Below are 71,074 nucleotides of genomic sequence, written 5' to 3'. Positions count from 1 at the left end.
ACACAGGGAACCTGTTTGCCTTTGGGATCAAACATACCAACCAAATTGTCGTAACGGCCACCAGCAGCCACCGAACCAACAGTACCTTGTTCCTCTGCAGCAGCAGCACCATTTGCCACAATTTTGGGTTCTTGCTTAAGTACACATTCATAAATAACACCGGTATAGTAGTCCAAACCACGGGCCAAACTTAAATCAAAACTAATTTTGTTTGCCAATCCCATGCTGTTGCAGTATTTCATGAGCAACTGCATGCCCTCCAGACCTTTCAATGCAGCTGGAACAGCCTTAAGTTTGGGGTCGGCCAACAATTTCTCCACCAATTCAGAACCACCATTTAACTGGACATATTCACCAATTTGATCTGCGGCAGCTGCATCTAAACCTTTCTCTTCGGTCATTTCACGACGCACTTCTGACCAGGGAGACTACAAATACAAATCACAGAATAAAAAATATCCATTTTTAATTTCCTAAAAGACCCATACTTTATCCAATTTATCCACAGCTGAGCATATGGTTCTGAATTTATCGGCTGGTACACCACATGCCTCAAACATGCCATCCAATAACTGGCGATGATTCAGTTTGATAACATAGTCTCCAATATCCAAGGTATCTAATACTTCGGACATAATTTTAATACACTCAGCATCGGGTAACATGGGATCAAAGCTTCCGGCAATATCGAAATCCTAAAATAATAATAAAATTTAGATTTTTCAATTTTGTCTCAATGTTTCCGCATCACTTACGCATTGATAGAATTCACGATAACGACCGCGTGTCATGGCCGGGTTATCTCTGCGATAAACTTTGGCAATGTGATAACGCTTAAGGCTGGAGATTTTATTCATGGCCAAATATCTAGCCAAAGGAACTGTTAAATCGTAACGCAGTGCAAGAATTTCACCACCCTGATCCTTGAGATCATAGATTAGTTTGGAATCTTCACCATATTTACCGGTCAAGACATCCTAAAAAAATTAAACAAACAATTAGCAACACATTTTCAATAAATTACACACAAAGCCAACTAACCTTCAATTCAAACACGGGTGTGTCTATGGCCTCGCCACCATGTTTTTTGAATACCCCAACGATTTTATTCAAGACATTTTGTCTCAACATCATTTGTTGGGGTCCATAATCTCTGGTACCCTTAGGTGTCTTTAGGGTGAATTTTTGATTTGTGGCTGGTTCATCACCCAGTTTGACCTTAAGAGCCAACAACTTGGCCACCTCCTCATCGATCTGCAAGACAAAACAGAAAACAAAAAACGGCCACATTTGTGTTCACCATCATTAGAAACTCTTTAAACAATAATATCAAAAAACATTAATGCTAACCTTGTCCAATTCCATTTGCCGATGTGTTATGGTACCACCACTACTACCACTACCAATTCCATCATCAGTATCATTATTATTGTTGCTTGTTTTCTTATTCTTTTGTATTTCCAGCCTACTTGTGGATGATGATGATGGATTTGTTTGTTGTGTTGTTGCCAGGAACCGATGGCAAGCACAACTGCTGGATTGTTTAAAACTATTTTGAACTAAACGAGTACTCAAAGCAATTCCGCCACGTAGCATTTTTATTTACTTATTTTAATTTGATAATTTTAAAATTTTCTTAAATTGTGTGTTATAATTTTGGTTACTTGTGAGGCGTAGTATGGAAGAAGAGTCTGAGTGTTTAAAGCTTTTTTTAGACCTAGACAACGACAACAACAATAATGAAACTGAATTAGAAGTGGTTGGAACGTTATATTGTTCTTTTTTTTTAATGGAGGGGTTTCTTTTTTAGACATATTTTTTGTAATGTGATTTTTAATATTTTAACTATTTTTTTTACTTTTTATGAACGAACACAACACTATTGTTAAACATGAAGATAAATATTAGGTAGATGCACAAATAAAACGATGCAAAATACATTTTTTACACAAAATGCAAAAATTACGTGTGTTAGTAAAATTAAATGAATTTATTATTTTTATTGGGTGTAATAAAAAGCTAAAGCTTGATGTTGTTAGTATGAGCTATAATTCTAAAAAAATATTGGTATATGTGTATGTACAAATCAATGCAAATATTTACAAATAATTAAGAAAATATTGACAATTCGCAATATTGTTTTTATCCATTTTAAGAGTAGTATTAAAAGAGTATATTAAACACAGAGATATATTTCTCAATAATATGTAAGAGAAATTGCGTTTAAATTTATTCTGCAATGATAAATCAGTTGTCTTTAATTCTGCCTAAAAATATGCTACACAAAATGTAATGATATGACACTAGTGAAAAAAATTCATAGTTATTTTAGAATTTTACAAGATATTCTGTCAGACTTAATGCATACATATCATTCCCACGAACATTCCCGAAGTGACTAGGAAGATGATGTGGAATCTCATTTTTAGCGCCAAGTCCGAAAAGCGTTCCTAACGACGCCGTTTGTAGAGAAGTTTTACATGGCAGAAATAAGCAGGAAATATTGTCTGCATAACTGTGATGATTTTTTCGCACCTGTGAAAAATCCGATGTTAACTGTCATGTTAACCATTACACCAAGAAGGCATACTAAGAAGTTATAATCTTCAGTAATTCTGGATTTCATATGGTGTCATGGAGGGATACCGTTTCTGTTTGGAGATTTCATCCGCAATGCGTTGGGTATACACGGAATCTCAATGGGAATGCTTAAGCAACTGCATGGACCCTGAGTCGAACTCACTACTGTCGCCAGTAGCGATGCACTACACCTCCCCATGATGAAAAGCAGTTTCCTAGTTGCCAAACATCAGGATGGATTCCGAAAAATGCATAGCAGAAGCCTGAACGTTAGAGTCAATAATGCCAATCGGCAACCATGCCATCTGTTCGTCCCTGCAGCTGGAGTTCCCCAAGGCAGGGTGATATCTCCGGAACTGTTTAACCTTTCTGAAATTTCACATCTTCCAGACGGCATAGAATTTATAATGTATGGGGATGATTGTACGATGTATTCGTCGGGTTCTGTCGTCGATGACACATGTGGTAACTTAAATATCTACATAGCTGATTTAGTTAAGTTCTTCCATTAGAGGAATATGAAAAAATCCGCCGCTATATCGACTGCTACACGGTTACCACATAGTCGCCCCGTAAGCCACTGTTGTTTGCGACAAGATCAGCAGAAGGTCCTCAAGTCGCTGCCGGTAGCGCTTGAGGTGCAGACAAAAAACCTTGTTGATCTTTTAACAAGCAACAGGCCGATCCGTGTTAAGCTATGCGGATCCAGTGTGGTATGGCAATGTTAGTGGAAAAATGTTCAAGCTTGCAGGTAGTGGTATTCTCTAAAGCATTTTGTGGTTACAACAAAAATGCTTATAATTTCGGTAACGAAATTTGTCGGTAAGTTAGCAACGAAAATAAAGTTGTCGCTAAGTCCTACCGATAACAACAGTGTTGTCAACTTTAAATTATACTTTTCATTCATAATATTGCGTTTTAATTTTACCGATTTTTGTCGGTAACCAAAAATCACGTTAGACAATCCCACTACAGACTGTCACTCTGAGGACTGCAGCATAGTAACTCCTCATAACATCAGTACACAGCGGATGCATTTATATGGGAAGATGTGACAAAAATGTTTCTAGGCGCGCTATTAATGTGAAGTATTCGATATTGCTTGCGGGTGAGCGAAATTAATTAAAACCACTAAATTTGCGTCTGTAAGTCCAAATTTTGATATTGTCCCTATATAAGGATTCCAAGCGATTTGAGGTGTTTTGAAAATTTAAAACCTGAAATTTGTCACTTTCAACGATTTTTTGTTAAAACTACTTTTTGAATAATCCTTTTTGTATAATCCAGAATTGCAATTGTTGAAGGTTTTTATGAGCACTTTTAGAGTATTTCGAGATTTCTCCTGGTAACCTCCCCTTCGATTCAAAGTATCTACAGACCACCCAAAAGGAAGTTTTATGTGCATGTCCGGATATTATCCCAGAATATATTTTGATCGAATGCTGCTATTGAGGAACTACTTCAAAGTACGGAGCATAGCAGTTGCGTCTGCAAGCTTCTGCAACCAAATACAATTGTTTTAGAGGATTGGTTTGATGGTATCTTTTTCGGAGGCAAGTCTATACTTCCTCAGATAAATTATTATTTATTTACTTTGCAATAAATATTCTAAAGCTGTGAAAAAAAAAACTTTGCTCGCCAACTAAAATGGCTTGTACGCAAGATAACTCTTGAAGGGAATAGTCGGTTTGTTTCAAACCTTAGCACATCGTAATAGTTATTCCAAAATTCCTTCAAATACGAAGATGCACTATAATGTTCGACTCCTTTCGCTACCTCCACACAATATATAAAATGCTGGGAACTGTTCGCGGATAGATTTTATCGTTTATTTCAAAGAGTTCTTGCGATTCTTCCCAGCAAAATAAATTGGAAGTAGTGCAATGTAGACTAGTTCTTTCACGGCATGTTTTTATGCAGTTCAAACGGAGTCGTGAAAAGGCACTCCATTCCTCACATTTTAACCGCATTTGGATGCAATCCAATGAATCACATCCATTTATCACATTTTAATAACATCCGGAGGCAGTTCAACGGAGTCGTGAAAAAGGCACTTCAATTCCTCACAATTTAACAGCATCCGGATGCAGTGCAAACGAAGTCGTGAAAAAGGCACTCCATTCACTACATTTTATTAGCAGTTGTTAGAGATCCCTACATGTATATAAATCAGTTTGTACATCTCTACAGGCAGCGGAATACATTTCCAAAAAGAGATAATCGTGTTAACATTTTCAAACATTTGTTAATACAAACTAAATAATATAATGGAGTACATGTTGGAGTACATGTCGAAATCTTAGCTGGTGATGGGAAGACAATATCAAACCCATTTAGCAGATGAAGCAAAAGCACTTAAGCTTGGATTAAATGAAGAGCGGAGGAAACACATGTGTGTGATTGAATTCAATAGAGAATTTTCATAATTTGTGTTAATTTAATAAAGTAATTAATATTTTTGTTTTACACAAATAATAAATGCATTTTATTTTGTTATTCAAAACACGTTCTCTGGACTGCCTCCTATTCTACCCCAAAGGGTCAGTTAAAATGCAATACCAAAGGGTCAGTTAAAATGCGGTGCAATGGAGTGCCTCTTTCCGGGGTCACTCCCTTGTAAAAATCATGAGTGAAAATGCATAATTTGATGCACTTCCAAATCACTTGTACATATCATTTAACTGCCTCTTTGGAGGCAAACTTTTCGCTGGGTTATTACGAGATAATGAAACAAAAGTTCCTTAAAAAAGTTACAGCTGCAAACAATAATAACATTTCTTTTTACTCTTAAACGAAATAATGGTTTTAGACACCACAAATGTTGAGACCAAATCAGTTTTAGACAATCGGGTTGGCTTAGCCATGTTCGTATATCGGTGTATGAGTGTGGGCACGATTTGGTCTAAACTTTGTGTAGCCTAATGTTTTTTCCAAACTAGGCTTATGTTCGAAACTGGACAACATCAGTTCACGTTTCAAAATAGCTCCCACATAACGGTTGGATTGCTAGAACTGAATGTGAAAAAGAAAACAACTTTAGCAAAAACAGAGGTGATTGTTGCTTGAAGACTTTGTAGAATAATAGCATAAGTCTAAAACTTATAAACGATGCAAATTTTGGGTGGGGGTTAGTCTTGGAGCGTAGGTGGTTAATTTGGCTGGGTTTTTGAAAATTGGTAGTAGAAGGGTTACGAAAAGTACTTAAATATACTAAAATTTGTACTACTTGAGTGACTTATTGGTAATGAAAGTCAAGGCAAAACGTCTCAATCTAGAATCTTGAAATTCTGAGTGATGGTACCCATTCAAGTGTTTTCGTAAGAGGAAAGTACTAAAATGTACAAAAAATTTACCTTTCGCCGCAGCCGAAAATTTTGATGTTCTGGTGAGGGATTGAACCGCAGACCATCTGAGTGCAAGGCGGACGTTCTTACCCCCGCACCACAGTGGTTCCCAGTACTGGTGGTTTGTGGACGATAAATGTAAAATAATAAAATTTATTATCTATGTCACTGACTGTGTGTATGGTTGAGGTACACGAACAAAATGACCATCGTGATAGATATGTTTATGTTTGTTGACAAAAGTTGTTAACAGAACTCTGAATGGCCAACCTTCTATAGGCCTTGTTTGTATTTTTTCAAATACGAACTTTAGGAAGTTAGGCATCGATATAAATTAAAAATTTCAATGTTAATTCAATGTTAAAATGTTAATTTCAAAATAAAATTTTATTTACCCAAATAAGCACCCAAAAAGAAATTTATCGTGTATTTACGTGGTATTTACCCATCCTTTTGGAAAAAACCGGGTAGAATCCTATCTATACCAATGTATATGTATATTCGATACTCTGTACTTAATAAGGGAGCAATTTGTTCTGTTCTACTATTTATTAAATTTTGACTGTTGTTAATTGTTCAATAAATAATAATAGTAGATTCTGAAACAGGGCAAATATGATAATAATATATGTATTTCAATTTTAAGTACATCTCAAATTATTTTATAAATCATTATAACAGATAATCCAGCTAGAGTTACTTTTTGCAATAGGATTTTTTTGGCAGATCACGTGTGAGTCGTGTAATGCCGTCTTGTTATTTTTGTTTAGTATTTTTTGGGATTTCATCATGGAAAGACTTACGCCTGAACAACGTTTACAAATCGTTCAACTTTACTACGAAAATTCACCTTCTGTGAGGAATGTGTTTCGTGCACTGTTTGCTCAGCGCTGAGGTCCATTTCTGGATTAATGGGTATGTAAAGACGCGAAATTGCCACATTTGTCCTGGGTTACACTAGGTGGTTTCATTGAAACAATTTCATGAAATCCAGGGTTCCTAGGTCGATTTCCATACTAGTTTAAAATCATGAAGTTACTGTAGTGGGGAACTTGATTTAAGAATCGCTAAAAGTTTCAATGAAACCACTCTAGTGTGACCTTCGACTTTGGGAGGAAGAGTAACCTAAAGGTATGCAAAAGCTGTCGCTTCATTCGGAAAAAACAACGGTTTAGTGTGGTTTGTGGCCTATCGGTTCATAATTAATCGAAAATGATGCCTGTTGAAATGTAACCGTCAATGGCGACCGTTATCGTTCCATTATAACCGACTATTTGATGCCGAAATTGAAGCTCAGGATTCAGCGACATTTGGTTTCAACAAGACGGCGCCACTTCCAACACTTCGTATCAAATCAATCGATTTTTTTAAAGAACACTTTGGTGAGCAAATAGTTTCACGTATTGGGCCGGTTGATGGGACACCAAGATTGTGTCATTCTAGCAGGCCTGTGCGGCTCGCATGGCTTCTCTCCAGCAGATTTAGGGAGTTTTTGACCCGGGCTGCCTTTACAGACCCTCCCTGGTTGAGCTCCCTTAACTGGCTGTCGAGCGGCCATTTTTGCATACGATGCCGGTCGACTATCAGACTGGCGATCACCCAACCTCTTAGCATCTGGATGCGGGTCCTCAGAAGAGCTCACTCTCTTCATACAAGATTGTAGTGAAGAGGTTGTCTTCTGACCGCTGGCCAGTTTTGAGGTTGATGGACCTTCAGTCCCATCAATCACCCGACCTCCAGCAGAGCCAGTTTTCTCTTCCGGTCCGTTTTTATACCCTCCACTATAGGATGGGGTTATATTAAGTTTGTCACTACGTTTGTAACTACTCGAAATAATCATTGTAGACCTCACAAACTATATACATTCTTGATCAGCGTGCAATTCTACATCGATATAGCTATGTCCGTCCGTCTGTCCGTCTGTGGAAATCACTATAGCGTCCGAACGGATTGACGTAGGTGGATGAAATTTTGGGAAAATCTATTATATGTACGTAGGACTTTTGGTATTGAAAGCGGGCTATGTAGATCCACGCTTTCGTATAGCCCCCATACAAAATGACGCGTGACGCGTCGTCGTTTTAAGGTATTTTTAAGATATTTGTCCCATTTAACCACCGAATTGGTTGTAATTTGGTATTTTGTGCCTCCGGAGACCAAAAAACATTCCTACCAAAGATGGTTTATATAGGTCCACGTTTTGGTATAGCCCCCATATAACGCCCCGTATAAAGTACGCGTCATATTAATATATTTTGAATGTATTAGTCCCATTTGACAACAGAATCGGTTGTAGCTTTGTATTTTGTGTTTCTAGAGGGTGACGTAGGGGATGAATGATACCAAGCAACGGTCTTGACCGGCTTTAACATGGCAAAGCCCAGGATTTATCTTGGTCCCTCTTTCATCTCAAGTGGACACTGACCTCCCCGTGGTGTCACCTGGGGAACTGCCTTTAACACCCGTTAAAGGTAGTGAGCTAACATGTGCCGCGCGTTCACCCATAAGAACGTTAAAAACTTGGGTTTGGGCGTCGGGTTAGTAACCCTACCCTAGAAAAAACATCCTACAATGAAAAAACGAAAGAAAAGAAAAACAAACCCCTCTAAAGTTGACGAACCCCGCAAACGTTTTAAGGACCATGATCTGCGAATCTGCACGTGGAATGTTCGCACTCTTTATAGAGAAGGTGCAGTCTTCGCATTGGCAGACGTACTTGAAAAGTACAAGGCCGATATTACTGCCACACAGGAAATACGATGGATTGGGAAACGCGTCACAACAACACCTAAAGGTGACGCACTGTATTATAGCTGCCATGACGTAAAGCATGAGTTTGGTTGCGGATTCGTAGTTAGTCGGAGACTAAAACATCTGGTATCCAGCTTCACCCCAGTGAATGAAAGACTTGCTGCAATTCGAATAAAAGCTAAATTCTTCAACATCAGCTTTATTTGTGCTCATGCTCCCACTGAAGAAAAGGACGAACAGACCAAAGATATATTTTACGAGCGCTTAGAAGAAACATATGACCGTTGCCCTGCCCATGACATTAAAATCATTCTAGGCGATTTTAATGTCAATATTGGAAAGGAGAATATCTTTGGCCCAACAGTCGGGAAATTCAGTCTCCACAGTGAAACATCTGACAATGGTATGAGGCTGATAGACTTTGCAGCTGCAAAAAACATGGTAGTTAGCAGTACCAGATTTAATCATCTCGATATTCATAAGGGCACCTGGCTGTCTCCAGATCAAAGAACAAGTAATCAAATTGATCATGTTGTAATAGATGGAAGACATTCATCCAGCGTGTTGGATGTACGATCGTTCCGAGGCGCAAACATTGATTCGGACCACTACCTTGTTGCAGCAAAGGTACGTACCCGTCTAAACGTTGCAAATAAAGCACGAACAGACTCAACGCGGAAGTTGGACATCGATAGGTTGCAAACACAACAGATAGCCACAGCATATTCCACTCAACCAGCCCAATTGCTTAACGCGAGCACTCCTTGTCCCGATAACATAACAACACAATGGCAACATATTGCCCACTCCATGCAAACAGCCGCAAAATCCATACTTGGATTCCAGAGACCTCCACAAAGGAATTTATGGTATGACCAGGAGTGTCGTGCTGCTACCGAAGAGAAAAATGCGGCATATAGAGCTACTTTACAATCAGTAGCAACGCGTAGCGCGCGAGAGAGATATCGAAAGGAAATAAGACTGTATGCTCAAACTATAGGGGCATAATTGCCTATAAGATAGTGTCAGGGATATTGTGCGAACGACTAAAGCCAATGGTCAACGAAATAATTGGACCATACCAATGTGGTTTTAGACCTGGCAAGTCCACCATTGACCAGATATTTACCCTGCGGCAAATCCTAGAGAAGACCCAAGAGATGCAGATCGACATATTTCACCTTTTTGTCGATTATAAAGCAGCATTCGACAGTCCCCTCCGATCGAAGGTATTCCACGCAATGTCTGAATTTGGTATCCCCGCAAAGCTCATCCGGCTTTGTAAGATGACTTTAACTGATACTAGGTCCTCAGTTAAAATTGGAAAGAACCTCTCCGAAGAATTTTGTACCAAAAGAGGTTTCTGACAAGGAGACAGCCTTTCGTGTGACCTATTCAACATTTTGCTGGAAAAGGTAATACGAGATGCAAATGTCAAAAGAAATTGCACAATTTACACCAATAGCCACATGTTAGTTGTCTATGCTGATGACATAGACATCATGGGACGATCAGTAAAGGAAGTAACTGATACCTTTAGGAAGGTCGAAGCAGAATCTGCGAAAGTGGGTCTGGCGGTATACGGCGAAAAGACCAAATTGATGGTGTCGACGCGCAAAGCGTCCATAGAGCTCGGACCAACTGTAGAAGTTGGTACCTACAATTTTGAGGTAGTTAAAGACTTCGTCTACCTCCTCACTGCCATAAACACAACAAACAACATCAGTTGTGAAATAAGAAGAAGAATTGTATTGGCCAACAGATGCTACTATGGTCTAAGTAAGCAATTTAAAAACAAAGCAAAAAAAAAAAATAAAAAAATAAAAAAAAATAACACTATACAAAACGCTGATACTACCCGTGCTAATGTATGGCTCCGAGGCATGGGTACTTGCGCAAGCAGATAAGGCAGTGCTTGGTGTGTTTGAGAGGAAAATTCTTCGAAAGATCTACGGGCCGATTTGCGTTGACGGGAATATCGACGTCGTATGAACCACGAGCTATATAAGCTATACAAAGACATGAATATAGTTAAACGTATCGAGATGCAACGATTGCGTTGGCTAGGCCATATCATGAGAATGAGCGATGATGAACCCGCTAAAAAGGCGTATGAATACATGCCACATGGCGGTGCACGCAGAATCGGCAGGCCTAAGCTTCGATGGAGCAAACAAGTGGATGAAGAAATGGAAAGGCGCGGTATTCTAAAAAGTCAAGCGAAAAACAGAGAGGAATGGAGATCTTTTCTTAGTTCGGTCTATGGAACAAATGTTCTGTAATGGGCCAACTAAGTAAGTAAGTAAGTTTCCAGAGGCTAAGAAACATTTCTACCATAAAACGTTTATATAGGTCCACATTTTGATATAGCCCCATAAGACGATATCTCCCGATTTTCGGTATTTTGAAGGTTTTGGCCTCATTATCACACCGAGATGGCTGAAATTTAGTATTTAGCGTTCGTTGGGGGTATGAAACTTTCCCCCAGAAATTTGTAGGTATAGGTCCACGCCATCATATAGCCCCCATAGAATACACTGTGAGGTTTCGATGCATTGTGTCGCTTATTCGCGATATTAGGTCTGTACGATAGCTTTCCCAGCAATAATTACTCTTCAAGTTCCAGCAACTCGACACATAAGATGCCTGGCATTCTTGCTTAAGTCATATTTGGTAAATGAATAAAGACCAAGTTCGACCTACTAATTCAAACGTGATTTTATCAGATAAGACATCAGCAAGAATGCCATGCTTCTTATGTGTCGAGGCCTTTAAGGCCTGCGTACATAAGCTGCTTTGCCTGGTTGCCTTGCTTTCCTGCTTCATTTTTGACATAATAAAAATAAAAGAATAAAGGAGGACGAGCAAATTTCGAACTGGGTTTCCCCTTTTTTTCTTTTATCAGAAGCAAGCAACGATGCAACGAGGCGAGGCAGCTTATGTACGTAGGCCTTTAGAAACTAAAAAATTTGAAACTGTGAAATTTTCTTGGTCGAAAATGTGAACATTTCAACTTGTTGATATTGAACAGTTGATTAAAAGTCAGCTGGCAAAACCTACAAATTTTTAGTGGAAAAAATTTCCATGCAAAAAATTGCAGGTTTTCTGCCACAGAACTCTCCAAACTCGCTCTGTTTCACTGAACAATTTTAACATCATTCAGTAAAATTTTGTACGAATTTGTACAAATTTTTGTGTTATCGTACGACCAAGGCACATTGAATAAGGTAGCCGATTCGGCAAATAGCAACAACAAAAACATATTGTTGTACACATTAAATGTCAAAATTTGTTATGTTTTAGTATGAAGAATTGTTGTTGTATGGTTGTTTACAACAACTTTTTGACATTTCATGTTCAATCAGCTGGTGTGAATGGGCTACCTTAATCAATTTGCCTTGGTACAGACCTATTTTTGAGTCTTTTTAATATAATATTAATAATTTTTAATTTTTGCATTCATTTTTTTTTTATCGTTAAATTTTCGCACAAGCAACGCATTTTTCGGTTACAGACAAAAATCGGTCAATTTAAAAAGCAAGTTATGAATGAAAATTACCAATAAATGTTTCGAATTTCATGAGTAGACTCTATTACATTTTGAAAACCAAATTTATAAATGCTCTGTTCCAGAACCTGCAAGAATCTACTAGTTTTTACTACGATAACAATTTTTCATTTATGTTATCGAATAAAATAGTAAAAAATAGTAGATTCTTGCAGTACTGGAACAGACCATATATGTAAAAATACAGCTGATTTTCACTTCTATGCCTGTTCCATAACCTGCAAGAATCTAGTTTTACTATTTTTTTCGATTTATCCAAAACATGTGCTCTGTTCCAGAACCTGCAAGAAGCTAAAATTTTTTACTACGATAACAATTTTTCCTTTAATTAAAAATTAGCAGATTCTTGCAGTTCTGAAACATACCACTACTTTATATAAATGTGCCTAGCCTGGTATTTACCTTTTGGTTTGTTCCAGTACTCCAAAATCCACTTTTTTTTAATATATATTTTTTCTTTTCAATAACATAAAGGAAAAAATGTTATCGCAGTAAAAAATAGTAGGATCTGGAACAGAGCATATGTTTTGGATAAATCGAAAAAATAGTAAAAACTAGTAGATTCTTGCAGTACTGGAACAGACCAATTATGTTCGATAGAATTGGTATTGTGGGTATCGAAATGCTTGTGAAAAAAAATTTAAAAATAGATTTGATAGAAGGCGCGAAAAACGATTAGCTGCTATGCTGTTTGAAAGAAACGTGAAAATTGCTCATTGGTTTTCCTTTTTATTTGACAAAAGGCAATTGATTTTTAACATCGTTGCCATATTGAAATTGCGAAATTCAGGTTAAATTCAGTTTGATTTTGTGCATTAAATGGTCTGTTCCAGAACTACTAATCTTTACTATTTTTCCCGATAACGTAAAGGAAAAATGTAATCGAAGTAAAAACTAGTAGCTTCTTGCAGGTTCTGGAACAGAGCAATAAATGTAGATAATTTTCAAATTAAATTGAATTAAGGCTGTTAATGCAAATTAAGACTGCGCCTGTCTGTCTAGGCTATAGAATTATATTCACATTAACAAATAAGAATGGAAGTGTTTTTAAATATTGATACTCTATGGGCCATTATTACATGTGTTCTTTTACTATCTGATGGATTTGAAAATGCAAAATAAACTAATTTGGAGGCATTAAAAATATAATTTTTACATTGAAGGTTAATGCCAAGAATCTCCTCTATGAATTCCAATCATCACTTTTAACTGTAAGTACACCGGAACGCTATAAATCTGTTCGGTAAATCCAAAATATAACAAAAGAAGACTTATAATAATGGGGGTATAATATATTCAAACACTCAATATAATTAAAATATAACACCCTGGAGGTGGGAATAATACTGTGGTCGTGGGTAATAACACAATTAACCTAATGTTATGAAAACTGCCAAAATCCCAAACATTGTATTTATAATAACTTTTATCTAAATATTATTCTATTCGTCTCCTCTGGTGCCAGATCTGCTAGATCATGATTGTGATTCGAAATATAAAGAGCCAACCTTAAATTAGATTTCTTCCAAAAGAATACAAATTTTAAGATCACTTAGACTTCTGCATACATTTGTTCACACATTCGAGTTCATTGAATTTGGAGTTTAAATAGTTTGGTGCTCTTAGATATTTCAAAAATAAATGCAATTCCATCTGCAGTTTATATCAACTTCAGTCATTCACTTAGGCTACTAATAATATCGACTTCAAGGCCAACCATAAACCCCACATAAGAACAAACGATACCAATGACATTTCTAGCAGTGGTACTAGCAACAGTGTCAACAGAAATGAAAATGACACCACCACTACCCCCAAAACGCACATGGTTGGGTTTACGCATAAGAAAAGGAAACATCTAAAGGATGGCGGTGTCTTGTTTGTTTTTATTATACTGGCTGGGTTGGTTGGCTACATGTAAACAGGTAAGCATAAAAAACAAATAAACAACAGCTGATTTTTAACGCGGAAAAACCCCTACATACTTTTTCCTGTAGCCAACAACAAAAAGCCGACAATTGAAAAATGCCAACAAGACATTCAATTCATCTATAAACAAAGAAACAGGTTTTCATTTCTTATTGGAGTTGGATTTGAAATGTTGAGTGATTGTGGGTCAAATATTCAAAATTGCAAAAAACAATGGTACATAAAAACGAAATGAAGCAATATGATTGGCAAAAACTGAACTACAGTACAATGTGAAAGTTAAAGAGTTGTACACTAAGCTTTGCTCTAAATATGTGGTTTGTTGTGAATGCATAGGTAAATTGTTTGAGGAGTAATGAAGGTGGTTGGTGGGGGTAGTTGGCGGCGTTGTGCTGCAAATACTGCTAGGAGTAGATGACTCAAACAACAAAAATCAAATAAACGAAACAAATGAGAATCAATTACGCTCTATTGTGATGGGGGGCTGATGAAATCTACAAGTCTTTGGGATGATGATCTCTATATGCTTATGTACGGGGGTGGTGTCGATGGGGTTATGTATGGGATGTATGGGGGGCTCAAGAAAACAGAAAACCAAAATAGTTACATATACAAAAAAAGTCTCATCACGAATTTAAAAATTTGAAGTTTTTCTTTAAACTTTATGATACATACACTTTTCAAAAATGTGAAACATACAGAGACGCGCACACAAACCAACCAACATACAAAACATATGTACTTTTACTCTGAGGAGTTAGGTACATACATTGGTTAGTGCCATCGTCGTGTCCATACGTGTAATAGGCAAATATACAAAGTGGTTAGTAATGATTCCTAAATTTTGAGATACTCCAACAAAATTTGTTACTCAATACCTTCTGTATTTGCTTTGGTTAGTTGATACAAAACATGCGAATGATTTAACTCCTCCATCTCCACCATCATGTACTTGTCATATTTTCTTTTTTCTTTTTTTAACAAATGATTGTTACATCCTTTGATGGAACGTACCTTATCTTTAGATTCCTTGGCCGCCTTTAATTTTCGCACCAAATCACCTTGCAATTTAATTTCTTCCAAAATTTGTTCACGCGTTTCACTCATTCCTAAATACCAACAAAAAAAGTTTCAAGCGAAAGAACACGAACAGACAAATTCACACACAAGTTTTTAATTCAACACTTTTTGAATATGGATTTCAAGTCTGCCGCTTGCTAGACACTGTGGCGGATGCAAGTTTTTGTTAGATTTTGTTAATTTATTTATTAAAAAGGACTTTCCACAATAGTTTTTAACTTTGTTTCAGCCAGATTTTTACACGCGTACCGTTTCTGCAGATAAAAACTTGGTTAATAATCTTCTTCTTCTTGCTTTCAGGGTTATATAAATCGAAAATGACACAACTAACCGATAAAATTATCGGATTTTTGCGTTCCAATTACAGTCAGTTCTGCATACAATTCACTTCATATATAAGGAACTGTTTTCACACAAAATATATATACATACATATATTTTTTTACAAAATAAGTATGAAAATATATAATAAAAATAAGTAATTAAAAATAAAATTTAGAATAAAAATAAATAATTAATCACATTTATAATTTATACTTCCAGTTTTTTTAAGTAATTAATAACAATTATAATTTATGCTTCCAGTTTTTTGACGGTTCCGGAACTTTTCCTTCTTGTACCTTTTAAAAAATGTGTTTGTGAAAATTGTGATTTTTGCAGCCTGTATGATTTTTTTATTCATTAGTCTCGGGCCACACTAGAGAAATTTCAATGAAATTTTGACATAAAACTTTGCATTTTTGGGAAAAATTCATAATTTCAAGAAACTAGTGTACATTGTTTCATGTGCTCTGCAATTTTGCTTTGTTGCAATATTCGTATGAAACAAACAGACAGTTTTATTTGACATTTTCTTTTACTTTCATGAAAAAAAAATTCAGTGAAATTACTCTTAGTGTGGCCCGGGACTTAAGGCCTGCGTACATTAGCAGCCTTGCCTGATTGCCTTGCTTTCCTGCTTCATTTCTGACATAATAAAAATAAAAGAATAAAGGCCTGCGTACATAAGCTGCCTTGCCTGCTTACCTTGCTTGCTTCTGATAAAAGAATAAAAAAGAAAAGGGCAACCCAGTTCGAAATTTCCTCGGCCTTCTTTATTCTTTTATTTTTATTATGTCAAACATGAAGCAGGAAAGCAAGGCAATCAGGCAGAGCAGCTTATGTACGCAGGCCTTAAAGAAGGCCGAACAAATTTCGTACTGGGTTGCCCTTTTCTTTTTTATTCTTTTATCAGAAGTAAGCAAGGTAAGCAGGCAAGGCAGCTTATGTACGCAGGCCTTTAAACGTTAATACAAAGGAAGCCTTAAAGGCCTGCGTACATAAGTAGCCTTGCCTGCTTACCTTGCTTACTTCTGATAAAAGAATAAAAAAGAAAAGGGCAACCCAGTTCGAAATTTCCTCGGCCTTCTTTATTCTTTTATTTTTATTATGTCAAAAATGAAGCAGGAAAGCAAAGCAATCAGGCAGAGCAGCTTATGTACGCAGGTCTTTATGTACTCACCCCTTTATATACCTATTATACATGTATTGTTAGATAAAAGTACTATTTAAAAAGACTATTTTATATTTACATATTATAAATACAGCAAATATAATTCAATTAAAATTTTATTTGTTTGTCCCCTTAGTCCCGGTCCACACTAGAGCGATTTCAATGAAAAATTTCATGAAATTATGCGTTCGTAGATTGAGTTCCCTACTACAGCAATTTCATAAAATTACTTTAGTATGGAAATCGATGTAAGAACGCCTAATTTCTAAAATTATTTTATTGAAATCGCTTTAGTGTGGACCGCGACTTAACATAAACGCGGTGTATGAAACATATACTATGTTTACATTTACGAAATCCACTCGATTTCATCTGTCAATTCCTTTGTGTATACGTCAAATGAAAACTCATCTGAAATAGATTGGATTTCATTTGACGTTTGAGCAATGGAATTGACAGTTGAAACCGAGTGGAATTCGTAAAAGTAAACATAAGCTTCGTTCCACTGATAAAACTGTCAAAAGACCAAACTGTCGTATGTGAGTTCCACATAATCAATATTCCGAAATGTACGGGAACGAAAAAATTGCAGAAACGTCAATAAAACTGCATCAAATGTCAAAGTCGGCCTATCAGCCAATCAGAAGCCGACAAACCTGCTGCACATTTTTGCTCGGTCAAATTTGTCATGTAAAAAGTTTCTAAAGAGAAAGCTATTCAGCGCCATATGTGTTCAAAAAGAAGTAAACATTGTGCAACTTTTTTGGTGTACGGGAACGCATTTTGGAGAAAAATGTGCAAAATGTGTAAAAACTTTTTAGTTCTGGAACGAAGCTATAGTAATACCCAGCAAAAAATTTTGGAAGTTGTGCATGTGGAGTTATGATTTCACTACATCCTTCGGTGCAGTCCACACATAGTTATGAAAAATGCACTCCGTTGGATACATTTTATATGCACTTGCTTAATGATTCCTACAGACTATGAAAATTTTCATTAACATGACAGTGAGTTTATAGGTAAGAGGTGTGAAGGGGGTGAAACTCTGTACACAAGGTTCTGTAATCTGAAATTATTCTTTGTGTTTAAATTCGTAACTCTCAAACCAATGCAAAGGAATCAAAACATATGATTTCATATACATACATATGTGTGTAGACGTGAATGGAAGCAAAAACTAAAAGTCGTATGGACTTTGAAAAATATAAAGGATATCGTAAGGATAAAATAAGCTCATACGACATTGATGGCCCACTAAACAATTCTTAACAATTCTTCTTAAGGGGTGTTTACATTATCTATGAATGACATATGAGATGTCAAATTTGCTACCTGTGAATGTTGTACACATAAGCTCTGTTCCTTTACGTACAAGAATCTTCAAGTTTCACCACTTTTTACTCGAAAAGCATTCCTTTACTTCTGACACCATACAATTCATATGGGAGCAGTTTACAACTTTTACTACTTTTGCCGGTTTTACCACTTTCAAAAGTAAAGGAACAGACCAATAGTGTGACCAGTAGGAAAATTTTCATCTATCAAAATGATGTGGCAACTCATATGTACATTTTTCATTTAGGGAGCGCTCTATTCGGCCATGTATTTTCGTATGCAGTTGAGAAATTAATTGTTAGAAGAAAACAATTTTACAATAATATGAAGGAAATAGGTAAAGAAAACGAAAATGTGAGTGCGATTAAAGTTTTTAATAATTGCTTTGTTCCAGAACCTGCAAGAAGCTACTATTTTTTACTACGATAACATTTGGTTTGTTACAGTACTGCAAGAATCTACTAATTGTTACTATTTTTTCCGATAGCATAAAGGAAAAACTGTTATCGTAGTAAAAAATAGTAGCTTCTTGCAGGTTCTGGAACAGAGCAATTTTTTCCTTTATGTTATCGGAAAAAATAGTAAAAATTAGTAGATTCTTGCCGTACTGGAACAGACCAAAAATAAATTGTGTTATTTGTGTGATTTATATTTTGTGGTCATATGAAATTGTATGCCGGTGTGAACGCAAAAACTAAAAATGGTATGAACTTTGACAAACATAAAGGATGTCAAATGGATAAAAGAAGTGACAGCTCATATGACATTAGCTTTGTTCCTTTACTTTTTTAATGGTAAGGGTGGTAAAAGAGAAAAGTGTCAAAATTGCTCTCTCATGAACATTTTTACCAGAAAAGTAAAGGAACGGAAAAATTGTAGATCTGGCAGCAATGTCAAAAAGAAACATAAAAAAATCAATTTTCGTCTTTTATTTCACAGTTTTTAATTTAGTTTTGTCAGCATTCGACTTTTTCTTCTGTTTTTCGTCCAGTTTCGTCGTTAATCTCCAAACAAAAGTCGAAAAATCAGTTCTGCCATTTTTACCTGCAGAAATTTTGCTGGTAGCCCTTGGTAGAAGAGAAAGCGATTTTCGCTCTCTCTCTCCACTCTCACTCTCTTAAAAATTGCTTCCAGTTTTGCCACTTTTCGGGGTTAAGGAACGCTTTGCAGGTTAAAAATGGTAACAAATGGTTAAAATGGTAACTTCAGGTAAGTAAAGGAACACAGCTATTGATAGATAGATAGTGTAAACACCCCTTCAATGCGATTATGGCCCCGGCACATACGGTACGTTGTGCGTTGCGTCACGCGTTAAAAACAACAACCACATGAAAAAAATGTAAGTGATGCCAAGTTTGTTCTTGAAGTTTTCATGTGGTTGTTGTAACGCGACGCACAACGTACCGTATGTGCCGGGGCCATTATTGCAAAATAATTGTTAACCATTCAAAGTGAATGCCGTTTTATAAAACATATGGTCTGTTCCAGATTTGCTAAAATCTACAACTTTTTACTATTTTTGTCGATTACAAAAAATGGCTGTTGCAGCACCTGCAAGAAGATACTAATTTTTATTAACAACAATTTTTCCTTTATGTTATCGGAAAAAGTGGCAATAATTAGTAGAATCTTGCTGTCCTGGAACAGACCAAAAGGAAACATTTGTATCGTAGTAAAAATTTGCAGGTTCTGGAACTGTCTGGCCACAGTTCAAATTTTATTTTTCAATACAAAACTACACCAAGTAGAGCTTGCAAAAAATCAATATCGATAGATAGTTTTGTCTATACATTTTACCGGATTAAAAATCTATAACCTAAAATATGGGAATATCGGAATATCCAAGGCATAGACTATTTTTGACAACAAACGTAAGTTACTCTAAAGCCACACGTTGAAACTTTCATACAAAAGCAGTGAAAGTCTAGTATGAAAGTTTTAACGTGTCTTTAAAGATATTTTCATTAAGATTATTTTCATTTCATGGCCCTATGGGCTAGGTTACTGTGTTTGTCAAATAAAAATTAAATTAAATTTCTTTGTATTTTAAATCACAATAATGTTTCTGACAACATATTGGGTTATTCAAACCCCACGGGGAACGGGGAGTTTTCATTCAAAATAACCCCCGTATAATAATAGGGCGGACTTACTATTTTTCATTCCATTGATCACAATTAAGTTTTTCACAACCATTCCATTTATATTGCATTTTGTTATAACATTAGTTTTTTATTTTATTATTATAAAATACTTTTCTACTTATTGAGTAAAATATATAACATACATAAATATGTATTTAAAGATTCATATATGAATAAGGTTATAAGGGCGCATAATTATAATAGTATATTGAAGAAATTAGTTTTTGGCCATAATATGTGTAGATAAATCCGTTCTCCATGAAATGATAGCAAGTTAAAATAAGCGTAAAATAATAAATGAAAGCATTTACTGAAGATAATGATGTCTAATCCAGAAGGCGGCGCTTTTTCATCATTTTACGTTTCTTTTCCATAGCTTCTAATTTCATATCTTCCAAATCTTCTTGCATACCTGTTGAATAAACCCAAAACATATTGTTATTATATGGAGTGAACTATTATATGCCTTCAACATACCAATCTTTTTACTAATGTATTCCTCTCGTTGAATTTGTGCAAAACTAGCCTCCATCATACGATCGTCTTCTTCATCGATATCTCTATATCTATAATAATCATAAAATTTGTATGTTGATAATCAATATCATAAAAGGTATTGAAAACGTTTACAACATACTTTGATTTATCATAACCAAATATAGCCTTGATATGTGAGGAATAATCTTCTTCCTCGTCGCCATCATCAATGAAGTCATCCAATTCGGAGTCATATTCTGAATCGTCATCATCATCCAAAATGCGTCCTGAAAAATAATGATATTGTATTTCAGTTTGAAGTGAAAATTATTTACTTCGCTATTGCTTTTTGGATATCGAAAATATCTACTCACTTTTAGGAGCCGAGGATGATTTTTTACTGGCTCCTGATGATGGAGGTCCTCGTCGTACATCTGGCGGAGGGAATTGTCTAGTCTTTTGAACATCAGGTGGAGGAAATTGTCTGGTCTTTTGCACATCAGGTGGAGGAAATTCTCTCGTCTTTATAGCTTTTGTATCACGAGGTGGAAACTCCCGCGCTGGTCCATTATATGGTTGTTTGCTGCTGGCAGTTCCATAGGGATTTTTACTGGCTGTTGCACTGCTACTTTGCTTACTGCTCATTGAGCTGCTGCTTGATGAAGGTTTGGCGGTGTTACTGCTGGAGGCACTTGGTTTAGTTTTTGTACTTGATGAGGAGGATGATGACATTGATGATGTTGAGCTTTTTGACAATGATCCATTAATTGAGCTTGAGGTATGTTTAGAGCTATTTGTCGATGAGGATAAACTTGAACTGCTTGAAGATTTTTTAGTGTCATGTGTTGTTGCCGTTGATGGCTTTCTATCAGAACTGCTTGAAGTTTTACTACTGCTGCTACCATTTGAAGAACCTGCTTGACTTAGTTTGGGTATTCTGCCATTTGGCTCCATTCTTTGCACAGTATGTGTAGAGGAGGATGTGGATGATGAAGAAGTGCTTTTGCTTGAACCCTTCTTTCCTTCTTCATTACGTTCCCTATCTCTTTGCTCTCGTGCCTTTTTAGCCCTCTCTCTTTCTTCCATTTCTCTTTTTTCTCTAGAAGTTAACAATCTTTCAGGTTCCTTTTTCTTGGGCTCGGCAACAGGAAGTTCAATGGGTTGATGTTGTTTTTGTTCAGCCAACTTTAGTAGCGCCTGGAAATCCAATGGAGGGGGTGGTCTTTTTTGAATTTCTTTTCGTTTCTTGCGTATTTCTTCTTCTCTCTTCTTACGTTCTTCCTCCTCTGCTCGTCGCTCAGCTTCCGGATCATAAAGAGTTTTGGAAGTTGAATAAGACCTTGCAACATTTACACCTGGACTGCTGGTCATTGAGTGCTCCTTTGGAGTACGAGTTCGGGTGTGACTATTTTTCTCCTCAATTTCACGTGTAATAGCTGCCTTTACACGTTCCTTTGTACCAGTGAGATCTTTAAGGGATTGAGGTCTGCTTGGGGCAAAACCTTTGTCTTCTTTTACATCTTTAACCTGCAACAAAAACCTACAGCCAACGATCTCCTTAAAATAGACTCCACTTACCTTATCAATATATTTCTGGAAAAATGAATTAGCCTCAGTAGAGACATAACCATAATCATCCGCATCTGGTTGATCCACACCGGCCATAGTGATAGCAGTGTGTTCCGTATTGACGGCATCTTCTAATACCGACCTATTTGCCGACTTTGTGACTTTTAACATTTTTCTAATTTTATTCTTGGATTTCTCATCTCTCATGGAAAGTAAATTGTTTAACTTCTCCTGTTGCTCCCTTTGTTTGGGCCTTTCTTCTTCCTCCTTCTTTTGCAGGAACTTTTTTATGTTGTCGGATAACTTTTTCTCCTTGGATTCCTTTTTAGGTGGAGCAAATTTTGTGCTGTAATATTTCCCCTAAATTATAGAAAGAAATGTTAAACATCAAATCAATGTCCCAACGAAGAGACAGCAATACAAAAACAATTGAATGCATTCAATGAAAATCGGCGCATCGCTGAGACACTTTCATCAAATGTCAATGAACTATCATCCATCCAATCGTCATGTCTCCTTGTATTGCATTTTGTAATTGTATGTCAGTGTAATTTAATGTAATTTACTTACATCATTTTTATTAGTTTCGCTGTTCTTCTTTGCCATATGGAGAAGCTAAATAGCAGCCGAATAAAAAAATGATTCTATTATTTCAATTTGTTAGATTATTGACGAAAAATCATTACCGTTCCGAAATCCATTTTTGCTGCTCTTTTTTTGCTTCTTCGACGGATTCTATTGCATTTAGTATGAAAAAAATGAGAAATTTGTTAGAGTTTTCTTTTCTTATAGTTAATTAGGATATTTATTTTAAATAATTGTATTTTATGCGTCGTGGTCTTGTGTTTATTCGTGCTTTCTAGACTTCAAGATTTGGTTCACTTTTAAAACATCACACAATAAAATAGCGAGAACGAGAGAAAATCAAACCTGCCCCGAGATCAGAAAACAAAGACACTGACACTGGCTATGACATTTGATGACAAGTTGTTGAGGTGTAGGGATACGTAAATCGATTTAATATACACGTAGTTACACACAACCAGTTTCAAGGAGGAAAGTTATATGAAATTCCACACCAGGGAAATTTCACTGAACAAATATTATGCATGCAATGTCCCGGTCCACACTATTGAAATAATTTCATGAAATTATGCGTTCTTAGATCGAATTCCATACTAACGTAATTTTTTTAAATCGCTTTAGTGGGGAACTCGATCTAAGAACACCCAATTTCATTGAAATCGCTCTAGTGTGGAATGGAAAATTAATAAATCGATAACCCAAAAGTTTGTACAAATTAGTACAAACTTTTACAAAACATTGTTCGATAACAAACTTGGGCTTAAGACGGGTTTACACGCCCGATTTTTTTTTTTATTTTATAAATATATTAATAAATATATTAATTTTTCTCTAATTAGCCGGCCTTCGGCTACATATTTTTAACTTTATCTCGGGAAGTATGGACTACATCTAGACGACATATATATTTTTGTGATCAGGGCAACGAGACCTACCTGTGGTAGGTGCGCTCGTATTCCCGTCTTGTTCCCAAACTTGTTCAGTTAAAGAGAAATGAGAAGTAGTTGTAATAACTTACAAGTACTTTTTATTTGCGAAATTATCGAACAGGCCTAGTATCAATCAGGCTGATTATATTAGGTCTGTCTGGTTACCCTAAAATTTGTACCTATTGTTGCTGGAAGTCGTCTGATAACACAAAACCAGAGAGACATTTTGACAGTTATTTCACTGAGAGTTTGCAAATTCTTGCTGGACAAATTTCTTCTAGCAAACATTTGCAACTCTTCTCTTTCCTGAAAACAATCAATCATCTGTTTTTTCATTTTTCGTTTATTTAAAAAACAGATGATTGATTTAATTTTTGGTTGATTTATGTTTGTGAACATCCCCGAGGGATTGTCACCTTAACGCGATGGGGAGGTCTAGTAAGCGTGATGATCCTGATAGCGATGCCGGCGGTAGTATAGCTACTGGTAGGGCCACCCTTGCCGGTAAGGTAGAAGGTGAACGCTTAAGATGAGTTTAAGCATTAGGCTCGGATCGATACCAATTTTTTTTCCACATGTATGTCTCGTTACCCTGATTACAAATATATATAACATTTTTTGCGGAAGTCCATACTTCTTTAGATATTGAAACGGATCGCCTTATTTTATTAGGGCGCACTCAATGTGTGTCGACCTTAATATGACTGACGACATACGCGATGCTATACGCTACGTCAATCATTAAGGATGGCCTAGTGGCAACACTGGAGTTTGGCACCACTGTACGTCAAAATTACATTCACTATCACATATACGTATGTGTAAATGTGAAACACGATCAAGCCATCACAGTGATCATTTATTAAAAATCAGCAAAGGGAGCACAACAGCAAGGAAAAAAAATCATATTTCGACCGTAGTGAAAATAAATATTTTAGCAAAGTGTGCACAAATGTTAAAGCCTGTCACATAACCTCTTAAAAGGGGATATTCTAATAAGAAGATCTACAAATAATAAGAACATTAATAAGTGAATATTACATTGTGACATTTTGCAAACACCTCAAGCCTTACAAATAAATTTGCATTTATTGCAATAAATTTGAATTATTTTCAAGGTAAGGCATTGCAAAATATGCATGTTTGTCCAAAGTGATTTTTTTACTGATTTTGTGTTTTAATGCATAGTGACATCAACAAAACTGGAGAATTCCAAATCTTGCAAAGGGCATTCCTGACCTTACATTGGTAAATTGCGAAGTGAATTTACAACAACAATTAAAAGCATTATTCTGGAATTTTTGACGTCACTAACCATTTAAGGAAGGGGGAACAGACTTCGATAACAGCAAGATCAATCCTTCCCAGCTATCATGGTACAATAATACAGGTAGCATTATCATGCCAGCTGATGGTAACATAATGTGTCAACTGCATTGAATTGATGTCAAATTTTGACACCTTATGTTACCAACAATTGCCGATGCGGCTACCTGTGTATTTGTACCATGCCAGCTATGAAGGTGCCTCCAGACATAACCACACAAACAATTTATGCGGTGATGTATAAATAAAAAAATACAATGTAGTGAATTGCTGAAAATTTAAGTCATAACCATAATTAAGACATCTAAACATATGTGAATTATTCGACATATTTTTTGCAAAATATTTTTGTTCTATATATATTTTTTTGATTATCATGAATAACGGTTCATAAACGACATATTTAGATATTGATAAATATCTAATACATATGTATACATAAATTTTTCTGACTTATTGAATTTTGCTTTCTCTGAATTTCTTGCTTTCTGTACATAACGGTACTTAGCTGACCTTCATGTACATACATATTAGACATACATATTTTTTTTAGTTTCTTTTTTGTAAATAACATCCCGTTAGGAATTAAGAATAGTCTAGTTTTTTTGTAAAAGAAGATGAGTGTCAAATATTAGAACACAACCCAGCAAACATTTTTCGACCTGACCCAAATATAATATTTTAATGGGTAATTTTTCGAGTGCTAGATTATTGAGCTCAATCATCAGGCTTTCAAATTAGACTTTTTGGTTAGTGCGATTGCACAAAATGGGGTTATTGTTTTAAACAATATTTTTGACATTTAGCCTTTTTTCTTAGTTTTTCCTTTTTTCTATTTTTTTTATGTTCAATTAATTTAATACTTAATGCAAATATGCATTTAATTTTTCATTTTTAAATTTAAATGTTTCCTAATCTTATTATGAATTATGTTCAATAAAATGAATTTTGTTATGAATATGAAATGCTAAACTGACTTCGCATTTAAAAGGAATGTTGGGTAATCAAGGCTTTTAGGTTTTGAAGGTCACATTAAGGGACATTGTTAAATTAAAGGTACATACAATGTCATAGGTGACAGGGTGGGACAAGTGTACCTCGGTATGACATTAGACCTCGTCATACCACAAATGGTCACAGGTAAGATACAACAATGACTCACAATTGACCTTGTGCAATATAATTTAAAATCAACTCTACTTTTAATAAACGTTTGGTTTCCGTGGCATGGAATGTTTATTTTAATATGTTCGCGCGCTGAAGAATAACGGGTTGAGAACTTACCTCCTGGATGAGCTAGCCAGGCAAATTTGTTATCTTACCATGCCCAAACCGACCTCGTATATTTTTCCTACATTTTTGTTTGATTTTTTGCTTTGAATTTATTCAGCGGATAGCCGGCGCGTAACAATATGGGCCTCCGAAGTTCCGAAAATTCCTTGTTAAATCTTGGCTACTTAGAGAAAAATTTTAATTTAAAAGAAAATGTTGCTCCCGTTCCCTAGATTGGCTCCTGTTCATAGCAGAAAGTTTTAAATCCCCGGCCGAAGCCCGGCTATATAAAAAAAATTATAATTTTTTCCGAGCTTAATGCTTAAACTCAACTTGCTCCGAAATTTGTTAGGGTTTTCTTTTCTTATAGTTAGTTAGGATATTTATTTTAAATAATTGTATTTTATGCGTCGTGGTCTTGGGTTTATTCGTGCTTTCTAGACTTCAAGATTTGGTTAACTTTTAAAACTTCACACAATAAAATAGCGAGAACCATTCTCGTGTAGTCATCCGAAGTGTGAACATCGCAATCATCCCCCGTAATATTGTTGGCAATCGTTCGTGATTTTTCTGGAATCGAAGCATTTGCCAGGCTTTAATTCAATTTTCATCAAACTATACAATCACAGATTCAAGGAAATTATAGCAAATTCGTGTTTGCTTCGAGAACAGTATTTTTGTGTTTATTTGTCATTAAACCGAGAACATGTGGAAAGTTCTAGATTTGTGTAGTAATTTCACAGTAATCAAACTGTAAGTACTTTTTGTACCATTCAAGATGCCCGGCGACCCGGGAGACACTGGTGACCCTCCTGTTATGGAGAGAAATGCTAGCAAGAGAGTATCTAGTCTAGATAGATCTCGTGGCCGAGGAGATGTTAAGTTTGTTCAAACGAATGCTGCCTCCAAAGTACCAACAGGGCTTGCAAGAGCCGACATTGCAAATGCCGAAATACAAAACTTTGCGCCCACCGCTCCGGCTGGTTCGGGGGAAAAATTGTGTTCAAGTCTGCACTGGCAGCGAATGCCTTCGCAGAGGATCCTAGAGTAACTGATGCTGGATATGAAGCCAACCTTCTTCCTAGGTGACCGCCATCGGTCTGTGCTTGATCTGGCCTCTTCAAAGAATTTTGATTGCAGTCCAGTGTGGACTGTGGCTGTCTGTAAATTAACAAATAGCAATCACCATCCGATTATAATAGACATTGTTACCAAAGTATGTCGGAAAGCGGTTATCAGTGAAGTCGGCAAAATGAATGTAGGGGGCAACATAGAGCACTTCAATAATAAAATAAGCTCCATAATCAAGCATAACACCATAACTATCCCACCAGACAATAAATATGTGCCTAAAGCCTGGTGGAGCGAGGAAACATCTAGACTTTTTAGATGCAGAAATGCCGCAAGGAAAAAATACCGCAAAACCAAGAAGTTTGAGGATCTGGTGCCTTTTCAGGAGGCGGAGGATGCCTTGAAGGTGGATATTAAACAGCGCAAGATACAGAACTTTGATGCTGTTATGCGAGAGTTATCGTCAACGACGTCGGGAAAGGAATTTTGGAGGATAATGAAGAATGTCAGGAAATATAAACAGAACAAGCCGAGCAATCACTCCTGGGATGGGGATCAGAGTAGTGAATACCTCCGAATACTTTCTGAACATACCATGACGGCCAATGGTCATCTGGCGATGCCTATTCAAAGTTCTGGTTTACCTCCAGTTTTTACGTTTGAGGATTTTGAAGCATTTATTAAGTCCAGGAGTACCGCATCAGCACCTGGGTAAGACAAGATTTCGTATGATTCAGAGCCTGTCGTTGGAAGCAAAAAGAGACTTCTTCAAGTTGTGTGAGATATGGAACAAAGGAGAGATCCCAGAAGGTTGGAGGGATATCAAAATATGCCCATCCCGAAGAGAGACAAGGATCCCACTGATATATCTAATTATCGGCCGATCTCCTTGCTAAGTGTTCCCTTAAAATGCCTAGAAGCGCTTGTTAAGAACAGCCTGTAGGAACATGTGGAGGGTAATTACCTACTGCCAGCAAGATCGTATGCCTTAAGACCAGGACACTCCACATCAATGTGCATTAACGATCTGATCAACGAAGTTTATGCCGGAAAGGCTACGGGCAAGCACGTACTTGGCTTCTGCGTTGACGTGGAGAAAGCGTACGACTGTGTGGATCCATTAATCCTGTGTCATAAATTGGAAAAGATGCAAGTCAACGGCCATATTGTGGCATGGATTATTAACTTCATGAGCCGGAGAAACCTGTGCTTGAATAATAGGAGGGTCACCGTTAGTGGAGGAATTGCACAAGGAAGTTGCCTAAGTCCGCTTCTCTTTAATATTTACACCGCGGAGTTACATGAACTGGCCGACAATGATTGCCAAATTTTCCAGTTTGCGGATGATTTCTTTATACTGATGTAGCAAAGAAGCTTCGATAACGCCCGAGAACTGCTAGAGAAAAAGATAAAAGATTTCGCAACCATGTGTAAAGATATCAATTTGAAATTTAACCCGGCGAAAACAAGCGCGATCCATTTCAATAGAAGAGCCTGGCAGCTCAATTTATCTCATGAAGGAACAAGTATCCCGGATGTTGGAAATATCAAGTATCTTGGTTTCTACATTGCCTGCAATAACTCGGCCTGAGAACACATAGACTATGCACTTGATCAAGTGGACAAAAGGTCCAAGTTTCTAAATATACTGGGTGGCCCAAAAAACATCCGTAAAATGGCTGATAAGTTTGGAGACGTATTGTGTTGGGAAGGCGTCCCCCTTTCCAACCAAAATGCCTAACATTAAGGTGTCGGAAGATTTCTTCAAAGGGATGGCAAGTAACAAACATTCAAGCAACTCGGAGATCATTAATTGCCTATTTCAAGAAAAACTCAACTGCCTAGAAAAAGAAAACTTTGAAATTTTCTGTAGTGATGGTTCTGTTACGTCGGAGTTCACTGGAGCAGCCTTCGTGCATAAAGGTTCTGGCACTGTATTTGCCTTCTACAATGATAAAGTTACATATGTCGTCCATGTCAGCTGAGCTGATTGCTATATCAAAGGTGTTGGCGTTCGCTGTAAACAACAATATCAATAATGTGGCTGGTGGAAGAGGAAACCATCTAGTTGAAAAGATTGGAAAGATTGCCGATGGTATTCATGGGGTCATAGAATTGCACTATATACCCGGTCATGCAAACATATTCTTGAATGAGGCGGCAGATCAAGCTGCTAAAAGAGCAAAAGAGTTTGGCTCGGAAGTGGACATCCCCTTGACTATTGGAGATGCCACCGGTTAGGTTACTAAAAGGTTATGGATGCAATGGGACAGCAAATACAATGAAAGGTCGCAAAGCGGTAGTTCGCATTTTTTTCAAGATTTTCCCACACGTCAATATACATACTTGGTTCGGGAAGTTTTCCATCAATCCCATTAAATGTAAAGATTAAATCATGACAGGGCACCGTTTCTGTAACAGCACCATGGCGAGGATTGGAGTTATGCCTTCAGCAATGTGCGATGTATGCAACACAGAAGGAGATGCAAATCACATTATTTTTACGTGTCGCAAGTATCTTCCCATAAGAAACTCATTTGATTCGCTATGTAGTAGTAATTCGCTGGAAGAATTCATTAACACTTTTGGTCTGGAGAAATTATCAGTCATAACAGATTTCCTAGATAAATCTAAGCTGATGTTATAGGCGTTATCAACGTCTATGTCCTAGCGGTATCTCTTAGGAGCAGCCAACAACTCTTGGGGGGATTGATTGTCCTTCGTTGCAGTAATAAAGTACAAAAAAAAATAGCGAGAACGAGAGAAAATCAAACCTGTCCCGAGATCAGAAAACAAAGACACTGACACTGGCTATGACATTTGATGACAAGTTGTTGAGGTGTAGGGATACGTAAATCGATTTAATATACACGTAGTTACACACAACCAGTTTCAAGGAGGAAAGTTATATGAAATTCCACACCAGGGAAATTTCACTGAACAAATATTATGCATGCAATGTCCCGGTCCACACTATTGAAATAATTTCATGAAATTATGCGTTCTTAGATCGAATTCCATACTAACGTAATTTTTTTAAATCGCTTTAGTGGGGAACTCGATCTAAGAACACCCAATTTCATTGAAATCGCTCTAGTGTGGACCAGGACAATGGAAAATTGAATATAACAGTAGGCCTGTTCGATAACCCAAAAGTTTGTATAAATTAGTACAAACTTTTATAAAATATTGTTTGATAACAAACTTGTTCAGTTAAAGAGAAATGAGAAGTAGTTGTAATAACTTACAAGTACTTTTTACTTGCGAAATTATCGAACAGACCTAGTATCATATCAGGCTTATAACTGCTATGCCTAAATACGACCGTATTCCCAGGGCGTGTGTGGTGAAAAAAGTAGAACACATGTTTTCTTATGAGATCTACCGAAATACGTCGAGCGTATACTTTTTGTAAGTTGAACTGCTAAACCTAAATAACGACGGGACGTACACAAATATTTCACCAACCTACCAAAACAACGCTCTCTGAGCGTCCGTATTACCCAAAACGTTGAGTCCCAAATCACATTTAAAACACAAAATCCGCGACCGAAACTTACTTAAATATTTTCATTCTAAAAACAAATAATTTTCCTTTGCAATGAATTGTATTTCATGTTTTGTTGGGCTTTTGTTTTTAAAATACAAAACACACACATACAAACAATAAAGTTCTGTCAAAGTTAAACTTTTTCAACTAACAAAAAGTATACGCTCGACGTATTTCGGTAGTTCTCATAAGAATACATGTGTTCTACTTTTTTCACCACACACGCCCTGGGTATACGCCCGTATATAGGTATGTGCCGAACATTTCAACTTTGACAGAACGTACGATATGTTATTGCATGTATGTATGTGTGTGTTTTGTATTTTGAAAACAAAAGCCCAACAAAACATGAAATACAATTTATTGGAAATTTTTCCTTTGTTTTACGAATGAAAACATTTAATAAAGTTTCAGGCGCGGTTTTTGTGTTTTAAATGGGATTTCGGATTCAACGTATTTGGGTAATATGGACGCTCAGAGAGCGTTGTTGCGGTAGGTGAATATTTTTTGTACGTCACGACTTAAATTAGGTATAGCTGTTATATTATGTCCCAATTTACATTAGGCAAGTTTACTTGCGGCAAGTCTCAGTTTGTAGGAGAGACACGTAAGGGGAATGGAAATGGAAACAATTTTTTACCCGAAGAAATTTGTCTGGTAGCCGCCTGTGGTAGAAGAGGAAGGCATTTCCGCTGTCTCTCCTCTTCCCCTCTCTTAAAAATTGCCTCCAGTATTACCACTTTTTGGGCCAATGATCAGCGTTGCCAGTATTTTTTAGCCTCTTTTCCCCAACTTGTCCAAAACTTTTCCCCAAAATTCCCCAGATTTCATTGAATTTCCTCAAAAAAATCCCCAAAAATTTTTTAACAAATAATTACAAAAAAATCAAAAGTAGTTATATTTTACTATTGACATTCATATCATTAAACTTGTAAAGTATTCTATACACTTATACATATATGCATTAAACCAACGATATTGAAAACTTCAATTTCAAATGATTCAGAATCATTAGTCTCATTGGATTTATGTGAATTTTTATAATGAAGGAGGTGTAAAGGCCTGCGTACATAAGCTGCTTTGCCTGGTTGCCTGGCTTTCCTGCTTCATTTTTGACAGAATAAAAATAAAAGAATAAAGGAGGCCGAGCAAATTTCAAACTGGGTTGCCCTTTTCTTTTTTATTCTTTTATCAGAAGCAAGCAAGGTAACCAGGCGAGGCAGCTTATGTACGTAGGCCTTGACATTTCTTTAGGTGGGTCAAAATTTCTACAACAAATGGACTTGTTAGAAAATTGATTATTTATTCAAGTAACTCGTACTGCATTTTATTTCTGAATATGGTTCAAAATAGAAGACTCTTTCTACTTAATAATTACTTGTTGGAACGGAAAGCATATTTAATACCATCTCCAATTTACGAATAATAACTTTCTCCATTGCGATTCGTAAACATTCGTGGAGATTTTTGTGTTGACAACTGGTTCTAAATAGGTTCGTATATAGCTAAAATTGTGTTGACCAAGTAAATTGCTGAAAATATTGTGGTAAAATTGCTTGTAAATTTAAGAAATTGCATATTTGTAGGCATCGGTTTCAGCATTTGTATTAACAGCGTTTAAGATATTCAGCACTGGTCTTTTTAACTTTAATAATTGTTTACTCAAAAAAGTACAAGTCAAAATTAAAGCCTAGATCCGTGGCTTCTCATGGTAAACATGCCGAGTCGTTTTCGATCGATTCCACTATTTTTTCAATATCTTTTTTAATTTTTGTTATAAATGGTTTCAATATTCGAGTGCACAGTGAAAAATGTATACATATTAGCAAAGAGCATCGGTTTAAGGCTCGTTCTTACATACCTTCTTTAAAATGCCTTTTTGTTACTTTAAGAAAAATAAGGAATAAAGTTCGCTTTACCAGGGATTTGTTTTTAAATTTTCCATTCCATTTCAAGCAAAACAGCTTGTATACATCAAATTTACTCAAATCGGATTGGTTGATTTGAATTTGCTCTCAATTTTTTCTTGTTTTTGGGCGCACTTTAAACAAAGATGTCAATATTATAAGATAGGAAAAGTCAATTGTGAAAAATTAACTGTAGAGGGAGTTAACCTCTGTTGCTACGACATCATAGCAACATTCTGTTAAACGAAAACTGTTACTCATTGGAATATTGACAAGAAAAACATTAAAACTCAAATTTTACGGCATTGACTTTTGTTTTTTTATTAAATAAAAATAAGAAATAGTGAAGAAATAAATTTCAGCCACAAAACACGACGTTAATGTTTTCTGCCTCGAGAAATGGGAATCAAAAACGATTGGCATTGCTGTTATCAATTCCAGTGAGTTGTGTAGCCATCTGTAACCAAAATGTGGAACTATTAGCATATGTTTTTGGAAAATGCATTTGTTCGGGTCTTTATTGCTATACGTCTTTGCTTTAAATTTTAAAAGGAACACAAAGTTAATTTTAATTTATTTGACACTTATTATTAAAGCTAACATGTAGGAATAAAAAACGCGTTATCTGTCCGATATTGGCCAACATTTAACTACAAAAAGGATATATTAACGGGCCTAAGCATATTTATCTCTTTTATAATTGGAGCCATGAATGTTAAATAAAGTTTAGTTTCATCATTGCCCATCAATCCAGAAATCATTTCTGCAGTTAAGTCCACTTCAGCCATAGAAATGATGGAAAATGTTATTTCAATTCAACACACTGTTCTAGTACGCTGTCAGTCGTCGAACCGCATGATAACACTTCAAATCTGTCATAAATTATTACAGCTGCGACCAGTTAGTATATGATGCATGTTATTTGTGCATCACGCTTGCTCTACTGCTATTCACGCACTGAAATTAAAAAGATCAGATAATCTGAAGTAATTAGTCAAAAATGAAATCCCCAAAAATCCCCAAATATTTTTCAGATTTCCTCAACATTTTCCCAATTCCCCAAGTCGAAATTTTTTTCCCCATTTCAAATAAAAATTCCCCAATTTGGGGAAAAATCCCCAATACTGACAACGCTGCCAATGATGAACAAGAAGAGAGCATTTGTATGGTAAATAGTACGAAAACGTAAAGGCGAGTGTTCATCTATGTTTTGGGGCAATGGTGAGCAATATAGGAAAAGAGAATATCAAATGTTGTCCAAATGAATTATTAAAGAATATTTACAAAAAATACTTAAACGCCCAAGAGTTGTAGAATTAATTAAGAGTATTTTAGAGCATCCACCAGTGGATGGCCGTGCACACGGCTGTTTTGGGGTTAACCCTGCGTTTACAAATGACAGGACAGTTGAGTACATGTATTGATTGTCAAAATCCCAAAACTTGTCTGTGTGACGTAGGCGTCCAGACAACTGCAAAAACAATTTAAAATTATGAATGAAAATCATTGATTTTTTTGTTTTCCCTTCACATATTTTGTTTTTGTTTATGTTCTTTTGTTTTCAACACATTTCAATTATTATCTTACACATTTTTACAAAAATGTCAAAAATTTGTTAACCAGGCTGTCTTTAAAAAAATGATGGAAAGCTGGGAGACAAACGACAAATGTATGTATGTGTTAGTAAATCAGAGTTGTATTTGAAGACAAACTGTCTGGTGTAAACGCCTAGGTAAGGAAAGCTTAGTATGTGTGTGTGCTGTTTGAAAAATATGCCAAACAATTTTAAAATCAACCGAATTCAATGATTTTTAAAATTGTTTTTAGAACATTTGCATGGAAGAAATTCTTCAGCTTTGCATTGAAACAATCATTTCACTTCGATTATGTGGAGAAACTTTGACACTTCATTCATTTTTCGCGTTTTTATAAAATGCTCAAAAAATGTATTGTAAACAAACCCACTTGTTGGTTTTGTGTTTAGTAATTTTGGCGTTTAAAAGCCTGCGTACATAAGCTGCCTTGCCTGCTTACCTTGCTTACTTCTGATAAAATAATAAAAAAGAAAAGGGCAACCCAGTTCGAAATTTCCTCGGCCTTCTTTATTTTTTTATTTTTATTATGTCAAAAATAAAGCAGGAAAGCAAGGCAATCAGGCAGAGCAGCTTATGTACGCAGGCCTTTAGGAATTCAGGAAAAACCAGGGTTCTATAATCTGTTTTCATCTAGATCAGTGATGGCCAAAATCACACATTTGCAGATTATAACTTGCTAGTGAGAGTGGAAACGTAAACAATGCGTTAACCGAACGAATGTGTTTACAGTGTACGTGTGTGTCGTATGCCCGCGGGCATAGGAAAGTTGTTGTTGGTGGCCATCACTGATCGAAATCCACTCGATTTCAACTGTCAATTCCATAGCTCAAACGTCAAAAGAAATCTCATCTGAAATCCATTGGATTTCATTTGACGTTTAACCTATGGATTTGACAGTTGAAATCGAGTGAATTTCGTAAATGTAAACCAAGCATAATGCTTGTTTCTATTTGATTAGGACGATTAGGTCGCCATCAGACCATCTGCTTTTTCACATGTATGAATCAGCTGTTCTGTATATTAGTATACCCAAAGTGACAACATACATGTGAAAAAGCAGATGGTCTGATGGCGGCCTTAGGAGCCCGTGAACGATATTGATCCGAATGATCGTTCTTCGTGGATCTTTCGGTCGGCGCTCATTGAGCTATTGAACTATAATGAACTATATCGACTGATCTAGTTCATACGCTCTTTTCAAAGAATCGTTCAATTGAACTAGATCGTTAATGAACTATACAACTCTAGTCACATACAAAATGTAAACACGCAATTCACAGTAATACATTAGCTATGTTCCTTTACGTGCAAGAATCTTCAAGTTTTACTACTTTTTACTCGAAAAGCGTTCCTTTACTACAGACACAATACAATTCATATGGGAGCAGTTTACAACTTCTGCTACTTTTGCCGGTTTTACCATTTTCAAAAGTAAAGAAACAGGCCAATTATTAGGTCTGTACGATAACTCAAAAGTTTGTACAAATGTGTACAACCTTTTGCAAAATGCTGTTCGATAACACACTTCTCCAGTAAAAGAGAAATGAGAAGTACTTGCAATAACTTGCAAATACTTTTTACTTGCGAACAAGGCGAATTTAACAAGGTCATCCAATGGGCGAATTCAGGCCGTAGTCTTCATTTGCTGTCAATTTTTTTTCGCGAAATATCCCCAAAGTATAGAAGAAAACGGTAAAATATTCTTCATTAAGCTTAAATAAAGATGTAAACACATTCTTGATAGAAGGGAAAATATTGTTATTTATTCATGTCCATGTTTACATTAGGCAATTTTCCTTGCAGCAATTGTCACTTTCTCTCCTTCAAACTGACAATTGCCGCATGGAAAATTGCTTAATGTAAATATGGACTTTGATTAATTTTTTTTGACAGCAAATTCAGACATCGGTTGGTAATCGGTCTGTTCCTTTACTTTTAAAAATGGTAACAGTGGCAAGAAATGGTAAAAGTCGTGAACTGCTATTATATAAATTGTATGCTTTTGAAAGTAAGGGAACACTTTGCGGTTAAAAAGTGGTAAAAACTGGTAACCTCAGCCACGTAAAGGAACACGACTATTATTGTATCACCTTTCTTCCACCATGCTGCGAAGTTGTCGAACAGACCTACCATTTTGATTGAAAGTACTCCAAACTGTCAACCATGGTGCAATACATAAGATGAAGTGATAAAACCAGCTGATTTCAACCATTGTTATTGCAAATTGCTAATATGAAAGTCCCTGTTTACACAGGGAAAGTTGATGGGAAAGAAAATTGAGTTTATGGGCGAGGGAGTAGAGGGGAATAAGAGGGGGTACACACATCTCTGTACCATGGTACAATTACTTAGGTAGAAACATCGGCGAATTGCTACAACAAAGCAACTTTTTTTGTAATGTAAACTGTCAAAATGTTCGCCAAATGGTTTCTTGTTGTCTCTTTTTATCGCTTGTGTTTACACAGTGAAGTGAACACATGCTATCTCTTACTTACCGAATCATATGGTTTTTTGTTTTGATTTTTCATAGCGGATTCCTAGTTTTTTGACGTTTTAGATTCGATCAGCTGGGCTGAGGCATCTACCTAAGTAATTGTACCATGCTCTGTACTGGCAAATTCTGTTTTGTTTCGTTTTTCTTCGTATACAACCTGATGTTGGCTGCAGATTTGTTTTTGCATTTTCTTTCATTTTATTTTCTCTGTCGAGAAACAAACAACAGCGGAGACAATTGAAAAAAACCAGTTGGAGGAAAAACTATTTTTTAAGCAAAAACAATTCGAAATAAGTGGAAATATCAAAATTAAAATGCAATTCAAGGGTTCCTTTAATAATTAATTGTTTATCACACACGTCCATTTTTACTTTTCGTTACAATTTTGCCTTGGCTTTGTTTTTGAACGGCGCAATGAGTGTGAAGAAGAATAAGAGAAATGATAAAATTGACACAAACATGATTTCCGTGTCTAAACAACAAGGAAATTTTAAAAGAAATTGAGAAGAAAAATTTTCTTTCCAGTTTGAAAGTCTAAACACGGTCAAAACGTAAACAACATTTTTGACAGATCGATCAAAATAAGGCCTGTTCGATAACCCAAAAGTTTGTACAAATTTGCACAAACTTTTACAAAATGCTGTTCGACAAACTTTTTCCATTAAAGAGGAATGAGAAGTTGTTGCAAGTACTTGCAAATACTTTTTACTTGCTGAGTTATCGAACAGGCCTATAGTCTCGTTGTTTTAATTTCTGTTTCAACTTATTAATTACATCATGGATATTTGCATCATCCATAAAACCTGAAACAGAAACTACAAGTACAAGACTATTTTCATTGAAAGTTCTTTCATTACGTGACCTGTTAAATAGACCTTGACCTTATGTATTGTATTGGGATGACACCTTTTTCACAGGTAGGTCTCATCGCCCTTGTCACAAATTTCCTCCATTGGCCCTTCGCCGAAAAAAATATATTTTTGGCCACATATTTCTCGTGGTTACACTTAACCGGATTAACCTAGTGGGTTGGGTTTCAAATGACAATTCCATTACGCAAACGTCAAATAAATCCTCATGAAGTGCGCTAAGCCGACAAAAAACTCGAATGTAACCGTACGTAATATATGGTCCATTTTTAACCGGTCGACCGTCCAAAAAGTTCAACAAAATTCCACAAACCTCCTAAATACATAACTTTTGGGGGAAAAGTATTTTGGTTGTGTAGCCGGATTTGATATAATGACCAAAGATGAAAGTTTCAAGGTTGGTCTTCAAAAGTTTTCACTTTATGGTCTTCAAAATCTCCGTTGACTCTCCCTAAAAAAATCCACAACAAATCCATTTATTCTATTTTTATTTTTCTTTATTTTGTCTTCGTTTTGTTTGTATGTTGTTGTTGTGTTATTGCATATTATAAACTATAATTGTTTATAATTATATTTATTATAAATACAAAAATATATATGTTGTATGTATATGCTGTGTGGAATAGAGGGAGGAGAGAAAAAACTACAATTATAAATGTGGAGAAATTAACAAAAGGTTGGTTCAATTTGGGTCCGTGATGGTGAAGGGAGGGTGGGAAAAGCAATAACAATTTCTTTTTACTTAAAATTACAAAATATATTAGAGTAAGTTATTAAAGGGAGAAGGCAAAAAAGAAAAAGGGAGCATGGTGAATATGTGTATGTGCTTGATTAGATTATTAGATTTATGTATATAATGTGTGTAGTTATAGATGGAAACATTTATTATTGGTTAATCCTAACTACGCGTTTTGTTTCAAAGGGAGGCTTTTGTATTACTCTTTCACTTTGTTGCTTCTTATTATGAATTGTGTTTGTTGATGTAATAAATATGTTTTGTAAAGGACAATAATAGCCTTGTTAGTGTTGTTAAAGTTAAGAATCATTAATTCATGTCTCAATATGTACGTTTGTATATGTATAAATCAAAGTGATAGCACTTCTTCTCATGTTAAATAGCTTCATTGTATACGTTTTAAAGGCTACGTATGTATTATGTTAGTGGTTACAAAACACAAACAGGAAGCAAAAAAAAAAAAGAAAGTTGTTAGATGAGTGCATCTGGAAGGGATAGAAGGAAATAAAGGACAATATTTACAAAATATAACACACTCATCTCGGTAACTGTATGTATGTATATGCAATATGTTAATAACAACAAAAATATGCGGTCGTAATAAAGGTAATTAATTGGATTGGCCTATGCTGTTGTTTGGATATCAATTAATTGATAGTCGCTGAACAATGTAATTAGTTCCTCAATGCTGTTTGTTGTATGTAGTCTGTTGATGCTGGTTTATAGGTAAGTAGTTTATACCTAAATTTCACTAATATTTACACATAAAGTGAATTTCTTAACATCTCCAATAAAACATCTGATAAATCTGGTGTGCGTCATCTTCTAGGTAACAAAATTAAATATAGCCGGAGCAGGAAAATTATTTGAAACACATCTCATCAAAATTGCAATTATCCACGCTGGCTGCAAACAACTGGCGCAATGTGTTTAAGCTACACAAATCATTGTCTTGTGGGCATCCTGGTATATGAACTATGCGTTCTTGGTGCATTGTAAGAACCATGGGGTCGTCATTATCACATCTACAAGGGGAAAACAAAATAGTAAATATGTAATATAGGAAACCTTCGAGTATCTTCATACTTACTCAAACAGGACAAATGCCACATTGGTAGCAAAAGCATCAATTTCACTGGTGCGCCACTTTCGTTGCTTGCCAAAGTCTTGGTATGTTATTGGTGTTGGGTCTTTGTATAAACCCAAATGTGCTAAAAGCTTAAGCAATGTTCCGGAATGCGTAAAATAAAACGTTGAATTCGGTAATGGTGATTGTGGGCTAAAATTAAACATGTTGCTATTAGTCATGTAATTAATATACGCACTAGGGTGGTTTCAAGAAATCAATGTAGGATTTTGTTCTAAATTTTAACTTATTTAGTTTTGTTAGATTTTAAGATTGCTAAAGTTTGAGCACAATCGGAAAATGTTAACACGTGCCACTGGGGCCTCATTTTCCATGGGCCCTATATAAATAGTATTCAAATCCGAGCCGATTTTCACAATTATTCACTGGTAAAATTTTTTCATTGATTGGACCATAAATGGTACCTGGTGTTAACATATTCCGATTGTGCTCAAACTTTAACAATCTTAAAATCTAACAAAACTAAATAAATTAGGGGGTTGCCGTCTTAAAAAGTCCGGCATAGATTTTCCTCTTTGAATTAAATCCACCATAATACACACACACTCCTTCACCTCCACTTACTCAATATGCTTAAACATATTCTGTATAGCTGGACAAGCAATACGATGTGTCAATTCATAACCATAACCATCATTCCAATAGTATTCCAAATCTTCTGCAAACTCTAATATTTCCAATGTTTTCCTATCCAATAATTGACACCACACCGATGGTTCTTGCTGGTGTTTGTGCCAAGCAGTTTCAAAACCACAAATAGTATAGATGAGACGTAGCAGACTTGCATCGAGTTGCCTTAACTTGGTTTTCTTTTGTATGGACTGTATGGCATCCAGCATTTGTTGACCTTGTAGAAATTTACGCACATTATCAAATGTTTGGGGATTTTTATCGACATCACTTTGCCAGCGACTACACAATTTATAAAACTGCAAATACATACAGTAAAAACAAGTAATTAAAATTATTTATTCCTTCACATTCTTTCTTCCATCTTTCATACCTGGTGATGGTTCATACACAGCCACCGTATTGTCTACAAAACCTACAGCTAACGATATTCTGTGTACATGAAAAGCCAAACATGTGGGATGGCCAATTTTCGGGCCCATAAAACTATCATTGCTACGCAATGTACTCAGCACCCGACCACCTTGTTGACTACTGTAAATTGTAATCTTATTGGCGCTACCGGATGCTATCATATCAACCGATTGATGAGATGCTATGGCAGTGACATCACTACCCACATCCCATTGACTTAGAACACTATTGGGTACCCGCGATCTCAAATCAATAACACATATTTTACCCTGTGAACAACCAGTCACAAGTGTTGTTTGATTATCCCGCAGACAAGCGCTGAGAATGGCGCCAGTATGTTCGCGATAGACGCGTATACGAGCCTCTTGTGGTGCACAACGTTTATCATAGAGTCGTACACTGCCATCTCCACATCCTCCCACAATAATGTCACTGCATATGTTGTTGGTAAAGGGGGAGAGAACTCTTATGCTGTGCTCACTTCCAATGGGAATGTCACTCAAACGCAACTCCCGCTCAACATCCCAAATGCGTATAAAACGACTTGAACCACCGGCAACCACCAATTGTTGTGAACACTGTTGCCAAGCTGTGACCAGACCACAACCCCAATCTCCGGCAATATCTTTGCGTGTATACTTCGATGAGGATCCCAGGCTGGGTGAAGTACCCAAATATGAGGCCTGCAAAGCGGGTAAAGCTACCCATGCTGTAACCAAACGACCGGGAGAATCGCGACCTTGCTCCTCACCATTGTTGCTAGCATTTGGTTGCCAAATTCGAACCACACCATCTTCATGGCCAACAAGTGTGAGCGGCAAATCTTGAGAATTTAGGAACTCTATAGCACTTACACGGGCAACGACATTACTATTTTGTGGCACATGGGCCGGTGGCGATGCTGATGACGTTCGATTGCGCGAAGTTGTTGATGATGATGACGACGATGATGGCACTGTTGTGGGAGTAAAGGTCCGTACCGTATTGCGTTGCCAATCATACAGCAGAACTTTCTCCCGGTAAGCAACTGCAATTTGCTGCTCATAGGGTAGTAGACGAACAAGACTGGGTGTTGATTGTGTCTTACGTACCCAACTCTGTGTATCGATGCGCAGCGATCTGGCCTGTTGGTTACGAGCTTGACTACGTATTTGACGATTACGTTGGAAGCGACATTCACGAGCACGCAGCACGGGAGCATTCTTGTCGATAGGAAATACTTGAACGTGTTCGCTATCCTTGTCAGCGGCATAACGATGTTTCCCCGGTCGAGTAAAGTACGATATGGCCCATGGTATGAATTCTGTGGTCACAATTGGCTTCAATGTTTGTGACTTTGATTCGAAATTAGTATCACTAGTACTGCTGTGACCAGAGGCCGATCCATCACCCGCACCACCACCAGAAGGACCCCCTGCTCCGGTTTCATGGCTAGTCATTGAAATCTGTGGTCCGGCACTATCTGTTTCATCATTCATGGATGTTGTGCGCAACTTACGATACAACATGGCCTGTGGATCGTTCATATTTCGTAATTTAGATGCCCAAGGGCTTGCATTTCCTTGACCAGCAGTATTTACATTAGCACCACCTGCAGCTGGTGGTGATTCACCAGTCCCCGCTGCACCACTACTCAAATATGAAACTCTTGTATTTGGACTAGGCGGCAAACTGACACTTAAACTAATACACTTTTCATTGGCTGCCTCTTTGGCGGTTATTAACAACAGAGCGGCGTTCTTAATGAAACCGATAACTTCTCGGGCAATTTCGGCAACCTTGGGGAAGGGATCATGACTCAGCTGATAGATACCTTGCCACAACTTTAAGAATATCGACTGAAATGGTATAGCTGAGGAACTAATGTTAGATATCGAACTGGAACTAACACCCCGACGCATGGTGGCATGACGTTCCAAGCTATTAGTGGAATGATGGTAGTGATGGCCGGACCCATAGCCACTGGATTGCGAAACTTGCGCTCCTGGCATAACGTGGCTAACACTAGCACTTCTTTCACTGGTCACAGATGGTGATGACATGTGCTCCTGCATGTAGACTGTGACAAATTGCGATTCAAAAAGCAACACCATCCATTGTAAGGCCGCTACCAATTCCATGCGCACCAATGGTGACATATCTTCTGCCACATTCTCGAGCAGTGTAATGGCTATAATGCGATCGATATTGTTGGCATGCTCCTCGGAACGATCCGTAACCGAGCTGATGAATGTTCCCAGGGCGAATACAGCTGCTGCACGGACTTCAGGAATGGGATCCTTAAGTAGAGGATATAATTTTTCATGGGCCAAATCACGTACACCGGACCAACGGGCTTTTTCAAAATTTTGCCACAGCATACCTTCACGGGAAAGAATATTACATTAAATATACATTACAATAAATTTGTGTGTGTAATTTACCTAAACATATGGCTAGCCATTGTCTGAGCAACCAACTCTCATCATTCAGCTGTTCAAGGCATATGGACACCAAGGAACCCTGCAGGGCACTTGTTTGACCCAAAAGGAATTTATTTACAATACAGGCTAACACAAATGCTGAGAGGGTACGATACTCCTTTGCCACAGTGGTGTCCTGCAGCACTGCCAAAAAGTACTTATGATCCTTAACTAAATCCAGCTGACACGTGGGGTCCACAGCTAGGATTTTGGCCCAGATGAAAACCAATACTGGGCGCAGTTCTTTGGCTGAGCTTTGCAGCAATTTAAGTACATATGGAAATATGCCCACGCCCAGGGCAAGATTCACAGCCCAAGGGCCAAGATCTAGGAATCTAGCCAACAGTTCTAGGGCCCTTAAACGATGAACTTGTGATAGCAGGACTTGCAAAACTATGGGCAGTTGTTCGGGTGGCGTGCGCGACTCTGACTCTCGATCGAGCCACACCTGAAATGCGGTTAGCTGCTCTTCAAAGAAAGGCAATTGTTTATAGGGAGCGCCTCTCTCCAAAATGTCGGGCAGTTGTTGTAGAGCCAAATCAACGACTAAATCCCAAGCAGTCCACATGGGATGGCGGAAGCAAGGAGGCAATGCGGGATGTGAAACTGGTGTGCAGTCATGAGATCTCAGTATACGTTCAGCCAGCAAAAAGTTGCGGAACAAACTGGCCACCAACAAATCCTGGCGAAATAGCTTTTGAAACAGCTCTCGTGGCAATGTGTTCCATGCAATAGTATCTGTTATGGCCGTGAACACCCAGTTCAGCTCACCCATCATAGTGCGGCGATCGTTAACCTTGCCCGGAATTTTGTCAATGAATTCACTGTGCAAACGTGGGACCAATCCGAATTTCTCTCTCATGGTGTACCATTTCAGGGCTATGTTTATGGGGGTGGTAAGGCAGGATGTAAATAAGTCAGCTGGCAATTGGGCATTCATGGGCAATATTTCACCCACGGAACAGGCTGCTAAATGTATACAGTTCTTATAGCTAACAGCGGCCGGTAGAGATGTTTGTCCCTGTCCGGGTGGAACGCGTTGATTGGCCGCCGCCATAGCCTTTTCCATTTCACGTTCGTGTTGTTCGGCAAATTGCAAAAATGATTGAATAATAATACCAGCATTGGAGCAATCGTAGACATATATGGAAGGAGCCGCCATCCAATTTTGCAGCTCAAATATGCTCAGGGGTATGTATTGAGTAAACGTTTTGTTGAATACCCAAATTTCTCCATTGGCTGTTGGTTTTGGTACACCATGTCCGTTGTAGTGGAATAAGATGCGTTCTCCTTTGGCATTGCGTCTCAAGGAGGTACATAACTTTTTAACATCTTCAACGGTGGGGTCGTGACATTTCTTATATCTGGCCCGAGGCTGCCAGCGTTCATATTGCATTTGTAGGTTAGCGCCAATGAGATCCATGGCTTTTGGTGCCGACACTGAGGATGGGTCTATCCAACATTCCAATCGTGCACATGGTTGTATTTTAATGACATCCGGTGGATCAACTCCAATATTCAGGCACAAGACCAAGGCCACACTGGCGGTTTTCATGCGTTCTCGTATACGCCAAGGTTGACGTTCGTATTTCATGGCCTCTATGACCTCATGATGACGTTTGGCTTGGAAACAGAGAGGACAACGATGATCGGGCAATGTATCCAAATGTTCTACCAATGATAATTGTTGTAAATATTTGGGTAGTGATTGACTATCGGAAGTAGATGTTTTGCGGCTATTTGACCCGCTTGCACCACAGCTGGTGTTAGTGGTTCCAGTAATACTTGTTGCCATTGTAGAGATCGTGGCACTGGCAAGTGAACTAGCAGCCCCAAATGAACCGCTTGATAACGCTGCAGATGTTGCCTGTTGAGCAGGTGTACAATTGCCTCCGCTATTGTTTACATTGGCATTAATGTATTGGGCTTCGAACATTTTCCTTGGACGAAATTGCTTCCAATATTGTTGTTTCTCCTGTTGTAGTTTCAATATTAAATTTGTTCAACTGTACAACAATAGCCCCTGTCAGTCGTCGGTGACAAGGAGGTCGAGCGAACAATTACACTAGGCGTCTTTTGTCTTAAAGACAAGGGTGCTGCTGTTGTTGTTGCGATGCCTTTTTACTTTGTCATTGTGCATTTTTTGGACATGGTCACAATAATTTTGCCTCGACTATATAGAACTCTGCACCGGAATTTTTTTGGTTTGTTTTTTTTTTTTTCTGCACTACCACTTCTTCCACTTGCACCCAACAAACAACAATGTATGTCAGACTGACTCTTTTTTCTTCTTCGTTTCAAAACATAACCACAAATATTTGTGGAAAATATTCCCACAGTTTTTCTTTGCTACAATTCGATATTGCACTGAATTTCAATAAATCTTAAGAGTACAACAACTTATGCACACTATGAGCTATGAACTTCGGTTTAATATTCACAATTATTTGCGTTTTTTCTTTTGTAAATTTACCACGCTAAAATACGCATTACAGTTTCAACTTTTTGACTTTTTCACATGCATAATCTTTAGAGTTGCCATATCGTTGCACGGCATATGAAATGAAAACAGCGCAATATGAAATAAACGTGATGAAAGGTAATGGTAAAAACAATCAGGTGGTAAACAATACACTGGCGAGAAGTTAGTAAATCAGGTAGAGAATAAACGTTAACGAACAGCAAGCAAATGTAATTGAAAAATGAAAACATTGGCCAATTAATAGTTCGGCAACTCCCCCGTCGTTTTTCGTTTGGTTGTCGATTGTCAAAATAAACAACTTTCAATAGGGTTGTCAAAGTTGTATTAATTAAAATAGGGTTGTCGTATTTTATTAGAGTCTTTTGCAGAGATGGAAAACGTGATGTGTGAAACATCGCATAGTATAGGCTGAGTACACACACTGCATCAAAAGATGCATGCATCACCATTTTTTAGCTGTGTTGCAAAAATAGATAGAAGGAAAGAAAATGTACTGAAACACTTTCATGATGAAATCATGAAATCATTTTTAATTAAAAAAAGCAATTATCTGGTGCTGCTTTGGGCTATTTCGTTAATTTCTTTAATCATTCTACAGTCAATTCGTGTGGTTACTATTTTGGACCTGCCATGTAACGCCTTCAGTTTGAGCCTGGCTTCTTTCTCGGTGCGGTATATGATGTTCTATATACTTCTCAGCTTACGAGAGGTGATTTTAGGCATTTCTCTTTCGGATTTACCATTATAATAATTGGAATAGACCAAAAGTAGCATATTTTCCAAAACCGTTTACCTGACTTTCTCTTTTTCTGAATATACCGTCTATGTTACACACACAAAAATTAATTTATGATCAAAAATTATGGATCTACATGTCCACATTCCAAAAAAATCTTAAAAATCCTTAAATGCAAAAATCGCTGGGGAAACCCCACGATTTTATTGCACATTCATTCATTTTGCAATTATTTAGTTGACACCACAAAAACCAGGTACCTATCCTTTTTGCCCGTTGTTTTTGTTATTTCCAACCGATTTCTGGATTTATTGGGTTGATGTTGTCATTAACAGATAAATCACAGATATTTACAAAAATCCCAACATTATTGAAAGAATTTCTTGTATTAACTCCTAATTAAACATCTAAATTTTTAAAAACTCATCGTTTGCAATAATATAGTTGACTAACTGTATAAGCGGTTATAGCTTCCGGGGGAAGAAGGTTTTCGGTTCAATACCCGACATTTTTTGAATTACCGACAAAAATCAGTAAAATTTAAATGCTTTAAAGTTGTAGATTCTAGGAGTTCTGGAACATACCAAGAACTATAAATGAAAAGTGTCAATAAAAATTGGCAACACTATTTTGGTTGTTAAGCCTTTACCTAATTAACTGCGTGTTGCGTGTGCGTTCAAAAATACAAAAACAAAATACATGTATTTCAAATTGAAAACAAAAACAAATACATGTATTTTGTTTTTTTGAACGCACACGCAACACGCAGTTAATTAGGTAAAGGCTTTACTTACCGAAAAATGTCGTTAATTACCAAAATTATAATCATTTTAATTTTACCGATTTTTCTCAAAAAATGAGTTACAGAATTCCACCACAGAACATCAATTTTTACAGCAGTTGCAAATTCTCTCCCTGTAATGTTGGCTTCGTTTCCTGGGAACTTTTAAAAGATTCGAAGGAAAGTATTGGCCTTGTAGTATATACATGATTTTTAGAAGAAGACACTAAGAGGAAATTTTCTAAGGAATTTTATAAAGCAACTCTTCTGCTCTGTATGTGGATTCGAACAGACAAAAAGCTGACTATTTAGATATTTACAAGATGATTCAAAGTGACCAAGGAATTGGAGTCCAGGGCCTAAGTTGAGCTGACTCGCTCGGCTCGGAATGAAATGACATTTTTTATTTGGGAAGTCCAGACTTTGCTAGGCCGGCTTCTCAGAGAAAAATTTACAATTTAAAAGATATTTTGTCCCCGTGCCCGAAACTTATTTATGACATATTTACATCTTTAAAGAAAATTGTGTTCGAATAGCGTGCCAGCTTTCTGGGTCCAGTGATACTCATTTATATATTTTATAAAGATCTTGTTTTTATTTCAATTGTCTTTAAAGTCTTTATCATGTCGACTTTAGTTCTTTAATTTTTACTGCAATCATATGATCTGAATGCTTAAAATACATTACACACCATTAGTTATTATGTCGTTACATCGTATATATTGTCTTGTTGTAACACAAACAACAACAATTTGTATATTTATAAACCTCTGCATGAACCATCATCATTGAATAATATAGTATATTCAAATAAATTTTCCGTTTGTTTGTTAAGCTAATAATACATTTTTGTTTGTTGTTTACTTACCCTTAGTACAGGATCCTTCGACAACGGTTCCGGGTAAATAATTTCACGTATACGATGTCTACCAAAGAGACCAGTTGCGAAACTTTGAGCGCTTTTAAAGGTTCGTTGTGTAGCTGTATATTTGAAATAGAATGTTTGGGGATCATATTCGTCAGCCAGTAAGGTGGGAAAACGATTTTGCATACGCTCTGCCAATTCAATCAATTCATCCTCTCCTTCGGCTACTAAATATTTCTCTTCCTCTGTGGAGACATTAAATGACCACACTTTTAAATGTTCGAAAAATTTTGGACATAATTCTGCATCCCCTTTTGTCAAGAGTTCCTCTTTAAGGGCAGTAAGTTTAATTTTGGCCTGTTTAATGATCTTTTTACTGGGATTTCGTGTTCCATGTCGTATTATGGACCATAGACGGGATGGTCGACAACCTATTGAGATAAATTGTAGAATTATAAGACAATTACTGAATATTGATATGCTCCGCTTTAGTTTACCTTCGATTGTGAGAGGATTGTCGTTGAGATTTGCTATTGCCCGATAAGGTGTTTTGGTTGATAAATGATGTTCAATGTCCTTCTTTGAGATTTCATCATTACAAACTTCACCACCAAGGGCGACAGAGGATAGTAAAACAATACAAATAAATTGAGATAAATACATTGTTATGTAAAAAAGGAGATTAGCATTTCAGGTACATGTGAAATTTGTCAGTATAAGTAAAAAATAAATTAATTAAAATGGGTACAAGAAGAAAGAACAGAAGAAATACACGAATTCCTCACAACTGAAACGAGCAATACACTAACAAGAACTGTTTACGACAATGAATGAAAATGTAAACAATGACAGGGCTGCCAAGATAAGAGAAAATTTAATGGTTACTTGCTGTTTGTGAGTAATCATGGATTTGTCTATTTGGTATTTGAGAAGGGTCCATAGCACAATTAACAGGTAGATGCATCAGTCAACAACTACAAAAAACCAGTTCAGTACTGTGAAATGAGAAAAATGTTTCCAAAAATAAAGCGATTCACAATTACAACAACTTTTTTGACTGCTCGCAGTACATCAGCTGGGCTGATGCGGGTACCTATATGATTGTGCCATGGAAGTGTCGAAGTGCCATATTAGAGGTAGTTTATCAATGCCATATGACACGAAATAAAAATATTCCATATCCACCCACGCAGGCATAGTGGAGACGTAATTTTTTTTCTGCTGGTGAGGACGCACAGAGTAAATGGCGTAAGGAAAATCTCCAATATTGCACATATTAAGGGCTGTTTACACCATCTATCAATGTCATATGAGACGTCATTTCTTTCACCCATTCGACATTCTCTATGTTTGTCAAAATTGACGTCATCCATACAACTTTCAATTTGTGCGTTCATACATACAAGTGTTATTTTCGTATGACATAACCTATAAATATAAAAACAGCTGTTTTTGTCATTGTTTACATTTATTGTTGAGTTGCAAATTTGCGCATATTTTAATTTTGGTTGAAGGAAAATGAATATCTAGCATGTTTGTTTTGGTAGAATAGGTTTTTGGGGTTATAGAGGCGTTTATGTTTTTGCCACAAAGCAGTCATTTCCAAGATTGCTTCTTTCGACCAATCGATCTGAAAATTACACCCTTTGTTTACTTTTCTAAATATTTAAATATACATAACTTTCCATTTTCTTTTTTAAAAGATTTTGTTTTTCTTTTTTTTTTTTTTGAGAATGCCAGAAAACAGCTGATAAATTTATGTTTACATACAAGAATGTCGTATCAAATAGAGCGCTCCCTAAGGGGTAGTTTACACTATATGTAAATGTCATATGACACGAAATAAAAACATTCCATATCTACCCACGCAAGCAATATGGAGACGTAATTTTATTAAATTTTTGCTGGTGTGGACGCACAAAGAAAATGGCGTAAGAAAAGTCCCCAATATTGCACATATTAGCGCCTATATAATGATGGAAAATTTCATGTCATATGACATTTACATATAGTGTAAACTACCCCTAAATGAAAAATTTACATATGAGGTGCCAAATCATTTTGATAGATGAAAAATTTCATAGTGGTCACACTATGTGTACAACATTCGCAGGTAGAAAATTTGACATCTCATACGACATTGATAGATGGTGTAGACAACCCTTTAGAGAATATATAACGATGGAAAATTTCATGTCATATGACATTTAGGTATAGTCTAAACTAACCCTTAGGAATATGTAGTAGACATTTAATATGATAAGAAAATAAAGCAATGAACATGAATTCGAATATTTTTTTCGATTCTGACAAACTCAAAGGCTTTGTTCAGAACTAAAAAGTTTTTACAATTGTTACCACTTTTACACATTTTATACCAAAAACCGTTCCTGTACAAAAAGTTGTAAAATATTCACTTCTCTTCTCTCTTTAAAAACTTTTTACTCGACAAATTTGAGCGTGTAAAAAGTAGTAACATGGTTCTGTAGTGAGATTCTCTAGGACATTTTTTGGTTACCGACAAAAATCGGTCAATCGATCGGAAATTATAAGCATTTTAATGTTACCGATTTTTGTCAGTAACTCGAAAAAATAAGTTACAGAATTGCACTACTGTTTGGCTGGTAGGTCGACTTTGACATTTGTTCCAAATTTTTTTGACGTTATTTTTCCACTTTTTCGTTCCCGTACTTTTTGAATGTGTATCTCATTTCTCACAGTTCGGTCTTTTACTATTTATACCATTAAAGGGTACGGGAACACACATAAAGAGGGATAAAATTGGTTTCTTGAACGATTTTAGGCCTCTTTTGTAAATATTTTGGTCAACAGATGTGGTCTGTTCCAGAATTCCAAGAATCTACTAATTTTTACTATTTTTTCCGATAACATAAAGGAAACAAGTAAAAAAAGTATCAGTCGGCTTTGCCGACAGAGATATACCCTCAGCCTGTGTATACTGAAACATTTTTTTCTCAAAAAATACGTATGTATTTAGGGAGTTTTAAAAATTTTGTGCGTTTGAACCGACAAAAATGTTGATTAGGATTAAAGATCAAAAGTTTTGCGGAGGAGATACTAAAAGGAATGTATCGACATTGACCGTCATGGAAGTGGTTCTCCAGCCACAACATATGGTGCCATAGGGAGTTTTTAAATCCTTCGGGATGTTTGATCAAGAAGTATGGATTTGCCCATGAAAAAACGTTTACCATCGTAATTGAGGCAGCGAATGCAAGTTGCTTCAACAAAAATCAAAGTGATTCGATAGCAGGTCTTAAAGTGAACTTATCCGAAATTTTGTGTGGGAGGTACCGGATGGATTGGACAAATATAGGCATTATTTGAACCTGATCTATATCTAGTAGATATATTAGGATGTGTAAAGTAAGGACCAATCCGGCCACTCCCTTCAAGAGTTACCGTATGAACAAATTTTCCGAACATTTCCAAACTTTTGTGGGGGAGGTACCGGAAGGAGTGGACCGATATATCCCATCTTCGAACTTAAACTAAGTTTGGACAAAATATTACGAAACCAAATTTTGGATCGAATCGATTGATCCGTTCGAGAGTTATCGTGCGCTCCAGCCAGCCAGACAGACAGACGGACGGACATTGCTCAATCGACTCCAAATTGTCTGAAACACATTTCGTCCAAACATACTTGGGGTCTAAAACCATTATTTCGATGAGGCACATTTTGCCCGTATGAAAGTGTATATACCCTCGTTAGCATAAATGCTAAGGGTATAAAAATGTTATCGTAGTTAAAAATAGTAGCTTCTTGCAGGTTCTGGAACAGAGCAATGGTGTCATACCATGGTTTGGGAAATCGAATATCAGTCATGAAAAGTTGACCAAAATCGATTTCCATTTTCCGACTTTTCATGATATAAAGTCGTTTAATCAAAATTCGACTTAAGCTGGGTACACATTGTCAGTTTTGAATGACAGCTTTGTTGTTGCCACACAATATTTTGTGGTTGCTGGACGATCGGACAGTTATCGATAATTGCAAAAAATCGTCATTCAAAACTGACAATGTGTACTGTACTTATCCCTAGTACAGAATCCATTTATCTGTAGATTGGGGCCAGACAACGAAGCCGACCCGGTTTTTCGGCTCGCTCGCTATTCATATGGTAACCAATCGGCGGCGGCGCGCCTTCTGGTTTACCGACTAGCGGCTAATTTTGGCATATTTTGTAGTACAAAATTTGAGGTAAAGAAAAGGGGTTTTTGAGAGATCATGGAGTGGAAATACTCTTGATTTTATTCACAATAATGCATTTTGACAACCCAGCAAAAAGTTTGCATCCGCGGATGCAGTTGAATCACTACAAGTGTACAGTACATTTGCCGTTGAAGTACATCTTTTCCTATGAATTTTACAAGAGAGCGCGCAGCAAGGATGCACTCCATTTTGCTTCCACAGCTAGGATGCACTCCGTTTTCGATCCAAATCACAACTTTTTTGTAGTGTTTTGTATTGAATTTAAAGGCACTCTTCGGATTGTGTTTTTAATCAATCCAAAGTCCCGGGCCACACTAGAGCAATTTCATTGAAATTTTGGCATGAAACTATGCGTCTATAGATCGAGTTCCATAGAAGACTAAAATCATGAAATTGCTGTAGTGGGGAATTCAACCTAAGAACACCTAATTTCATGAAATTTTTTAATGAAATTCACTCTAGTGTGGACCGGGACAAAGATGCAGTAAAAATGCAAGCTATTGCGAAATATCCCAGAATAAATAAAATGCATTTATTATTTGTGTAAAACAAGAATTCAAAGAACTTTATTAAACACAAATTAAAAAAAGGTTCCATTAAATTCAATCACATTTGAGTTTACTTTCTCCGTTCTCCAATTAATCCAAGCGCATCTGATTTTGCTTCATCACTCCATTAACAATTTCCGTCTCGTGAATTACAGCAAAAATGTTCGCAACTTCAGTTTTTATTTCTTTATTTTATAATGTATACACTCTTGTTTGTCTTTTGAAGAAATGTGTAGGGATCAACCAACTGTTTTTTTTCTGTAGGGATCTCTACAGCAACTGCTTTAAAATGTGTGTTACGGAGTGCATTTTTCATAACTCTGTTGGACTACATCCAATGATGTTGTAAAATCGTAACTCCAATTGCACAACTTCCAAAATTTTTTGCTGGGAACTAGAATGATAATCGAGCTGACGGCGGCGATTTTTAGCCGATCTGAGTCTCTGTAGAGAAACGGCGGCGCGTCGCCGACCGAAATGCGACTCGCTTACACCTCTGATTGGGGCCGATTGACGAAATAATAAGAAAATCTACTTCGATAAAGATAAAGGATTATAAAAATTCAAGTGAAAACATTTTATACGCCAAACAAAGGGGCGTTGTCAATGTTGTGGAAATCAAATTCAGTGTAAAATACATGTGATCCTTCGTAAAGAAGTGAATGCAAGACAAAAAGTTGGTGTTTTCTTTAATAATTACAACATAATGGCTTCTCAAATCTCTACTAATGAATCGCCTGATTATGAATTTTTGATGCAACGTTTGAATATTAGTGGTGGCAGTATTCAAAGATCCCAAAGGCAATTGCAGCAGCAACAACAACAACCCCACGAGGATTATCGAATGTATGAACGCACAAATATTACGTCTGGGGCTGCTTCAAAATATGCCACACCTAAACAAATTGAACAGTTGCACTTGCAACACCAATATTCTCCCAGATTTATTGGTAGCGGTGGTGGTGAGGCTCCTCCAACAAATGGCAGCAATTCACCGGTATATGAAAATTTGGATTTTTATCACAATTCTGCCGGTGCAAATAAACATTTCGATAGTATCAATAAAAGAGCTCAACCTCAAAGTCCGGCTTCCATTGGCCAAACCCAGGCAACACAACGCGGTCATTATATGGTCATGCAACCACCACCCGCAGGCATGGGTACAATGCGTTATGCTCATACACCAGTACCCGATCCAGATTCAAATCCGATTTATGAAAATATGCGGGTAATACCAAATTCGGGGCAAAGGGCTCAACCACAAAGCCAACCAGCCACTGCCTCCATTTATCAACAGCATAATATTGATGCGGTCTTATCTTCACCACAACATCATGCTAATCTTACTGCAGTTGCTGCTGGTCGTTTACAGCAACAATCTTTGGAATTAGCTGACAATCAAAGCAGTAATCTTGGTGTTAATACGTTGGATTTATTGGCATCACCAATGCATCGCCGTAGTACTTCGAATTCATCGCTTAAAACTGCTGCCCAATCGGCGACAATGTCTGCCGGTGAACCGAATTCACCAACACAACAACGTTATCGTAATCTCTCTTTACCCAGTACAGCTGCAATATCACCTTCGAAATCATATGCCAGCTCTACTTCCAATTTGAGTGGCCCCAATGATTATAAATTACATCAACATACGCCTCTAAAGACAACGGTAAGTGGAAATATTTTTATACTTGTTTATATACATAGTTATATTGAGTAAGATGTTGGGTGTTATCATGAATGAAATTTTCCCTGTGAGTTTTGTTTTTCCGCCGTTGCAACTTAAGGGAGAAAGTGAAAAAATTCACGGGGAATTGCCGTTCATGATAACCCCCATTATCTTTAAGGCATGCAAATCCATCTGACTGCGTTCATAATAAATAGGAGGGGCAAGTCCAGTTTAAAGCCCCATCTCGAATCTCGTTGATGACTCTCTAGGCAACATGAACCTACGGAATCTACTTTTCCGTGGATGGACGGCCTTCGGCCGCGAAATATGGGAAATTGGAAGGTCTGTCTGCAGATTTACCCAAGGCCAATTTGCAGCTAGTTTGGTATCTACTGTTTTAAGAAAATTCTCTAAAAAATAATAGACGAAGATCTGTTTAGCTTTGAAAACGTGATAAACAACATGATTAGAATTGAGGTATAGATGGTGCTACGACATATGTTGTAATACGAAGGATCCGTTTGCAATATCGCACCCTTTTTAAATATATTTTTCAAGACGTAAAAACAAATTCCAAGACGTAGATTTTTTAAACAATTTTTTCCAAGACGTAGATTTTTAAACAATTTTTTCCAAGACGTGGATTTTTAAACAATTTTTTCCAAGACGTGGATTTTTTAAAGAATTTTTTGTAAGACTTGTATTTTTTAAGAATTTTTTCCACGGCGTGGATTTTTTAAAGAATTTTTTTCCACGATTGGATTTTTAAACAAATTTTTCCAAGACGTGGATTTTTTAAAGAATTTTTTGTAAGACTTGTATTTTTTTAAGAATTTTTTCCAAGGCGTGGATTTTTTAAAGAATTTTTTGTAAGACTTGTATTTTTTTAAGAATTTTTTCCAAGGCGTGGATTTTTTAAAGAATTTTTTCCAAGACGTGGATTTTTTAAACAATTTTTTCCAAGACGTGGATTTTTTAAAGAATTTTTTGTAAGACTTGTATTTTTTGTAAGACTTGTATTTTTTAAGAATTTTTTCCAAGACGTGGATTTTTTAAAGAATTTTTTGTAAGACTTGTATTTTTTTAAGAATTTTTTCCAAGACGTGAATTTATTTAAGAATTTTTTACCAAGACGTGCATTTTTTAGAGAATTTCCAAGACGTGTATTTCTTTAAGAATTTGTTTGCAGGACGTGAATTTTTTGAAGAATTTTTCCAAGACGTGAATTTATTTAAGAATTTTTTTCCAAGACGTGAATTATTTAGAGAATTTTTTCGAAGATGCGGATTTTTTAAAGAATTTTTTTTCCAAGACTAGGATTTTTTAAGGATTTTTTTCGAACAGGTGGATTTTTTAAGAATTTTTGGATCAAGTTGAGTTTAAGCATTAAGCTCAAATCCTAGTTAGGTCTCGTAACCCTGATCACTAATATATATATATATATATATATATATATATATATATATATATATATATATATATATATATATATATATATATATATATATGTATAAAACTTATTGCGGAAGTCCAAACTTCCCGAGATATGGGCCGGGGATTTAAGACTTTCTCCTATGGGCAGGTGCAAATCTCGGGAACTGGATTTTTTTATTTTAAAATTTTTCTCTACTTTTCCGACCTTTAAACAGGGGAATTTTTGGAACTTCAGAGGCCCATATCTCGGGAAGTATATACTTCCCCCATAAATGGATACATATTTGTGATCAGGGTGACATGGGCTACTTTGGTCCCGATACGAGCTTAATGCTTAAACTCAACTTAAGCCGAATTTTTTTCCAAGACGAGGATTTTTTAAAGAATATTTTCCAAATCGAGGATTTTTTAAAGAATTTTTTTTCAGACGAGAATTTTTTAAAGAATTTTTACCAGGACGAAGATTAAAAATTTTTTTAAGACGTGGAGTTTTTAAAGAATTTTTTTCCAAGACGAGGATTTTTTAAAGAATATTTTCTAAATCGAGGATTTTTTAAAGAATTTTTTTCAGACGAGAATTTTTTAAAGAATTTTTACCAGGACGAGGATTAAAGATTTTTTTAAGACGTGGAGTTTTTAAAGAATTTTTTTCCAAGACGTGAATTTTTTAAGAATTTTTTCCAAGACGTGGATTTTTTAAGGAATTTTTTTTTCCAAGACGTGAATTTTTTAAGAATTTTTTTGAAGACGTCAATTTTTTAAAGAATTTTTTTCCAAGGCGTGAATTTTTTAAGAATTTTTTCGAAGACGTGAATTTTTTAAGAATTTTTTCGAAGACGTGAATTTTTTAAAGGATTTTTTTCCAAGACGTGAATTTTTTAAGATTTTTTTCGAAGACGTGAATTTTTTAAATTATTTTTTCCAAGACTCCATTTAGGGTGTGTCGTTGGTCCGTACAAAATGCCTAGATACTAGCATCGTTAATGATCAGCCTGGATGTCGACAATCGAGATGAAAACTCTTGTTCTATGAAAATGCGAAATGAAAAGGAAAAGAGGAAAATGGATCCAATGAAAAATTGTATAAAGAATATGCATTTTATTTTATATATTTCAGACCCAATTGTAACCTAGGTTAATCTCCCCGAAATATGTATTCAATCTGCATTTGTGTTTTTGTCTCCTTTCTTCTCTTTTTCAGCATCACCCTGCCGGGATCAATGTTTCTGTTAATCCCAATTATATTGAAGAAATCAATAGCTCTGATTATGTTTGTATGACAGCTAATCTAAATAGTAGTCCATTATTGAAATCCCAAAAACCCATACCATCTTATAACACACTTGAAAAGTCATCAATTGGAGGAGGAGGAGGACAAAAATCAAATCTAACACAAGCCAATGTCGAAAATCGACGAATATCACCAACCGGTGCTTCATCTACTGTCGGAAGTATGGCCAACAATAGCAAATTATTTACACCCATACACAAAAGTACTAGTAATAATAGTATTCCAGCCACTTCGCCAACACCTTCTGCTAGTAGCACTGGTAAGGTGCTTGTTAATTTTGAAGATTTTAAATTATTAACAACTTTTTGTGTGTTTTTAGGAGGCCTAGCTAAAAATCTTCTACCATATAGTGTAACACCACCACGTCCGGCTGGTCCGTCAGAAGCTCAAAGGAAAATTGAAGAATTGACCCGTCAACTAGAAGAAGAAATTGAACAAAGTGAAGAGCAGGGAGAATATTTTGGTAAGAAATGGTATTCGATGGTGGAACATGTTTAGTTTAAAGGCTGTATTTTGGTTGTTAAAAGTTTATGGTGAATTTCAAAAACGGAAAAATAATTCAGTTTTACAGTACTTTGAATATTGGAATCACGTATTATCAGGTCTCGATGCTTTTTGAACACAAGTAATGAAGAACAGTTCAACGTCGAAATTTGAAAAGAAAGTCTATAGTGCGAATCTCTTCTGGCTCATTTTTTGAGTTACCGACAAATGTCGGTAAAATTAAAATGCTTATAATTTCGGTTATTAACGATATTTTTCGGTAAGTTGGTCGTAAAGTTCTACCGATAGCAACATTGTTTTCAAATTTTATTTGAACTTTTCTTTCATAATTTTGCGTTTTATAGTTACCTGTTTTTGTCGGTAACTAAAAAAATGAGTTAAAGAATCGCACTAAGGGTGTTCATATTAACTCGATATTTTTTGACATGTTGAGAGTACATCGTTGATCAGTTCGCCAAAACTTATATGAAATAACGAATTAAAATCGATCCGGGTGAAGAACTTACACGAGACAAAAACAGCTATAATCTCTACAGTGGAAATATGGTAATTATTTGTATTTCATTGTTTACACAGGTATTTGCCATACTTGCGGTGAAAAAGTAAAGGGTGCCGGTCAAGCTTGCCAGGCTATGGGTAATTTATATCATACCAATTGTTTTATATGCTGCTCTTGTGGTCGGGCTTTGCGAGGCAAAGCATTTTACAATGTACATGGTCGTGTATATTGTGAAGAAGATTATATGGTAAGTGGAGGGTGGCTGGCGACAGTCCAATAAGTATATTTAAGGGACTCAACTAATAATCCAATTTCAATAATTTTTTAGTATTCTGGTTTTCAACAAACAGCTGAAAAGTGTGCAATTTGTGGTCACTTGATAATGGAAATGGTAAGTCCTTAAATTTAAACCTCTTTTCTATTGACATATGAATTTCAAAAATACTCTTCTTCTTCAATTTCCTAGATATTACAAGCAATGGGTAAATCATATCACCCTGGCTGTTTCCGTTGCTGTATTTGCAACGAATGCCTGGATGGTGTACCATTTACAGTCGATGTGGATCACAAAATTTATTGTGTCAATGATTATCATCGAATGTTTGCCCCAAAATGTGCCAGCTGTGGCAAAGGTTTGTTTATTGACAAACGATTTTTCCCATTCCCTAATCTAATTCTTTTACTTACAGGCATTACTCCTGTCGAGGGAACCGATGAAACTGTTCGCGTTGTTTCTATGGACAAAGATTTCCATGTCGATTGTTATATTTGTGAAATGTGTGGCATGCAATTAACCGATGAACCAGACAAACGTTGCTATCCCTTAGACAATCGTCTTTTATGCCGCTCCTGTCATTTGCAATGTTTATCTTTGCAATCTTCTTCACATTCTGGTCAGGAACCAGTATGTGCATCCTATCAATATATGGGCTAGAGGAAATAGACAAATGGAGCTTTTCTATAATCTCAAACTGAGAGAAAAAAAATACTATTTGCAATATTACTTTCCATATTCGAATATTTAGACACTGTAAGAATTGATGGTAAACTATATTGATACATAACTACAACTACAACAAAAAATGAATAACTATGCTTTACAGTAGGATTTCTAGCTTAGTAAACTGCCGTCTGCAACAGTAACGAACTATGTGGCGCACAAAACTTATGCATTTATTTAACTATACAATTGATGAATGCAATCTTCTTAACCAACACTACTTTAGGATTAAAAAATACTTGAAAACAATTTCCATTGGCGGAAATCTATTTGCAATTTAGTAACAAATGTGAGGGACAAACAATTTATTTTTTAAAGACAATTTACTTTTTTATACCATCTTAGTATTAAATTTGTTATAATTAATTGATTTGCCGGATTATATAGTTTTTATTTTTATATACTTGATATATATTTTTTATATTTTTATGGCAACTTTGGCAATTAAATAATAGACATTCTTGTTGCTTGCAACATTTCCATAGTTAAGAAATAAATATACAACAATTTTACAATAAAAAACCTTAAGGTGGTTTTAATTTGATTCTGAATAAGCAAACATCACTGATCCCTACCATAAGAAAGGGTTATTAAAAGCGCCCTTTATATTATAAAGGTTTCTTTCAAGCACCATTTATATGATAAAGGGTTCTCAAAGGCGCCCTTTATATGATAAAGGGTTCTTAAAAGCGCCCTTTATATAATAAAGGGTTCTTTTAAGCACCATTTATGTGATAAAGGGTTCTCAAAAGAATCCTTTCGATGAGAAAGGTTTCTAAAAAGCACCCTTTCGATGATAAAGGGTTCTATAGAGCACCCTTCTTTGAAAAAGGGTTACAAAAAGCACCTTTTCTATAAGTGTTAGAAAAAGCAAACTTTCTATAAGAAACATTTCTAAATGCACCCTTTTATAAGAATGAGTCTTCAAGAAGTACCCTTTCTATAAAAAGGGCTCTTAAAATTACATTTCCTATAAGTCTTCTTAAACGAAGCATTTCTTTAAGAAAGGTTATTAAAAGAAAAACAGACATTACCGAAATGTAGAATGGGCACTAATATTTACGTACACCTAAATAAACAAGCGAACTAAGGTCTTTGGAGAATGCAATACAATAGCGCAGACCTCAAGGAATTATTGAGGGCTTAACTCACCTGTATGAAACTTGCTGCTTTTGACTAGTTTTACTTTCTAAACTTGAACTGATCTCTCCATTCTATGCTTCATTTGAATCTTAGTCAGCTGTTGCTTGATATTGATAAATGTTTCTGTGAATTATAGGTCTACAGGAGTAGCCTTTCTCTGTTTATTATGGTTACATGTTGAAGTGGCCGCATTTATTAACTTGAAGTTTCAGCAATATATTGTTTCAAAAGTTGCAGCTTCGACTGGCTCATCATCGTAAACTACTTCTCTTTATCAGACATGCGGACCAAAGTAACCATTACGCTAATACCTTGCCGTATTGTAAACTTCAGACATAGCATAAAAAATACAGCTTTTTATTAGAAAACAATTACTTTGATAGAAAACTCATGCTTAAAACTAATGCATTAATATTTCAGTTTGTACCAGTCTTTTGTTTGTATCGCCTGGCATACGATATGGAACTGTGGCTGCCATATTTGTCAGGGCTTTTGCCTTCTGCCGCAGATGTTGTAATTGCTATAAAAAAGAGTGAAAACTATTAAACATATTCTTTTAAAATTAAATTCGTTCTACTTACACTATCTCTACCGGTATCTAACATTACTGAATCTTTGCCTTTGATAGCTTTGTATTGTGAATACAAAATATCCATGGCAGCCAGTAGAATATCGGGATAAACTTTACAAATTTCACCACCTAATCGTTTGAAATTACTTATACACTCCTCCAAATCATTCATCGACATTGGTACCAATTTCGTATTGGCCAAAACTTCTAACGCTATTTGATATTTTCGTTCGTGATAATAATCAAAGAAAGCCACCAACTCGGTCAACAAATTAAATGTGGCTATGACTTGGGGTTCACATTCTATACGACTGCCACGTAAACGTTCACTGAAATCACCAGCCATAATGGATAGACGTTCACGCAAAGAGCCTTTCTTGGAGCTTTGATGTACAACTTGTGAGAGCATAAGCGATAGATAACGTAGAGATTGACTTTGCATCTGTTTTTGGGAGAAATGTAAAAGGGTTTTAATTTTCTATTAAGAAATTGCAATACCAATTCTCGCGTTTGACATGGAATTCGTCGTTATTTTATGTGAGAATTAGGTGCAAGGTATTGGTACTTACATTTGCAATATCGAATAACTTAATGGCATCTTCAAACATGCCTTTGCGTACCAACTCCTCAGCTACCATGCCAGCTGCAACCCGTGTATCAAATTCAACGCAATCGAATTGTTGGAAGAGACCTCTGTAATGATAAAACATATTTTATTTATATTTATTGACTGGCAATATGATTTATTTTACTTACCCTGCAGGCAAACCCGTTGGCATCATTTTACCAAAAATCAAATCATAGTCACGACACTCTATGGCCAAATCACTAACACATACCAAAAACAGATTACGACCCTCAGGATCTTTAAGATTACGTAAAAAGAAGAAATATTGTAGGGCTTCGGCGGGATCGGTAATTTCGAATTTCTTAACGTACAACATAACCAACCGGGCAATGTTTAGACGACGCATAGGTATGGGATCTTCTATGTCCACGGACACTAAACCAAGAATTTATAATTTAAATGTAATGTCACATGAATTCTATAGTTGAAGTACTTACATAGCGGTTCCTGGACATTCCTTGGCCCAGCTATTAAAAACATTTCATTAAGGGCCAGAGCAATGTGAACTGCATGTACCCGATATTTTTCGGTACGTGAAAGAAACTCAATGGCAGCCTCAAATTGACCCGTCAATGCTAAAACCTGGAAGTAAAGATGCTGCTGTTCTCCGGCATTGAAATGTTTTTCACCATATTTTTCCAAAATCATAGTTTGAAGGCCGGAGTAAGTTAAAGCATCCGAATTGTCGGTGACATCAGTGCGTAGTATTGACAATTGTATCCACAGAAAATCATCTGTGGTCTTGGCAACCTCTAAATGTTGCTCATTGGGATCACAACCGGCAATGATACAATAGACCTGCAAGTAAAAACAATTTCAATGAATGTAAATAAGAACATATGTTTATGTCCTCTTCAATACTTACAGCTTTCTTGTATGGATCTGTTGAGTTCTTTATTTTGTTACAGTAATGCAACTTTAGTTGGCCCTCAAGTTTTGAATTAATCTTCTGTTCTGGTTTATTAACTTTATCCTCCAAGACTTGTATGAAATCTTCATGACCAGCTCTGTAAAATAAAATATATGAAAATAAAACGTTGACTAAGAGACTCATTGGAATGAGTCAAGTTAGGGACCACACTCAACGATTTTACTTACCCTCCCATCTGCATACATTTCAATGCCGACTGTAAATCGCCACATCTGAGACAATAATAAACCATGGGCCACAATGGTTTGCCATCAATTGTGGCATCTTGCAGGCCAAAACAGTTACCCTGATTAAAGGTTAAACCCACAAATGATGAGACCAAATTAAAAATACTTGGTACACCACCACGTTGGGCTTCCCGTAAATTTCCACTAATAATTGTGGACATGTATAGTTTGTAACGATTTTCCAAGTACTTTTTAGCTTGATCGACAAATTGGTTAACTTGTTGGCGGCTTTGCATGGGATCGCGGTTGCGCGAAACTGGTGTTACATCCACCATATACTTCATGATTTCCCAAATTTCATTGACTTTAGGATCATCAAATGTCTGCGCAACTTTGGCAAATCTTTGTACGAGACTGGGTCGGAAAGCACCCTTAATGATAATTGCATTATAATCGTATACCTCACGGGCATAGGCCATTTCCTAAAACAAAAACACAATATTTTTGATAACTGATCTAAACAATTTGAAATGAATACTTACAATCCGATTCAAACATGACCGACTGCCAAATGTTTCATTGATAATTGTTTGTTCGGGCAGCTTTTGTATATCAATCCAATTTTGTGATGGTCCCACCAAGGCGTTCATTAATTTCATTTTCTCCTGGCGCCAATCGGATTTGATGTGTTCCCATTTGCGTTTTTGGGCATTCAAAAATGACTAGAAGTGGAAAACAACTATTAGGAATATTCTTTTTTATCTGGCAAAGAGGTTCATCATCACAGGAGCATCACCCGGTTTGCTCTTTACATTTTTTAAAGGAGGAGGAGACAGTTGTTTCCTTAATTTTAAATAAATGCCATTGTGAAATTTCTTAAGGATGTTAAATTTCATCTCTAGAATAGACGCGAAATAAGCTCTAATTTATCCTGAAGGACATCCATTTTTTCATCAGATTATTTGAGGAGTAATCCCCTTATACGTGTTGTGGCGATATCTCAGAGGGACTGGGCCAAATCAACCCTCTCTCACCTGTGGGAAACTTTTGCTTTCCCATTAAAATCAAAAAAAAAAATCTTCGATTTTTGTCTCGAATCTCGTGAATTGAAGCAAGAAATTCCATAACCTAACTACGCTAGTGTGAGTACTTACATTCTTGTGGACCTCCTCAATAACGGATAGAATTGCGTTTTCCTTTTCATTTTTAAGGAAACTTTGTATATCTGTATCGGCAATGGGATCCAATGGCTCAAATGTTTTGCGGGCATTCAATGATTCCAATTTTTGAGATATTTTGGGCAAATCTATTCCTTTCGATCCCAACAAGATGTGACTGGAAGTTAATAAGATTTTAATATAATGCTATTTTCCTATTCTCTTTACATTTTTACCAAATCAATTACTTACGCCTGTATATCTTGCGCTCCTGTTTGAGTGACACGCGAATGCAACTCCTTGGTAGCTTCCAAAACTTGCGAAATTGTTCGCTCAACACGAGGCAATTCTTCGGAGGTTTGTGTCTCATTTGTGAGACGTTGAGCTTGCTGCAATAGTGAATTAAAATCCATTTTGGCACAATCGAAATTGCTATTTATTGATTATTTTTAAACTCTGGTAGTTTTTAAATTATTTTTTGAAGAAAATATGACAAAATTAAACAAAAACAAAACAAGTAAATCAACCCGGTCACAGTTTTTTGGCGGCTGTAGGGATGTATGGATTAAAATTTGACAAAATGCAACAGGGATACACAATTCGACTACCGATATCAATAAATCGACTTTTTGGTCGAAAAGACTGAAACTCGTGGTTGACTTTTAAAAACCTCGACGCATAAAGCTGAAAACACATCCAACGTTTGAGTAAAGTTTTGTGTCATTTCTGGTAGAAGCATAAAGAAAAAATTGAAACTTGGCAGCACTTTGGCTTTATTCATCTACCAGAAATTACACAAAACTTTATTCAAACGTTGTATGTGTTTTCAACTTAAGAAGCATGGCATTCTTGCTGAAGTTATATCTGATAAAAGACTAAAGACCAAGTTCGACCTAATAAAAAATTTCAGAATCACATTTGAATTATGTCGAACTTGGTCTTTAGTCATTTACCAGATATGACTTAAGCAATAATGCCATGCTTCTTATGTGTCGAGGCCTTAAGTGCGGTACACACGATCAGTTTTGACTGTCAGTTTTGCTCAAACAATCGGTTGCTTGCCAGTGTGGCCGTTCATTTTTGTCAGTCATCAGGAAAACAAACTATTTTGTAGTTGCTGGGCAGTTTGACATTTACCGATATTTCCGAAAAATCTACAGTCAAAACTGATCGTGTGTACCCCGCTTTAAAGGCATGGGTACATAAGCTATGCTCCTAAAGTCGATGGTCAGACTAGCACGATTTCAACATGGCGACGTCAAGTTTATAGGCGAGGGGTATGAAGTAGTGAAACCCATGTACATGGTTTTCTGTGTTTGTTATGTTGCCTCTTCTTGTTTTTCGTTGCAAGATTTTTTCTTCCATTTTCTTTCATTTTATTTTCTCAAGCAAACGTTATAGTACGTTTATATATAACCGGATTTAACAAACCCACTGGGTTTTAAATGTCAATTCCATTACATATACGTCAAACAAATCCTCATAAAGAAGGTTAACCCCGCAAAAAGCTCTAATATAAACAGCATATTAACAACAAAACAAACATAAAAAGATTTAATAAAAATATTTAATTAATGAAATAGTGAAAATTTAACTATTAATATTGATTTAATTATTAATGTTAATTATTTTATGTTGTTTTTTTTTTTTTTTTGTTTATGTATGTCTTTTTTTGTTTTTATTGGTATGAGAAACACAACAAATGCGAATGGTAAAATAAAGAGGACACGCAAAAATCTTAAATTTCACGTTAACGTGTGTGGACACTAAGTCCCGGGCCACACTACAGTAATTTCATTGAAATTTTAATATGAAATTATGCGTCTCTAGATCGACGTCCATAGTAGAGTAAAATCATAAAATTCGATTTAAGAACACCTAATTTCATGAAATTTTTTAATGAAATTCACGCTAGTGTGGACCGGGACTAACGAAACTTGAAAAGAAACTTTACTTGCTAGTCTGACCATCGACTTACTTACCTGAGGTTACCATTTGTTACCATTTTTAACATGCAAAGCGTGGTAAAACTGGCAGCAATTTTTAAGGGAGTGAGAGAGCACATATGACTTTCTCTTCTACCACAGGATACCAGACAAATTTCTACAGGTAAAAAATGGCAGAACTGATTTTTCGACATTTGTTTGACGATTATTTCACAATGAAAAAGAAAATGGACGAAAAACAGAAGAAAAAGTCGAACGCTGACAAAGCTAAAAATTCATAGTTTATCTAGTGTTATTGAAATAAAAGACAGTCACTTCTCTTAACAACTATTTTAAACTATTTATTTGATATTATTTAATTTAGTAAAAAGGAATACAATTTCAATTTGGTCGATTTGCCACAACTGTGCTGTTGAAGATTTCGCGAGCAACTAACTTCTGTTTTCTTTTTTGTTGCCTCTTGTCAGAGTTACCATCACTCATCTTATTTGTTAACTGCGGGGACGGAGATGCCACAACCACTCCCCCTCCAGTGACACAGTCACGATCATTTTGGAAAGAAATCTTCCTCGATGATGGAGTAGGTGCGGTTGAATCTTCAGAAGGAGATTGCGTTGTATGCTGAGTTTTAGAGGGAATTGAATTTTCAAGTTGAGTTGGCGTTGCAGTCTGTTTATGACTTATAATGATGTTGGAATTAGAATCGTTGAAGTCGAAAACTGGTTTGAGACGATCGACTGTAACGTTAATGTTTTTGTCCTTGATTCGAATTGTGAATAATCGATCTGTAGTGGGATTCTGTATCTCATTTTTGTTGTTACCGACAAAAATCGGTAAAATTAAATCGCAAAATTATGACTAAAAACATAAAGAAAAGTTGGCATCACTGTTTGTGTCGGCAGAGGCTAGCGACTACTTTTTATTCATCGTTAACTTACCGAAAAATTTCGTTAATTATCGAAAATATAAGCATTTTAATTTTACCGACAGTTATCGATAACAGCAAAAATGAGTTACAGAATCCCACTACTGTTATTCTGTTGATAACTTCATAAGGTCCAGTGTAAGGAGGTTGTAATGGTTCTCGTACAGCATCTGTTCGTAGAAATACGTGTGAACAGGTATCGATGTCTTTGAGTTTGAACATTTTACTCTTCGTGTGATGTGCTGTTGGAGTTGGACGTAGCATTCGGAAATATTATCGAAGTTTTTGAAGAAATTCTGTAGAATCAGCATGTTGATTGTTGTCTTCATAAAATTCGTTTGGAAGTCTCAACTGACCACCGTAGAGAAAATCTGATGGTGAAGCTCGAAGGTCTTCTTTAAATGCAGTTCGGAGTCCAAGTAGTACTGTTGGTAATATGTCAACCCAGGATACTGTTGGATGACACATTAACGCTGCTTTAAAAGTTCGATGCCACCTCTCAACCATGCCGTTGGATTGAGGGTGGTACGCTGTTGTACGTGCTCGTTTAGCTCCTGTGAAAGCTGCTAATGATTTGAAAAGCGCTGATTCAAATTGAGTGCCTTGATCTGTTGTAATTGTTTTTGGGCAACCAAATCTTGAAATCCAAGTTGACCAAAATGCAGTAGCAACTGTTTGAGCGGACATGTTTTTGAGCGGAACAGCTTCAGGCCATCTGGAAAAACGATCTATCATTGTTAGACAGTACCTGTATTCTTGTACTGGTGGCATTACAACAATGTCAAAGTGTACGTGATCAAAACTATTGTCTGGAACGTCGATTTTGTTCGGAGTTAAACGGTTATGTCTGGTAATCTTTGCTTTTTGGCAATGTAAACAATTACGACAAAGATTGATGATGTCTTTTTTAATTCCGGGCCAGATGTATTTTGTTCGTACTTGCTGTAGTGTTGAGCGACCGCTGGGGTGTGAAAGTCCGTGCACGGTATTGAAAATTTGTTTGCGCAGTGCGTCCGGAATGTATGGACGGACGTATCCCGTTGAAATGTCGCAATAAATTGATGTGTTACCATAATGAACTATTTGCAGTTTCAGAGAATTGTTGCCATTGATGATAGTTTTCAACTCATGGTCAGATTGTTGTGCTTTCTGTATGTCTTCGGTTGAAACGGTTGACGGCATTGAGATTTCGTTGAGTCGTGAAAATGCATCAGCGACGGTGTTTTCGGGTCCAGAAAGATAAATTATATCAGTTGTAAATTGTGATATGAAATCTAAATTTCTGAGTTGTCGGGGAGATGATTTTTCAGGCAGTTGAGAAAATGCGTATATGAGCGGTTTATGATCGGTTTTTATGATGAAATGTCGTGCTTCCAGCATGTGTCGAAAATATTTCACAGCTTTGTAAATAGCGAGCAATTCTCGATCATATGTGCTGTATGACTTTTCAGATTTTGATAACTTACATGAGTAAAATCCTAGAGGTCTCCAAGTACCGTTGAAGTTTTGTTCCAAGACGGCACCGATAGCACTGTCTGATGCATCCGTTACTAATGCTAGTTCTAGGTCTGGAGCTGGATGTGCTAACATAGTAGCTTCACCAAGGCTTCGTTTGCAAATCTCAAAAGCGTTTTCTGATTCAGTTGTCCATGGAACTTTGCGTTTATCATTTTTCTTTGAATTCCCAACGAGTTCGTTAAGGGGTGCTTGTTGGTGTGCTGCATGTGGTATGCAGCGCCTGTAGTAGTTTATGACACCAATAAAGCGACGAAGCTCACAGATAGTTTCTGGCTTCTTGTAATTTTTTATGGCATCAATACGATCTGTGGGTGGGGAACAACCATTTGCGTTGATTATGTAGCCAAGAAATCTTACCTCAGGTACACCAAAATGGCATTTGTTGGGGTTGATGGTGAGTCCGAAGCGTCGTAAAATTTCAAAGACTACACGAAGATGTTCTCGATGTTGTTGTGGAGATTCGGACATAATGATAATGTCGTCGATGTAACAAAATACGAAGTCAAGTCCTCGGAACACGTTGTCCATGAAACGTTGGAATGTTTGTGTTGCGTTCCTCAAACCGAAAGGCATGTACAAAAATTCTAGTAATCCGAACGGAGTACATACTGCTGTTTTTGCGATGTCTTCTTCAGCCATGGGTATTTGATAATAGGCTCTTGTAAGGTCAAGAGTTGTAAAAATTGACTTACCGTGAAGATTTTCTGCAAAGTCGTGTATATGGGCAATAGGGTAGCGGTCTGGAATTGTTTGTGAGTTGAGTTTACGATAGTCACCGCAGACACGCCAGCCACCTGTTTTCTTAGCGATCATATGAATAGGACTAGCCCAAGCACTCTTTGATGGACGACAAATACCTTGTTCGATGAGATAATCCACTTCGGCTTTAGCTGCTTTTAATTTATCACCCGAAAGACGTCGTGGACGATCAGCAACTGGCGATTCTGTTGTTTCGATGTGATGTACCACAATTAATTCATCTGTTGGTTTCCTAAGCGTTGATGTTTTGGTAATGTCTTCAAATTCCTTTAGTAGATCTGCGAAAGGAGATGCAGAATTCAGTGTTGAAATTCCAAATTGTTTTGTTTGCAAAATTACACCACGGTTGGATAATTTGGTTTTGTTGTCGATAAGACGTTTTTGTTTGAGATCAATGAGTAAATCAAAGTTGACTAGAAAATCGGCACCTATTATTGGTGTGTGCACGTCAGCAATCACAAATAACCACTTGAATTCTCGTCGAAGTCCAAGGTCGAGTTTCAATACACAATCACCATATGTTTTGATTTCACATTGATTTGCAGCCAAAAGTGTAAGTTTGGACGGCTTGAGTTTTTCTTTGATTATAGATGGGGGTACGACTGATACCGCTGATCCAGAATCAATGAGATAACGTGAATTTGTTGACTTGTCGTAAAGATGTAGACGTTTTTCACAAGCGTTGTTGTTATTGCTGCTGTCGCCAACCGATTTGACTGACGACAGCCCAGTTAGTTTTCCGGCTGAAATCGTGAACAATCAGGTTTACATTTTCTTGCTTTGTCACCAAATTTGATATGAAAATAGCACAAATTTCGCTGGTTTGAATTTTGACCACTTGGCGAACGATTTCTTGATTTGGAACGATGTCGTGTATGCTTACCAATTTGTTGTTGGATTTTGTCGACCTTATCTGAAAGTTCCCTTATTGTTTGGCACATATCGGCGAAAGACATTCTTTGGTTAATTGCATCAACAGCTGGTTGTTGTGATGTTGAAAGAGAATTAACACAATTGTTGTTGTTTGCTTCAAACATTTTGTCAGCAATTTTTGCCAATTTTTCCAGGTCTTCTTCTTCCCAGGCGGTTAGAAAAGGTCTCATGTTTTCTGGCATTTGCCCAAGAAACAGTGTTCTGATGAATGCCTCGTTGCCTTTACCAGGAGCAAGTCGTTTCATGTGTGCCAAAATTGACGTTGGTTTCATGCCGTTTGTTTCACCACCTTGTATCAAACGTCGTAGTTTTGACTCGGGAGACTCAGCAAATTTGGAAATAATTCTTTCTTTTATTGCTAAATATTTGCTTGAGTCCGGTGGATTTGTGATAAAGGCCTGCGTACATAAGCTGCTTTGCCTGATTGCCTTGCTTTGCTGCTTCAATAAAAAAATAAAAGAACAAAGAAGGCCGACCCAATTTCCAACTGATGGCAACCCAGTTCGAAATTTCGTCTTTATTCTATTATTTTTATTACGTCAGAAATGAAGCAGGTAAGCAAGGCAATCAGGCAAAGCAGCTTATGTACGCAGGCCTTAAGGTCTTCAACTGACAACAATACTTCGTCTTCAAGACGGACACTCACCAGATCGAACTTGTCGTTATCCGCTGTTATGTTACACAGGGCAAATGAACGTTCCACTTGCGCAAACCATACCCAGCAAAAAAAAAATGGAAGTGGTGCAAGTTGGAGTGAGGATTTCATTACATGCATGGATGCGCTTCCAGTGGACTAATGAAAAAGGCAATCCTTTTCCTCACATTTGGATTACATCCAACAAGCACTTTTATGTATAAACGATAAAAAATTCAATTTTCATTCAACAAATGAAATTAAAGTAATACGGCGTTTATATTATAGTTTTTTGCAGGGTTAACCATCTTTATGAGGATTTGTTTGAAGTATATACAATGGAAATGACATTTGAAACCCAGACCCACTGGGTTAACCTTGTTATATATAAACGGCCTATAAGAATAAAATTAAAATGTCTTATTAATGGCCTGTTCCCGTACTTTACAAAGTGGTAAAAG

The 71,074-nt window shown here is 36.4% G+C and overlaps 7 protein-coding genes and 1 long non-coding RNA gene across 11 annotated transcripts in view; 2 read left to right on the top strand and 6 right to left on the bottom strand.

Annotated features, from left to right (window-relative positions):
- The window catches only part of HisRS (histidine--tRNA ligase), a 15,981-nt gene extending 653 nt beyond the window's left edge, over positions 1-15,328 (bottom strand). Inside the window, exons 1-6 of one of the 2 annotated variants that reach the window (XM_073977952.1) lie at positions 15,187-15,324; positions 1,351-1,717; positions 1,042-1,254; positions 756-977; positions 489-695; positions 1-428 (exon numbers count right to left, since the gene is read on the bottom strand). The exon at positions 1-428 is cut by the window's left edge and continues 172 nt beyond it. In XM_073977952.1, the coding sequence (XP_073834053.1) occupies positions 1-428; positions 489-695; positions 756-977; positions 1,042-1,254; positions 1,351-1,596 (1,316 nt within the window). In that variant the 5' untranslated portion in view covers positions 1,597-1,717; positions 15,187-15,324. Of the gene's footprint in view, positions 429-488; positions 696-755; positions 978-1,041; positions 1,255-1,350; positions 1,718-15,186 lie in introns of both variants that reach the window. The other variant, XM_073977953.1, reaches the window with a different exon arrangement.
- Positions 1-15,529, bottom strand: part of Bx (LIM domain-containing protein Beadex) — a 213,615-nt gene extending 198,086 nt beyond the window's left edge. The window contains exon 1 of the mRNA XM_073977956.1: positions 15,187-15,529. The gene's annotated coding sequence lies outside the window, so the exon portion shown is untranslated. The remainder of the gene's footprint in view (positions 1-15,186) is intronic.
- A 4,750-nt stretch (positions 15,530-20,279) lies between these two features.
- Positions 20,280-23,231, bottom strand: LOC141399362 (protein SPT2 homolog). Of its 3 annotated transcripts, none has more exons than XM_073977948.1 (8): positions 23,200-23,231; positions 22,956-23,004; positions 22,840-22,884; positions 22,279-22,629; positions 21,075-22,227; positions 20,861-20,987; positions 20,701-20,789; positions 20,280-20,635 (listed from the first exon to the last, which is right to left on the bottom strand). In XM_073977948.1, the coding sequence occupies exons 2-8, from the start codon at positions 22,968-22,970 to the stop codon at positions 20,550-20,552; spliced, it is 1,866 nt and encodes a 621-aa protein (XP_073834049.1). In that variant the 5' UTR covers positions 22,971-23,004; positions 23,200-23,231; the 3' UTR covers positions 20,280-20,549. The 3 variants fall into 3 exon arrangements, with proteins under 3 accessions (XP_073834049.1, XP_073834050.1, XP_073834051.1); XM_073977949.1 differs by having other exon boundaries at positions 23,126-23,228; XM_073977950.1 differs by lacking the exon at positions 23,200-23,231 and adding an exon at positions 23,152-23,181.
- Positions 23,232-24,636: 1,405 nt separating this feature from the next.
- On the top strand, positions 24,637-26,074 carry LOC141397391 (uncharacterized). Its single transcript, XR_012411391.1, has 2 exons — positions 24,637-24,901; positions 24,972-26,074. It is a non-coding gene; the product is annotated as an uncharacterized lncRNA (long non-coding RNA).
- Positions 26,075-38,342: 12,268 nt separating this feature from the next.
- On the bottom strand, positions 38,343-46,027 carry raptor (regulatory associated protein of MTOR complex 1). The gene is made up of 5 exons (XM_073977944.1): positions 43,218-46,027; positions 40,754-43,156; positions 40,315-40,679; positions 39,694-39,882; positions 38,343-39,628 (listed from the first exon to the last, which is right to left on the bottom strand). The coding sequence occupies exons 1-3, from the start codon at positions 45,190-45,192 to the stop codon at positions 40,672-40,674; spliced, it is 4,386 nt and encodes a 1,461-aa protein (XP_073834045.1). The 5' UTR covers positions 45,193-46,027; the 3' UTR covers positions 38,343-39,628; positions 39,694-39,882; positions 40,315-40,671.
- Mipp2 (Multiple inositol polyphosphate phosphatase 2) lies at positions 38,343-48,934 on the bottom strand. Its single transcript, XM_073977951.1, has 5 exons — positions 48,618-48,934; positions 48,124-48,551; positions 40,315-40,679; positions 39,694-39,882; positions 38,343-39,628 (listed from the first exon to the last, which is right to left on the bottom strand). The coding sequence occupies exons 1-5, from the start codon at positions 48,781-48,783 to the stop codon at positions 39,466-39,468; spliced, it is 1,311 nt and encodes a 436-aa protein (XP_073834052.1). The 5' UTR covers positions 48,784-48,934; the 3' UTR covers positions 38,343-39,465.
- A 4,409-nt stretch (positions 48,935-53,343) lies between these two features.
- jub (LIM domain-containing protein jub) lies at positions 53,344-59,823 on the top strand. Its single transcript, XM_073977947.1, has 7 exons — positions 53,344-54,574; positions 57,209-57,557; positions 57,618-57,761; positions 58,379-58,548; positions 58,630-58,692; positions 58,768-58,933; positions 58,991-59,823. Exons 1-7 carry the CDS (start codon positions 53,612-53,614, stop codon positions 59,233-59,235), a joined length of 2,100 nt encoding a protein of 699 aa, XP_073834048.1. The 5' UTR covers positions 53,344-53,611; the 3' UTR covers positions 59,236-59,823.
- Positions 59,824-60,780: 957 nt separating this feature from the next.
- On the bottom strand, positions 60,781-64,482 carry LOC141399360 (nuclear pore complex protein Nup93-1-like). The gene is made up of 10 exons (XM_073977945.1): positions 64,151-64,482; positions 63,896-64,076; positions 63,284-63,463; positions 62,742-63,223; positions 62,509-62,650; positions 62,081-62,441; positions 61,772-62,018; positions 61,585-61,708; positions 61,026-61,457; positions 60,781-60,964 (listed from the first exon to the last, which is right to left on the bottom strand). The coding sequence occupies exons 1-10, from the start codon at positions 64,309-64,311 to the stop codon at positions 60,845-60,847; spliced, it is 2,430 nt and encodes an 809-aa protein (XP_073834046.1). The 5' UTR covers positions 64,312-64,482; the 3' UTR covers positions 60,781-60,844.
- Between the last annotated feature and the right edge of the window lie 6,592 nt (positions 64,483-71,074).

Source organism: Musca autumnalis, unplaced genomic scaffold, assembly GCF_047663935.1.
Source record: "Musca autumnalis isolate F117 unplaced genomic scaffold, ASM4766393v1 scaffold_3, whole genome shotgun sequence".
NCBI lineage: Eukaryota > Metazoa > Arthropoda > Insecta > Diptera > Muscidae > Musca > Musca autumnalis.
Note: the sequence above shows the minus strand (reverse complement) of the source record. Positions and strands in the feature narration are given on the sequence as shown.

Coding starts and splice junctions, on each gene's coding strand:
- LOC141399362 (XM_073977948.1), bottom strand. Junction 22,630..22,839: donor GCGAAACTAATAAAAATGAT/GTAAGTAAATTA, acceptor TCTATAATTTAG/GGGAAATATTACAGCACAAA. Junction 22,228..22,278: donor TCCAGAAATATATTGATAAG/GTAAGTGGAGTC, acceptor TTTTTGTTGCAG/GTTAAAGATGTAAAAGAAGA.
- raptor (XM_073977944.1), bottom strand. CDS start 45,192: ATGTTCGAAGCCCAATACATTAATGCCAATGTAAACAATAGCGGAGGC. Junction 43,157..43,217: donor ATGGCTAGCCATATGTTTAG/GTAAATTACACA, acceptor TTTCCCGTGAAG/GTATGCTGTGGCAAAATTTT.
- Mipp2 (XM_073977951.1), bottom strand. CDS start 48,783: ATGTATTTATCTCAATTTATTTGTATTGTTTTACTATCCTCTGTCGCC. Junction 48,552..48,617: donor CAATCCTCTCACAATCGAAG/GTAAACTAAAGC, acceptor TTATCTCAATAG/GTTGTCGACCATCCCGTCTA. Junction 39,883..40,314: donor AATATGTTTAAGCATATTGA/GTAAGTGGAGGT, acceptor GTTTAATTTTAG/CCCACAATCACCATTACCGA.
- jub (XM_073977947.1), top strand. CDS start 53,612: ATGGCTTCTCAAATCTCTACTAATGAATCGCCTGATTATGAATTTTTG. Junction 58,693..58,767: donor GTCACTTGATAATGGAAATG/GTAAGTCCTTAA, acceptor TCAATTTCCTAG/ATATTACAAGCAATGGGTAA. Junction 58,934..58,990: donor ATGTGCCAGCTGTGGCAAAG/GTTTGTTTATTG, acceptor TTTTACTTACAG/GCATTACTCCTGTCGAGGGA.
- LOC141399360 (XM_073977945.1), bottom strand. CDS start 64,311: ATGGATTTTAATTCACTATTGCAGCAAGCTCAACGTCTCACAAATGAG. Junction 63,464..63,895: donor TTGAGGAGGTCCACAAGAAT/GTAAGTACTCAC, acceptor TTCCACTTCTAG/TCATTTTTGAATGCCCAAAA. Junction 63,224..63,283: donor GGTCATGTTTGAATCGGATT/GTAAGTATTCAT, acceptor TTTTTGTTTTAG/GAAATGGCCTATGCCCGTGA.